This window comes from Equus quagga, chromosome 12 (genome assembly GCF_021613505.1).
Source record: "Equus quagga isolate Etosha38 chromosome 12, UCLA_HA_Equagga_1.0, whole genome shotgun sequence".
Lineage (NCBI taxonomy): Eukaryota > Metazoa > Chordata > Mammalia > Perissodactyla > Equidae > Equus > Equus quagga.
This window is the reverse complement of record NC_060278.1, coordinates 91,453,482-91,525,570: the sequence shown is the minus strand read 5'-3', so window position 1 is coordinate 91,525,570 and position 72,089 is coordinate 91,453,482.

The window sequence follows — 72,089 nt, the reverse complement described above, 5'->3', positions numbered from 1 at the left end:
CTACAGAGTGGAATCACTCAGGGAAGTTTAAAACACACTGACGTATGGGCCTCAGCCCCTGAAATTCTCATTTAATTAACAATGGGCACAGCCTGGGCATTGAAACTTTTCAAAGCTCTGCTGATTTAAGTTGCAGCAAAGTTTGAGAGCTGATGTAAGCCACTCTCAGGCCTGGTCCTTAAAAGCACTCTGTAGTCTCATACCCCTCCGTGGTGACCTAAGAGGCCAGCCAGTCCAGATATTGGAAACTGTCCGCCTGGAAATCGGAGTGATGCGTGGATCTCTATGGGACTTGTAACCTGAACAAGAAGTACATCTTTATTTACTTTAAAATTAATTTGTTATCACGGTATGGCCCCTCCTATTCTGACTAACGCAGTGAAAATCATATAAAGTCAAAATTACCTTTAACATAGCTTTAGGAATTGTCCTCAGTGGAGTGACCCATGCAGCCTGTTTTTCCTCCAGCTCTGAAACAGATCACCGTTTCTTCAGAAAAGTAATAGATGGAATTGCCAGCTTACATTTCAAGGGTATAGTGTATGAAAATATGAACTGCAAATACTAAACTCACAGTGGGATACTCACAGCATAAGAAGCAGGCAGAAATTGCGAGCTGCAGAAGGAACAGTAAATTTATGTTGCCTAAGCCACTGTCATTATGGGGCAGTGCTTCTCAACCTGGGTTACATCCAGCCCATTAACCAAGTGTTTCTACATCTCCCTGTGCGTGTTTACCAAATTTGGTACCACGCTTGGTCTTTGAGACTCCCAATGAGCTTAGAGTTTATTCTTGAATTACCTTTCACATTCTTTTTTATCATGTTTAAGCGTTGAACAAATACAAAACACAAAAAGGGTAGATGAATCTCAAAATATATATGTATTTTTTTTTTGAGGAAGATTAGTCCTGAGCTAACATCCGTGCCCATCTTCCTCTACTTTATATGTGGGATGCCTGCCACAGTGTGGCTTGATGAGCCATGCATATCTCCACGTCTGGGATCCTAATTGGTGAACCCTGGGCCACCGAGGCAGAGCGTGTAAACTTAACCACTATGCCACTGGGCCGGTCCCTCAAAAATATTATTTTTAACGAAAGAAGCCAGACATAAAGAAGTGCCTACCAAACAATTCCATTTGCATGAAGTTCAGGAACAGGCCAACTGAACTATGGCCATAGTAATCAGAACAGCAGTTGCCTATCTGGCGGGAGAGTGTACAGATTGACTGGAAAGGGGCATGAAAGAACTTTTTCTTGGGTTCTGGAAATATCTTTATGTTGATCAACATGGATATATACTTATATACATACTTACGTATCAATTAATACTTACTGGATTGTGCACTTAAGATCTGTATATGTCACTGTACATAAATGTTATCTTAACAAATTTTTAAAGGTAAAGGAAAAATAAAGGCAAATGATATAGTAAGAGTTATGTGCTCCTTGAGACCAGTGACCATCATTGGCTGCTCATCTTTTTTTTTCTGTTAAATCCTGAGGGCAGATGCTGCCCTTGATCAACGCACGTCACCTTGAGCGGCCTTCACAAACCTGGTAATTTACAAACTACAGTCCCAAGTCATCAGAAATTACAAACAAGTTGAGAATAAATTCCTCTTTGATACCACACCCTGCATGTACCTCTAAACAAAACCTTGAACAAGTCTGGAAAAAGCAAAACAGAGGAAGATCTAGAGAAGATTGGCTAAAATGGCTGTCAGTGGAAGCCCTTCACCAAGCTGAAGACGAAGATGGAACGGGGCTGCCATCTATAAAATTATAGTAGAGTAAGACAGAGGAGGAGGGGCCGGCTTTGCTCATTGGAGAGCACAAGATAAGAAACAGTGATGTTTTCTTACCAAAAAGTCACCTCAGCCCCCTAAAGGTTACCCAATGCTGGTTAGAGATCACCAGTTGGAGGCTTGTTTGAGGGGAAGATATATTCTGTAGGGTTGAAAGAAGAGAAGAAGCACATTGAAGCTATTAAGCTGCGCTATCAGTCCTTCACACCTTAATGTAAAATACATCAGCCATTGATTGCCTTTTAACAACGACCTTGAATCAGCCTCGCTCAATTCACTCACCTCCTCCAACAGCAAAATAAAGACTGGCTCTCCACTTGGTCCTTAAAGATGATTCTTCCTCTAGAGTACCAATTTATTTACTCATCAACTGTGAATTGTCCTGTTTACTGATGTATGTTCAGTAAACATGTACCTGGCACATAGTATGAGCTTAATAAATATTTGTTGAACAAATAAACGGCTTTCTGAAATGTATAACAGTTTCAGCGATCTGATAGGAATCTTAATAAAGGGAGAGAATAAATAGAACCCCTCACTGTAATAAAATTCCTATATATAAGCCATAAAATTAAAACTGGGGAAGAGGGAGGAATATCAGGTAGAGGGGAGATGGCGCGGGAAGTTTCTGAGGGAGAGACAATTCACCAGAGCAAGGTCAGATTTCGTGCTCCTTCCTTCAAAGATCTGCCTCCAGGGGCTGGTCAAAGTCAAGAATGGTGAATTTAGGAAAAGAGATCTATTTTAACTGAAGAAGCAGAAAGAGAAGGTCAAATAATTTGATGAAAAAATGATATGAAAAAGGAAATCAGATTAAAACATGTGTTTCATGTTTTAAGATGTATTTTGGTCCCCAGTAAGATCAAACTGATTCTACTCTTTGGTTGGCAAGAGCAAAGAGCTAAAGAAGTAGCAGAAATGAAGTAAAGGTCCCCCGCAGTGGTCCACTAAGAACCTAGGCTCGTCCGTGCCGTGTCTTCCACGTTGGTTTTCTCTGCCTTAGTTTCCGGCTCTCAGAGCTCAAATTAAGTTGCTATCTGAGTCCAAGCATGACAGCCCAGAGCTCAGTTGCTGCTTGAGGTGGCTTGGCTGTTAGAAGTCCCATCTCTGCCCACTTTTAAATAATGCTTGAAACAGCTCCTTTTTCAGACGTAATTTCTCTTCTAATCACTTTCAGATTCTGCAAGGGAACTTTAAAAAGAGACATCTTTAGTTTGACTTTGAAATATGCTGTTTGTTTTCGGCTAACTGCAAATTAGCAGACGTTTCGGTTGTTGGTGTTTGTTATTACGGTTGTGTTTGGCGGTCTGTGTGGTTGCTTGGCAGAGTGAGAACAAATACTCTGTGAATAAAACCCTGGTCCTTAAACCGATTTGAGGGGTGGGTATCCCAGCAGTAGTGTGGGCACTATTCACGTCTCCAGCTCTGTTTCAACCCTACTTTGTCCTGGAAAACCCAAAACACATTTGGCCCCGAGCGCTTTTTCCCTTGATTTTTAATCTTGCGAGCAATTTAAAGGAAATTTAATCCATATGTTTTTGATTCATTTAAATCACAAAAACATTGGGTTTTGAGAGTTATTTGATGTCCAAATGCCTTTTGAGACGTTTTAATAAACTTTCCAAGTCTTATTGCTTTAAAAACACATACTCACGTTTTGCCAAGGGTGAATGGATTCAGGCTCCAAAGGATTTGGATTGAATTTGAAATTCTGAACTCGTAAATTATGACCATGTTAAGATAAAGCCTGTGTCTACACAATACCCAAGCAGCCCAAAAGAAAGCCAGAATACTAGGTCGTTAGCCAGATGTTGCATAACTTCTAATGCGTGGCAAAGTGTCCACGAAACATCCGGATGGTTTACTGACTTTTTCTCTGTTTCTTCAGATGTTTGCTGTTATGGGGTGAAGGACGTGGGCAGCAGCTGCCAATCCTGGCACACCACGAGGAGTTTATTTTCAAAGAGTCTCTATGTTCATTTGTGGATCACAGTGTTCATGGGATGGGGTTGGGGTAAGGAAAGAATCTGCTTTTCTTTTTAAAAGCAGGTTGTGTGGAGTGAGTTACAAGATTTAGAAAGCTGGGAAAAGAGGTCACCCAAACGTGTTTGAGCATTCCTCAAGGAGAGTGGGGAAAATAGGTGAGTGATTTAAAAACATGTTGCTACATTTTTCTAAGTGGAGGGAACATATGGATAAGAATGAAGGCCTTTATGATCCTTTCTCCTAATAAGGAGAAGACCGAGGAGTGCCATGTATGCCATAAAGCCCATTTCAGGTATTTCATGAGATGGAGAGAGTAATAATAAAATAACAATAGCGACTAACTTCTGTATAGACATTTAGCAAGACAAGGAGACTAACAATAATTAAAGTAATAGTAGTAACCATTTCTCACTCTTATGGTCTATATATTATTCAATTACAATAATAATTGAAATAAAGATAATAGCCAACCTATATGACACTTTTGGTAAGACATATACTGTTCTAAGGGTTTTTAGAGGTTTACATTTAATCCTCCCAACAATCTATGAGGTGGGTGGTGTTCTCTCTTTAAGGAAGACTATTTACTTAGTGGTCACAGAGAGCAGTCAATAAGCTGTACTCTCAACAATGCAGATAGAACAGTGGTCCTCCACCAGGGACGACTTTGCATCCAAGGGGACATTTGGTAGTATTCGGAGATATTTTGATTGTCACAACTGTGGGTAAGGGGAGTGTTACTGGCATCTAGGGAGTAAAGGCCAGGGATGCTGCTTAGCATCCTGTAACGCATAAGACCCAACCCCACCACAAAGGATTAACGAGCCCCAAATGTCATTAGTGCTGAGGTTGAGGAAGCCTGAGACAGACAAAAGGACTGTGAAAGTTTTTGACCATCGAGTTCTAGGCTCTTGGTTGCTGACTTCTAGCAGATTGGAATTGCAAACCTTTTCAACACCTGGCTCACTGTGCATTACGGAAGGTGAAACTGTGTTCGAGCAGTGGTTTCAAATTTGAGCATTCATCAGAATCACCTGGAGCGATCGTTAAAACAGAGATTGCTGGGCCCACTCCCAGAGTTTCTGATGAAGGTGGTCTGGGATGGGGCCTGAGACTCTGCATTTCTAAAAGTGCCCAGGTGATGTTGCTGTGACGGGTTCGTGGACCACACTTTCAGAATCACTGCCTTAGAGCAGGAGGGCTCGTATGTGAAGACATGAGGGCCTCCTAACGCTCCTCCCCAAGATTAGGAAGAACTTGAGATCTGCCCTTGTAAAACTTAAGGCATGAAGAAGCACAGAGGAACACATGTTCTTTGCAGGCACTTCACTCTGTCCTAAAGAGGAGAGGAGATTAGCTAAGCCATGCACACCCAAGTCTTGCTCCCAAATCCACCTGTAAGAAAGGGTGGTTGGCCCCCAGTGGGGAGGAGAGGAGCTGGAGAAGAGGTGGGGAGAGGGAACAAGCCAGTTGGATCCACCACATGCAATGAAACTTCAGTACTGGATAAGAACTGCCCCAAACAAGTTGGGCTTCTCTTTATCAATCAGAAATGCCCTTCCTGACCACGCGATCTGAAGCAGTTCCTCTCAACCTCCCTGAGCCAGTCTCTAGCAATTCACCCAGTTTTGTTTTCTTCATAGCATTTGCTGTTATCTGAAGCTATGTATTTGACGATATTTTATTGTCTCTCCCCTTCCTTATCCCATACAATGTAAGATTCACGAAGGTTGGGACTTCATGTTTCTGTGCCATGGTGGTATCCCCAGCACCTAGAAGAATGCCTGGCACATAGTAGGCTTTCTATAAATATTTACTGAGTGAATGAATGACTCTTGGCAAAAACTGAGGTAAAACCTATAGTGTCTCCTTTTTCCACAAGAAAGTCCTTCTCTTTCCAAGCCTCATCTCTCGCCTTCTCTCCTGCCTTCCTCCGTCTCTTCACCTTGCTCTCAACCCCATTGTTCTCTTCCCTTTTCTCCCCACAGGCAAAGACTGAAGAGCTCCTCTGAGTGGTCAGAAAACTATAAACACTAAGTACCCAGGACAGGCTTCAGAGGCCCAGGGCACCACCTTGGGCATTTCTTTGAAACTCACCTTACCCCCTTTCTGGGAAACTCCATAAAATCACCCTAGAAAGAAAGAAAGCCTATGCAACAACCTGGGGCACCCAGAAGTGACAACAATCATAGCTACAATAACAACCACAACATTAATATCAAAAACAATGACTACAGTAGTAGCTAACACTCATTGAGTGCTTACATCTGATCTGGTCCCTACAACAACCCGTTGGGTTAAACACAATTGTTTTCCTCATTATTTAAAGGAATAAATTGAAGCTCAGAGAGGTTTGGAATTCTCCCAAGGGTAAGTCACTGGTACATGGAAAACCTGGGTTTTGAATTCAGGCTTCTGAATCCAAGGTCTGTGTTCTTAGGCAAAATAGGAGATCAATAAATAGTTACTGATTGATTGATTGATTGACTGATTCAAGCAGATTTCCAGGTTGAGGGATGTCGCCATCTGTCCTCATCTGTCATTAGGTTGCCATGTGAAATGAAGATTATTTATCTTTTTAGAGCCAGTCCTTGTCACCAATCTTTCAGTAAAACTCCTGTCTAACCTGTCATATTAATGTGTTTTTTTCCACTAAAAGTTTACTGAGTAACAAAGAAGTGCTTGATTCCAATTATAACCCCAAAAAGAGACCATCTCCATGAAATACTGTGCATTCCACAGCTTTCAGATGCGCAAATGAAATTTCCAATGGAAGGGACAGACAACTAAATTCAGATGTATAGTAGGTATCTTTGTCCATGTAGCTTCCCAAAGAACCAAAACAACAGGACAATTTGAGTACAAAGTTAATGTAACTCCTTGTCATTAGATCTAGATTTTCCAGGAGCTCTGTAACCTTGTGACCTTGGCTGCTGGATTATGGCACAGGGATAGGTAAAGTTGGCCTTCTGGTAAGAGCAGTAACAAAGCCCACTGATTGGCTTTAGAGACCCCAATGTTGTCTTTATTGGATGGTTGGCCAGGCATGATTTGAATGGAGAAGACATTCTTCTTTAAAATGTAAAGACTCCTGGAAGGATCAGCATCCTAACCCCTCCTTGCCCTGTCCACCTCCTGGTCATCTCTTCTCCATAAATCTTTCCAGGACTCATGACTTCTCTCCCTCCATACATTGGTTCTCACCATTGCAGCTTACTCACTTGCTTCCTTCCTTTCTTTCATAGCAATCTTTCTACACCATTTTCTGCATAGCCCCACCAACTAAGAAGCTCTTGCTAGCTACCATTTCTGTAACTCATTTTATAAAACAGTAGTTATATTGCTTGAATATTCTTAAACATTGTGCCCTCTCTATTCTATTTTGTTTTCCCACCACTGTTCTACCAGCTGCTCCCTGGATGATCTCATCCTTCCTGTTTTAACATTCAGTGAGTTGCTGATAATCCAAGACACTTATCTCCAGCAGAGATTTCTGTGTTGAGTTGCAAACGCCCAACACACGTCAACTGGTGTGTCAAGTGCACCACAAACATACTGTTGCATCACTTTCTGCCCAACCTCCCCCTTTGTGCTGCTTCTCTTGCCCAGTTCTTCAAATCCGCCAATGAAACCAATATTTACCTAGTCACTTGAGCCAAAATCTGAGGATAACATTAATTGTTCCTTTTACTCAATCTCAAATTCCAATTAGGTGCCACACTCTGCTGACGTTTGCTCAACATTTCCCAAGCTTCCTCCTCTTCTCCATCCTTATCACCATTACCTTAGAGGAGACCACCATCACCTCTTCCCTGGACCACTACAGATGTTTCCTAACTCATCTTCCTGACCTTCCCCTCAAACCCATACTCATCAGAGTATTTCACCTAAAATAAGCCTTCTCTTCATATTTCTTTGAAAACTTTCAATTTCTTCTTATTCTTTAAAAAGCAAATTCCAAGCTTCTTAACATAGTGTGCAACATTCTCCATGATCACGCGTATTCAAACTGTACAACCTCCTGCTTATGCTTGCCCCATTTTTCATGCTCCAGCAATACTGAACTTTCCAGAGTTCTCTGGGTACTCTGCAATATTCATACCTCAGCATCTTTGTTCATGCTCATTTCTTTACTAGGAATACCCTCTCTCCCTTTCCCCTTGATTACCTCCACATCTTTTGAGTTCAAGTTCAGAATCCCCTCTTTCTAGAAGCCTTCTCTATGTACTTTCCTGCCAGTTAGGTTAAATGACCCTCCTCTGGCCTCCCATTATTGTCTACGCTTTTCTGAATCCCAGCATTCACCACATAGTATCATAATTTTCCATCTATTATCACCATAACACAATGAGCTTCTTCAAAAGAGGAATGTGCATTTATTTTTATATCCCCAGGCCTAGCATATTTGCCTCATAGTGAAGAGCGTGACTTTTGGAAACAGGAAAATCAGGATTTGAATCTTGGTTCTGCTATTAACTAACCACATAAATGCTGACCCTTGCCTCATATGTAAAGTGGAGACGTGAATGGTACTCAGCTCATCGTGTTATTGTAAGGGTTCAACAAGAAATGCATGGAATATAATTTACATAGTTCCTGGCACATGATAAACATTAGACATTAGATATTAAATAAATGGTTCTTATTATTATAATCTCAATGAACATTTTGAACTGAACTTAGGATGAATCTATTTAAAGGAGTAATATCTTTCACAAGTGACAAGGGTCTTGCTATTTTGCACACCCATTGGGAACTCCTATCACGTCCTAACAGGCCACCGTGAGTCTGTGTGTTCTTTGAAGCTCTGGTCCTCCTGGGAGAAACAGCACGAAGAATTAGGCCAGGTCTCTAATCCAAGGTGCCCTCCCCAAGGAGGCCTTCCTGACTCCCACATCCAAAATTGCAGCCCTTGGCATTCATTTTCCCTTCTCAGCTTTGTTTTCTTCATTGCACTGATCACCACCTGAAATTATAGTCTATTTTAAATTATTAACTTTTTATCACCTGCACCCCCCACCCCCAGCTAGAATATCCATAAAAGCAATGGCTGCATCTCGTTCTCTGCTGTTCCCCCTAATCCACAATACATAGTGCCTGGTACACCACAGCTACTCAATAGTATTTCTTGAGTAAATGAATACATCAATATCTGTTCAATATTTTGGTTTCAGGATTGTTTACATCTTTAAAAAGCATTGAAGACTCCAATGTTTATGTGGGTTATATCTATCAATACTTACCATAATAAAAATTAAAATTAAGAACAAAAATAAAACCGAGTCTCAAAGAGACTCAGTAATTTGAGAGAGGGGGTCAAGCTGAAGAACTGGAACAGGTGGTTCCTACTGAGGCAGAAGAATTGGAATAAGCAGGAAAAACAAAACTTTAGTAGGAAAGGAATGTTTCCCTCAAAGAGATGCCATTGAAGCATGGGACAGGATTTCTGTGAGAAAGTTGTTTCAGAATTTAAAAATTGCATAGAAGAGTTGAAAAACTGAAGAGTGGCTCCTGAGATCTAAATTAGTGTTCTAAGACCACTGAGAAGAAATATCTTACAAATTGGTACAAACATAAACCCTTAAGAATTAAAATTTTAAAAGGAGATTCAAGAATGAAATGGTAGGTGACTTAGAGGATGGATCCAGAGGTCTCAATAAGTAATTAGCAGGAAAGCCAAAAGGAGGACAAAAAATGGATGGGAGAAAAGTAACAATCAAGTAATAGGAGAAAACTGTGAATCGGAGCATGTGGTGGTCTAGTCTTCAGATTGACAGAGTTCACCAGGCCCCGGGCAGAACTAATGAAAAAAGACAGACACTCAGAGTGTCTTGTGAAATTCCCAGACTTCAAAGATAAAGAGAGATCCTTACAAGTTTCCAGAAAGAGAACAGGACTTTTAAATGATTTTTCCCCATAGCCCTCAGGCTGGAGTAGCGTGGGGGAGCAAATGTTAAACATTTAACTAGCTGTATCCTGAGTTGGCAGAGAACAGGGCTAAAGGATCGGACAGATATGATTTAGGAAAGCAAAAGAAGCAAGAGGGCTGGGGAAGAACAGTCAGCTACAGAAAAGTTTACCTGCTCTCCCCAGGCAGCAGCAGAATCACTGGGGTCTTTTCTAAGACAGGAAGTGCCGTTGAGGTCGTGGAGCTCCGTTTGAAATCATTGCCTGGGGATCTGCAGTTACTTTGGGGAGAATTTCATTTGTGCATATCTTCATTCATTTATTTGCCCAACTGGTGAGTAGCTACGAAGTCCCAGGCATGGGGGCGAGGCTCTGAGGATGGAACTGTGAACAAGACAGACAAATTCCCTGGCTTTATAGAGTTTCTACTCCAGCAGAGGAGACTAATAAGCAATGCATACATCAACAGACAAGATAACTAAAAACTGAAATCAATATTATCTAGGAAAGAAAGAGCGATGTGGAGGAAAGAATGTAGGCCTATCAATATGGGACAGGGAAGGAGGTGACATTAACCAGAGTCCCGAAGGACAGAAATGAATCAGCTAAGGAACAAGCAGGGGTCAAAGGTCTCTGGCAGAAGGAACAGCGAGAAGAAAGGCCAGAAACAAGAAAGGCTACGGTGTGTTTAAGAGCATCAAGAAGATTATTGAGGTTAAAGTGGTGAAACAGCAAGGCGGAAGGAGATGAAGACAGAGAGGAGGACCATGACAAGATGACACTGTGAGTAGAAACAAATCAAGATCCAGGCTGCAGAGGGTCAGCTACTCGTGGGCCTGAGATCTTTATGGCTCGTGGAAGGGGTGTTTGTCCCCCACCTGGCTCCATCCTGAATCAGGACTGGGACCAGGGCTGGGAAACCCAGAAGTGGGGGTTGAGGCAGCCGGTGGTGGCTGTCACACCTGGTGAAGCTGTCATCATGGAGCATTAGCATAAGAAAGGGAGGCCCCTTGTGTTTGGGCTTGTCACCCTGCGGTGACAGGGTGCACAAATGTGGGCAGGCACTGGGAACAGAGGCCATCAGCATCTGTGCTGACAATGTTGGGTACCACAGCTGTCACTCTGCTGGGGCTGGCCCGCCCCTACTACCCACGCTGCCATTAGAAACAGCAGCTCCTCGCCCACTGCTTTCATTTCCACACAATGTGTCAATGGTTACTTGGCAGGTCTTTGCTGAGAGACACGGGTGTGGCATACTTGCTCGCTGGGGCGGAAGAGTATGCAACACCCCACCTCCCCTCCACCCAGGATTTGGGGGCCCCTCTGCCTGTGCCCCCCGGGAGGTTCTGCCCTCTGTGCCATGGGCTTAGACAGACACACAGGAGGACGTTCCTTGACTTCACCTCCCCCTTCCTGGTTTACCTGCTGAGAGTAAAACACACAAGCAAATAAATACCAAGTTAAATGGGACCAGAGATGATTCAAGAAATAAGGTTGTTTATAAAGGAATTTTAAACGACTCAAGAAATCAGGTTTGTTTCGTTTTGTTTACATCAAGACCTCCCTTTGCATTTGGCCAACCCTTCTGTTATAAGCAGGAGACTGGACAATGGTGTCCAAAACTACGAAGCTGGGAAAGTATAGAACAGAATCATGATGGATGGAGAGCACTAGTATCTACTGAGGGTTTACTACAACCAACAAGCAATAGCAGCAAAGAGACTGCTGAGACAGTGTTGCTGGTAACTGCAAAGGTTTATTGGATGCTTACAATACTTGACTTTGTATTATCTCTTTGAGCTTCGCAAAACCGTTGAAGGAGAAACACAGGCATGGAGTGGGTAAAGAACTTACTCAAGGTCACGGTGAGGGAGTGGCAGAGCAGAGCTGTAACCCAGGTTGTCTGTCTCCGAAGCTTTGCTTCTCGTTTAATCCTCAGGATGAGTCAGAGAGCCAGGAGTTAAGGATGAAGAAACTGAGATCAAGTGAGGTTAAGTGGCTGGTGCCAGGATTGAAACCAGACCTCACTATTTCACTTTTCCTGGCAGCATCTTGATTCTTCAGTTTATACCAGCTGCTTAAGGCTCTGGCGTCCCTGTGACCAGCTGCTCATTTGGATCTTTGATTTTGTTTGTATGTGCTTCTTCCAGATGTTTGACAATAAGCAGACTTCAGCTTTGGAATGAAGCAAGGTGCAAGTACAGGCGGGAACTGGAACTTCTGCGTCCATCCATTCCACGGACCACCTCATTTTTCAGAGGCTCACGCTCCTCTCGTTTGCAAGACAAGGGCATTGAGGCATGGAGAGGGGATACACAATTTTGTGCTTGCAAAATTCACAGAGTGACACAGCAGGCAGGCCCACTGGGACCACCCAATGCAACCCCCTCATTTTACAGCTGAGGAAACAAGACCCCAAGGTTAAGTAACTGCCCTGAGGTCACACAACCCATTAACGGCAGAGCCCAGATGGGAATCCCCAGACCCCAGTTTGGGCCTGAAGGTGCAAGCAGAGTGGAAAAACAGATGCAGATGTCTGAGTGTGCCTCTGGGATCTGGGGTCCGGGTGATGTCCCTGGAAACCACCCATGAGATGCTGCCTCAAGCTTTCTCACACCTGCGGTGCCCAGCCACAACACCTCACCCAGTGCCAGCACTTAAGGGGTGTTCATTGAAGACGTGCTGCTGGGCAGGCGTCCTCAGAAGCTCACAGAGGCGGGGACCAACTGTGAGGGGTAGAGTCCTGAAGGTAGCTTTCAGAGCTCCTATTCCTGAAAGCTTTATGGTCCACAGCAGATTCAATTGCCAACAGCAACTGACATCTGAGTGTGTACTGTGTGCCTAACAACCCAGGATATTACAATTTTCCCCAAAGGTGGGAGAGTACGTGAGTAGGTAAATTTGAAAAATTTAAGTTTAATCAAAGTGGTAATTACAAGACTTGGTAATTACAAGACTTCTCAGAGTCTTTAATATACAGATTAGCATCTTCACAGAGGCAGAGAGTTTGCAGCATCTCCTGAACTGTTCTGACCACGGAACCCCCTTTTTTTCATCCAAATCCAATTTAAGGCTATTCTGAGGACCACTTTAAGAGGATCCTAGATTAGACCAAGAGGGCAAGTTGGAATTCAGGGTCCTCATAAGGGGCCCCATCTCAACCCAGATACAACTAGTACTTAGGTTTATGGTAAAACAAACAAACAACAGCAAAATGGTTAATGCCAGACTCAATCTGCTACGTGCTGGAGTTCTTGTGCATCTCTTAGTCAGACTGGGATGAGCCTGCAGCCAGCTGGGACTTTTTCTGCTGGAGTCCTAGGTTGGTGACCACAGCTGGAAGGGCCGGAGAATTCTGGAGCAAACAGAAGGAGCTAAGGGTACTTTGTTACAGCCATTGGATTCTGAGACAAGAGAACCTATGCACCACACCCCACAGCACTTGGGACTACCAATGATTAACTCCCACAAGAAAGAGTAAAGCAGAGCAGAGCTCACTGCAAAGGCACCCCTCCCCCAAAAAGCTCGCTCTTCCCCTTTGCTCTTCCTTTCTTTCTGAATGGGTGGATCCTATCTCCATGAAGGTGCAGCAGAAGGCAAAATTGCAACCTCTCAGGTCACCGCACGAATCTGGAACTGTAAGAGTTAAATGCCATAAGCCATGTGTCTCCAAGCTAATGTGCAGAGAATTACACTGATCGCACTTTATAAATCTGCACAGTCCTCTGGTTGTGCTAATGGCACTTCTCTCAGCATGAAGCTACTCAGTATGAGACCCTAGGAAGTAAGCCCCCATTCTGACTCCCACCCTCCCCTCAATAAAAGCAGGATGTTGTTAGGGAAGAGGTCTCCTGCTAAACACCAACACGCTGTTATTTAAACCCCCTCTTGTTTCCAGGACCCTGAAATATGGAATCATAGTCCCTCCAACAAACGTTTGCCAAGAGAATCAAGACATCAAACACAAAAATATGGGCAATAACTATATCATCCATAGAGAGAAGAAGCTTAGAACAAACAGGAGTCGGGGGAAGATAACAAATTCAGCCTTGCATTGTAGCTTCTCGGGAACTTGTTTTCTTTCTCTTACCAAGCTGGAAGGTCTCCAGGGCAAGGACTGTCTTATTCATTGCTGTATTCCCACTGTGCCTACATAGTGTCTTGCACGCAGCAGGCACTCAATAAATATTTGTTTAATGATGGAGCTGAGATCCAAATGAAGACAATTCCTGCAGAAAGCTCTGTTTCGCCCAGAGGTTGATGCAGCAGTGGGAAGGAGAAAGGAATGAGGCTAAAACACATGTCCAATTCAGTGACTCCGACTAATTGGAGTTAGCTGGGTACGTTGGTATGTAGCAAAATGAGATTTCAAAAGATTGGACTTGGCTGCTCAGAGGACACAGTTACACTAACAAGGCAGATACTCCGATCCTCACATCTGCTCACCACAGGGCTTGTTCTCAGATTGGGTCCTGCTTTCCCAAACCCACTTTGGCAACTGACACTTAGCCCCTTTTCCAGGAGGCTCTGTTCTGGTCTAGTCCTCATTGAGTTAAAGTACAAAAGTCATCCATTCCTCAATGTTGATTCTCACCATTGAATGGAGTCTGGAAATAGACTTGCTACCATAAAAACTTGGTAGAGAGCTACTGTTGTGAGCTGGTCATTCTCCCTCTGCCTCTCCAAACCCTTATTTGCTCTTCTCCTCCCTTTTCTGTGCCATGGGATGCTGACCTCTGCGAACTACACCGCTGGGCTCTCTCACTCTCTGGCTTCCAGTGGGAGTTGGTCAATGAAAGCCACCAGCAGGTGTCTGAAGAGTGAGAGGAAAGTGAGATCGTGTTATTTACTCCCCTAGAGCCCTCTCTGCTGGGCCATTGTGTAGTAGCACCATGTTGCTCCACCAAAAGCCACGACTACAGTCTATGCACACTCTGAAGGCTATAGCTCTCTCTCTCATTTCCATTAACAGCCCACTCCCCTTGCCTCTTCAGCCTACTGGTGACAATGCTTCCACCTACTGCTATCCCCTAGCTACTCCTCCATCCTTTTTGGTCTTGCTTTACCATGCTTACATTCCTATAAATAGTTCTTTAAACTCTCCCCAACTATCCCATCTTAGCATGCCACCTGTTTTCTATTAGGGCCTTGACTCTATACTGTGGGGCCATAGCCTTTATTTTTCAGTCCGTCATATTTACCCAGTCCATATAACAAAGATTACTTTTAGTTGCACCATTTTTCTACTAGAAGTAGAATGTCATCTTACCACCTAACTCTATACCCTTCATCTACCAAACTTTGACCATCTCCTCACTCCAGCATCGAATCTTATGTGAGGTCCCAGCTGCTGATTTCTTGAGACCATGATGCTGTGTTTGGCTGGCCTAAACCATTATCCAATTCTTAGACTTCTAATGCGATGCTTTCCCCACAGGTTGGTGTTCTTTGGACCCGACATCTTTACACTATGGGTTCTATGATCCACAAACATAATAAATCTCTCTCTTAGATTTTCTTTTATGACCTTGAGCAAAGTGTTCTAATTTTTCCCGAAGGTATGGTGCATTGTATTCCTAAGCCATTTGTAGTTTTCATTGCTGTTAAAAATAATATGCATTTTATATAATATCCTCTAATTGGTTATGATATGTATGAATTCTTTTTATTTTCATACATTGGTTTTGTATACAGCAACCTTACTGATCTCTCTTATTAATAGTAACGATTGTAAGTAGATTATCTCAGAGTTTCTATGTGAACAATCATATTGATTAAAAATAATGACCTTTTTGTTTTTTAACAATCCTCATACCTTTTATTTCTTTGCTTGTTTTGCTGGTTGCAGCTTCCAGTGTAGTATTGGACAAAAGTGGTGAGAATAGGCACCCATGCCTTCCTTTTAACTTAAAGAAAATCATTCTGTTTGTTGCATTAATTATGATCCTTGCTGTCATTTTTCAGAAGATACTCTTTATCAGGTTAAGGAATTATTTTCCTGATTAACTAAGAGGTTGTACTTTTATCTTAACACACAAAAAATGTTAACTCCTTTATCAAATTTCATTTCTACATTTATTTATCTTATAAAGTACTTTTTTCCCCTTTTTAATGTGTGAATGTGGTGGATTAGATTAATAGACATTCTCAAATTAAATATCCTTCTATACCTGGGGTATAATCATACTTGGTCATTTTGTCACATTAATATATGCTAATCACTTTCACAGATGATACAAAGCTTGAAACAGCAGAGAATGCAGTGAATAACTAGAATTAATCTCCAAGCTTCTCCACCCTTCAGTACTTGGCAAAAGATTGGGTGCTTGGTATCTATTTGTTGAATGAATAAATAAATAAATGAGTTACAATTGACAAGAATACTTAAAAGGCTTGAAAGAATGGATCAGATCTAATACAATAAAAGAAGATGATAGAAATGTAAATTACTGTACCAAAGTCTATAAGTCAACTGTGAAAGGACAGGACAGGGAAACCTGGCTGAGAAAAAGGTGGTTGAAAGAGCTCAGGAACTTAAGTTGATGGGAAACTCACTGTGAGACATTCACACGACGAGGAAGAGGAGCCACAAAGTCAATCCTGGGCTTCACTTGCAGTGTCTATGGCTACGTAACTGTTTACTCCTTTGATACTGGTATCCTGTGGTATAAGACTCTGGAACATTCTATTCACATTTCAAAATAGCTGTTGCTAACACTCAGAATGAGTTTGAAGTAGGCGAAGTGTTTGGAAACCATGAAGGAAGAGTTGCTGTTTTGGAGGGAGTTCATAAGACTTAGGATCTTTTGGTAGCTTTATTGAAATAATTAGCACCATCAAGCAGAAGAGGAATTAGATATTCTTATAGCATTCCAAAGGGTCAATTAGAACACTTAACAGGAAAATTGGATTTGTTTAATGTAATGAAAACCTCTCAGATAAGTGAAGTGCTGTGTAATGAACTGAACCACCTTACAAGGTGCTAAGTTCTTCTGGATTCGTAGCTGGGCTGCCATTGGTTGCCATCTAGGATGTTATGGAGAAAAGTTGCAGCCAGGGCAGAGCTCTGAGAATGGCTGCTCAGGCCCCTACGACTTCCAAAATTATGTGAACGCACAAACAGGTACTTACTGTCATGTATCTACACATCACATGTGATACAAACAAACAAACAAAAAATCCTAATCAGCATGGACTCAGCGTAATGTCCCAACAGTGGCTTGTGGGATGTTCAGTAGATTTAGTAGCAAAAAGTATTGCATCTAATTCAAATATGTAATCTGTCTTCTGGGTAGTCACATTGAAAGTTTTACTCCAAAATATTTTCTAGGGCAGAGGTTAAAAACTTCCAGCCTGAGAGACATATTCAGCTCACAGAAATTTTGTTTGGCCTTCATAGTGTGTGTGTGTGTGTGTGTGTGTGTGAGACACACACTTAAAAATCCCCTTTGAAAGAAATATATCTATATTCTTTTCAAAAGATGTATATTCTTTTCAAAGGGAACTATAGATAGATAAATAGATAGGTAGGTGGATACAGTGTATGTGTGTGTGTGTGTGCAGGAAACTTCAGGTGTACACAATACAACATTAATAAAGCTATTAATAAACTACTATAGTAATAAAACTACTTTAAAAATGGGAATAAATCTATTAACTATAGTCAGATAGTCCCAGTTCATCAGAAATACAAGACTTGCATGTCTTTAGCATCTCGTCAATGTGCTAATATAAATCTACTTTCGATAGCTAAAAATAGCTCTTTTAAAAAGACTCCTGGTAGATATTCATTTTGTATTTCCAATAAGCCTTAGCACTGAAGCCAGAAATGCTTGGGCTCTGCCTGAAGTGGCTGGAAGGGAGGAAAGAAAGGACTTCTGTTTACCTTTCCATCAGCACCTGCCTGAACTTTGAGAACAACTGCACAGGCAGGAGACTTCCTAACCACCCATGGGATTTTTCCCTAGAGATGTGAGCACACCCAGAGAGGACTTGAATTTCTGAACTGTCTAAGAGATGACACAGTTTTTAGATGATAGTTATTATTGCACAACTAATTGTTTTTAAATACAAGAAATCTGGGGAAGGATAAACCTCCCAGAATTCCCCAAATCTAATAAATCAGTTTTATTTTCTCTTCCTTTCAAGTTCTTCTCTTAAGCAGTTGTAAGTTAAAATAGTTTTAACTATAAATTATAGGTATAAATTTATATTGTTTTTCCATTAAGATTATAACTTAAGATGTTCTGATTTGCTGTTGTCTACAAAATTGTTTTTATAATTGTAAAATAATTACTATGTACTAAATCAGATGTTGGCAAATTTTTTCTTAAATACCCACTTAGTAAATATTTTAGGGCTTGTGGGCCATGTGGTCTCTGTAACAAATACTTAAGTCTGCTGTTGTAGCATAAAAGGGGCCATAGACAAGATGGAAACAAACAGGCATGGTTGTGTCCAATAAAACTTCATTTACAAAAACAAGTGGAAGGCTGAGAGCTGTAGTTTAGACACCAAAAACATGATCCACAAAAGGGGAAAAAAATCATAAATTAGACCTCATCAAAATTAAAAACTTTTTCTCTGTGAAATATCCTGTTAGGAGGATGAAAAAACAAGTTGCAAACTGAGAGAAAATATTTGAAAACCACATACCTGACAAAGGGCTAGCATCTAGAATATATGAAGTAATCTCAAAAGAGTAAAAAACAACAGTCAAGTAGAAAATAGGCAAAAGATGTGAAGAGATATGTCACTGAAAAGGATATATAGATGGCAGATAAGCACTTTAAAAGGTGTGCAGCTTCATTACCCATCATGGAAACACAAACTGAAACCACAATGTGATGGGTTGGTGTTAAGAAGGTGGCATAAGTGGACTCTGAACTCACCTCCTCCTATGAACATAACCAATTTAAAACTATTCTTGGAACAATTACCCCTAAGAGAGAACTGAAAATTGGATAAAAAGAACTCCCACAACAAGAGACAGTCCTGACTGAGGTGGAAGAGGAAGAAATTCCTTTCTGGAGATAAAAAGTGCTGCCTTCACAAACCACAGAGATTCATGGCTAGGAAGGAACAATCCTAAGGTACATAGCCTTCCCTGGAGGAGTGGGGGACCTGAGCTGGGGAGTGTTACTGCCATAAGCGTCCTTTGGACTCAGCACAACTGAGACGAGTGGCTTTTCTGGCTATTAACTACAGTGGGGAATACCCTTAGAAAACTATTGGACATAAGCAGAAAAAAACCCAGCTCTTAAATGGCCTACACACAAATTCAGCCATTTTTGAAAGCAACCTAAAATCACCAGAAAGGTGCACAGTCCTTTCTTGAAAAGAGACTCAGCTGATAGGTTCTAGGTGCATCTTAGTAACAGGTGAGACCTCTCCGGGGACTGAGATATTGGCAGGATCCATTATTGTGACCTAGTACAGGTGTGCTGACACAAACACTGGCAGACGTGATTGGAGTTCTTCCCCTGTTAGCTCAGGAGTCTTCCCCATCCACTAGAGTGCTAATTTAATCCAGCTCAGTCACGGCAGACAGCCTGCCCCAGGGACATCCCCCAACCAGCAGCAAGCCCTTGGGCAACTTGTCAGCCTACACAGACTGGGTGCCTGGATCCTCTGCAGGCAGGCAAGTGGGTCTGCCTCTACCGGGCAGGGCATGAGCAAGGGTTGGGTGGAGCATGTGAAGTATTGGTGGAGTGCGTGGGGGCCTCTGCGGTGGGGTACCTGAGTCTGCATTGGGTGATCAGGACATGTGCACAAGCCAAGACTGTGTTGGCAGTGTGTGTGGACCTGTAGGCCATCGGGCTTATCAGTAGCAGAATACCCGTGCTTCTCAAACGGCCACATAGGGGAACTGGCCCCACCTTGCAAAGCCTGAAACAACTGGGTTTTTCCCATGCCTCGGGCCAGCCCTGCTCAGCTGCACTCCTGAAAGAGCTGACAATAGCCCTACAGGCCAAAGGCATACAGCAATCAACAAAAAGAGGAAGATTGGTAGCAGATGTTAACTCAGGGCTAATCTTCCTCAAATAAAAACAAGCAAACAAAAACCAAAAAAAAGATGTGGTGTATATATACACAATAGAATACTACTCAGCCATAAGAAATGATGAAATCTTGCCATTTGTGACAACATGGATGGACCTTGAGGGTATTATGCTGAGTGAAATAAGTCAGAGGGAGAAAGTCAAATACCATATGATCTCACTCATAAGTAGAAGATAAAAACAACAACAAACAAACACATAGAAACAGAGACTGGATTGGTGGTTACCTGAGGGGAAGGAGGGAGGGAGAAGGGGCGAAAGGGGTGATTAGGCACCTGTGTGTGGTGATAGATTGTAATTAGTCTCTGGGTGGTGAACGTTATGTAATCTACACAGAAATCAAAATATAATGATGTACACCTGAAATTTATATAATGTTATAAATCAATGTTACCACAATAAACAGTAAATAAAGAAATAACCACAATGTGATATTACCACACACCTATCAGAATGGGTAAGAGTTTCTTAAAAAATTGTTACAAGACCGGATGCTGGCAAGGATGCAGAGACATTAGGTTGCTCCTTCCTTGCCAGTGGGAATGTCAAATGGTACGGCCACTCTGGAAAATTGCTTGGCAGTTTCTTATGAAACTAAACATGAATTATCATATATTCCAGCAATCACACTGTTGAGCAATGAAAATTTATGTTCACACAAAAACCTGTACACGATTATCTATAATAGCTTTTTTCATAATAGCAAAAAACTGGAAACAAACCAGATGGCCTTCAATGGAAGAATGGTTAAATAGTGATGTATCAATACCGTGGAATACTACTCAGCAATAAAAAGGAATGAATTAGTAATACGTATAGCAATTTGGATGAATTTACAGAAAATTGTGGTGAGTGAAAAAAAAAAGGATACATACTGTATGATTCCATTCACTTAACATTCTTGAAATGACAAAATTATAGAAAAAGAGGACAGATTGGTGGTCACTAGGGGTTAAGGTTGGGGGATGAGGTGAGTGGGGGGCGGGAAGGAAATAGATGTGATTATAAACACCAACAAAATCCTTGTGGTAATTGAACTTCTCTATATCTTGACTGGAGAGTAAATACACAAACCTACAGATATGATAAAATTGCCTAGAACTAAACGCGCACACACACAGGAGTACAAGTAAAACTGAAAAAATCTGAATAAGATCAGTGGATTGTATCAATGTCAAAATCCTGGTTGTGACGTTGTACTCTGATTTTTCGATATGTTATCATTGAGGAAACTGAGTAAACAGTACTTGGAATCTCTCTGTATTATTTCTTGTAACTTCATGTGAATATACTATTATCTCAAACTAAAAAGTTTAAAGAAAAAGAGAGAGAAGAGGATCCCAAAGAAATAGTTTCTTATTGTTGGTTTTTTTTGTTTGTTTTTTTGGTGAGGAAGATTGGCTCTAATATCTGTGCCAATCTTCCTCTATTTTGTATGTGGGACACCTCCACAGCATGGCTTGATGAGTGGTGTAGAGGTCCGCAGCCAGGATCTGAACCTGAGAACCCCAGGCTGCCAAAGCAGAGCCTGTGCACTTAACCACTACACCACTGGGCTGGCCCCAAAGAAATAGATTTTGATTTCTAGTGACAAAGAGGTGCGGACATGTGGATGGCCCCAGAACACAATGATTAAGGACCCACGGACACAAGAACAGGATTCGTCAGTGTAATGGAGAAAGTGTTTCTCAAACATTAAGGCTGTTCGTTTTAATTCTTCTCTTAAATCATGTGTCCTTGTAGCCTTTCGTTCTAAGGTAGAAATTTATCACTCCAGGGCAGACTTTAAACTTGAAATTTAAGCTCAGGAAAGAGAGAGGACATTCTACATTCCTTTAACATATCAAGAGCCAAACCTGGAGGAATCAAAGACAGAGTTCCTCTCTCTCTTGAGAAGGTGAGAAGTGTTGAGAAGATTCCTGTTGTCGATGAAAATAATCCATAACCAACCTATAAATGAAAATTTGGGTGAGTTTATTCTGAGCTGAAATCTGAGGACCATGGCCCGGGGCCTTTCTTCCCGAAGGAAGAAAGGGCACCAAAGAAGTGAGGTGTACAGAGTGGTTATATACCCCCATACAGGACGTTTCAAATATGATTGAAATGTCCCTCCCACAATAGTCACAAGATTGCCCTGTCAGCACAGCGCTTGATGGACACAGCAGGTAGTGGGTCTGCTCTCTCGGAGGGCGTAACAGGAGGCAAGTCTATTGCCTTGAGCTGGGCAGTCACAGGTGAGTGCAGCAATCAGTTTCTAGCCTAAGGAAAGATGCTTAATCCTTAAAGAAATGCCAACGTCAGGAGGGGGAGGGAAGTTGCACCTTTATCTCAAGGGCCTTTTGCTCTTGCCATAGGGAATGTCTAAAGCAGATATACAATGCATGCTCAATGGCCTCAGTCAGGCCCTTTTGGAAAGACAAGGTCAGGCCGAATTAGGTTTACACAAAATGGTTTCCTCATATACACCAATATATCCTATTACTTGCCATTTTTATTTGTCACTGTCCTGCTGTGTGCCCCATATGGGATCCATCAACCAATCCCCTTGTCCTTGGCTTCTCATTGGGTTCAGCTGGTTGGAGGCCAGCAGGAGAGCAGCAGGTAGGAGGAGAGTGAGCATGAGTATTTGTTCCCCGAGCTTCCTCACTGCCAAGGCATCCTGAGTGGGCTGTGTCCCTCTATCACCAGTCATAGCTCCTGCCAGAACTCCCTCTCCATACAGTTATCCTGTCCACTTCTGGGGACTGCTCCCTCCCCTTGCCCCATTAAACCTGGAGGTGGTGTCAGCTGCCTACTGTTCCTATCCCCAGGATACTACACTATCTCTTGTTATTTCCCTAAATCCATACCTTTGGAACTAGTTACCTAGTTAAATTCTCCCCAAACTTCTCTTATCCTGTTTGAGTATGTCATCCCTTTCATTTAGGGACCTTGAAGGATAAAATATCTCTTCTGTACTAATATAGCTGGACCATAAAGCTTGTTGCCCTAAGGTAGTGGGATAACTATTCAGGGAAAATGTTAAAAGATTCTTTTGATTCAAGTTTGTGGAGAGAAGGGAATCAGAGGCAGCCTTCCCATCCTCAGTCCTCCTGCCACCAATTCTGGGGAGAAGATGAGGGTCAGGGGTGCGGCCATATCAAAATAAATCTGATGACACTACTGTAGCCAAGTAGACACTTGATAAATCATATCTGTTAGACAATTTATTATGCTGGGCCCACATTTAGGTTTGCATTTTTGTCTATTATCTCACATAACCTACGTTGAGGATCGCATTATAATCTCCACTTTGCATACGACAGAATACAAGCTTAGAGGCAAGGAAATTCACCTAAAATTCACAGAAAAAGAAGGATGGAGACAGAACTTCAATCCTGGTCTGCCTGACTACCGAGACTGGACACACTTTACTTCCCTGTCAATAGCAGATTCACTAACTAGGATTACCATGTTCGTCTGCTTGGGCTGCCATAAAAAAATACCACAGACTAAGTGGCCTAAACAACATAAAGTTATTTCTCCCAGTCCTGGAGGCTGGGAAGTCCAAGATCAAGGTGCCAGCAAGGTAGGTTTCATTCTGAGACCTCTTCTCTTGGCTTGTAGGGGACCACCATTTCGCTATGTGCTCGCATGACCTCTGGGTGTGCAGAGAGAGCAAGCTCTCTCCTGACTCTTAAAAGAACATTAATCTCATGAGACCAGGGTCCCCACTTTTGACCTCAATCAACCTTAATTACTTCTGTAAAGGCCTCATCTCCAAGTACAGCCACACTGGGGTTAGGGCTTCAAGATAGGAATTTGGGAGGGACAATAAACATTCATGTCACAGCAATTACCCAGGTAAAAAAAAAAAGAGAGAGAGAGAAGTGACCAGAATAACTTGTCCTACTTTTAGAAGCTCAAAAAGTATATCTGTTATAAAACGTTTCAACTCAAAGTTTTGAATGCCCTTTAATACACTGGCAAGACATCCAGTATTTTCCTCATGGAGCTCTCCACTTTCCCCTTCCCCAATTTCTCAAACCCTAGGGGCTCAAGCAGTCCAAAGCAGACCACAAGAGAGTAGGGAGCCCCTTGGCATGAGGTCAATCTATGATGCCCATTTCTTTTCATTGCCACTCAATGATGCTGTTGAAAGCTGGATGAGCATCCTCATTCCCAGGATGCTAATGGTCCACTCCATGGCAGTGCATCCCAGGCCCAGAGGGAAGACTAGAAACCATGGCCGTCATTGCCCTCCATCACCAGTCTGAAGAGAGGGAAATTGTCAGCTTTCTGCTGACTTTCTGCTAAAGTCACCAAAACTCAACCTCAGAACGTGTCTGAACTTTGTATTGCTTCCAGAAAGGAAGAGGAAATGGTTGAAGAAAGGATGGGGCTAAAACCAAATCAGCAAAAAGGAAAAAAAAAATTAGAACAGCTGTGTTTTAGAAAGTAAACCTCAGAGCCATGGTTTTTATCTTCAATAGACCTACTCCAAAATCCAAAAATGAGAATGACCCCATCACATATTTATTAAGAGAATTCAAAAGAGTATCTTGTTCTACAAAGCAAAAGCATTGTAATTTTGTAGGTCAGACCTAACCTACAATTCAAAAGATTCTTGGTCCTCTTCCCACTCAGTACCTGAGATATGTCTTGATTAATCAATCAAACTCTCTCTTCATCCCTCCCTCCCTCCCTCCCCCCCTCTCTCTCTCTCTCTCTCACACACACACACACGCACACACACACACACACACCACTAGAGAAGACACTTCTTAATTCTGGGTGGCAGAAAGAGGAAATAGAAGTCCAAGATCTTCAGTAAGAGATGAAGTCACCTCTGTCCAACGCTCTCTTATAACATTGCACACAGACAAAGAACACTTGAGAGTCCGCCAGTCAGATGGAGATCAAGAGGCTTAGGCAAAATTTCTGAGTGATACTGTCCCTAGCTATGTGCTAGGTTCTGAGGACTAGAAAGAAGGACTTGTCTTCGTCTGTTGCAAGCTCCCAGAAGAGTGAGGATGACAGCCATGGACACACAAATCCCAACGCAGTGCCGTCAAGAAATCTAAAGAATGAAGTGATCTGGAGGACCAGAGGCAGGAGTAGCAGCAGCTGAGAAAGGTTCCTCAAAGGACATATGTTTAACATAAGTGTTAGAGGCTGGATAGGAGTTCCTCTCCCACCAGAAACTTGTCTTTGCATTGTTTGAGGAATTTACCGAAATAAGCACATACACAAACACACACACACAAACTAAATACACATGACAGTTTATGTAGCCCATAAAGGTAAAGGCTCTACTCTTTGCTAATTACCCAACCCTTCATGGCACTGAGACCAGATGAAAATTTCTCCCAGGAGTCTTCATAAAGAAGACAATGTATAATATAATAAACACCATTTTACAGCATCATTAAAATGGATATAACTATAATCTTCATAGCTCTGTTTCTTATCAGAACCTCAATAAAGACCATCAAAGGCCATTCACTGGAAGCAGATCTACAGGGAACCAGCAGAATGTCCAGATGCCCAGCTTTCTGTTGTCCTAGTTTATTCCAAGGGAACATTTTAGAATATTTGGAAGAAGAAGTGGAATGCAGGCCCTCCAAGCAAGCAATCCTTCTTAAATATGACTTCTTTCTTGAGACTCTGTAAAACAAACTGAGGGCCCAGGATCCCTAGTTCATACTCACTGGTAAATGCCTGTGATGAAGTTAACCTGTGTTACACTTTGAGGATGGCCCCAAGTGCCACACGGTCACATTCAGGAGAGTGTTAACATTATTTTGTGAAAATCAAGGAGGTGAGGAGGATATGAGCTCCAATGGGTGGGGAGAACAGTCAGGAATCTGGTCTGATAGACCAGATGAAAGATGATGAGTGCAATGCGATGGGGCGGGGGCAGCCAGGAAAAAATACTCCAGAGACTATCCAGGTTCCTTTTCTTGCAATAAGGTATCCTCTATCAGTTGCATTCAACCAGTGACAAGGAACTCCTCACCTCCCAAACAGTCCAAAAGCCCATTCACTTGATAAACATTTCCTAAGCACCTACCATGTAACATAAAATATGCCAGTCACTAATATACTGGAGGGACACAAGGACTAATTTCTGCCCTTGAAAGATGCAAGTAACATACGATAAACACCTCTAAGGCTTGCAACTTTTTGTAGTTCCATTGTTAAGCATGGGCCAGAACAGAGAAACCCCACAGCTGGATGGAATTCCTAAGGTCTCCCACGGAGATCGCAGAGATGTCACCCAGATTCCTAGACACTTTCGAGGATGAGCAGTGGATTCTGTGCGCTTGGCGTAATAGAATCTCACCACAGGTGGACAGATGAAGGATTATGAGGTCAGGGGAAAACATCTCCACCTGCTTCCCCAGTCCCAACCCTTACACTGATAAAGCCTCTCTCCAATTAATCATCTGTGCTGGTAAATGTCCACCGATCCTATTAAGCAACAGGGCTGGGTAGAAGTGATGGGCCAGCATCATTGCGAAGACCTCTCAACCCTCATTAATAAATTTAATAGCAACACCAAGATATCTCAAGAGTGCAGTAGGTTATCGGCTGAGACTTTCCTTGGGGTATAATTTTATGTTCTTGCTCCGGGCGGAAGGAATGTATTTATTCCGAGTTAATTTTTTTTTTCTAAAGTCAGTTAGTTGCGCTCCTTGGATGCTATGCTAAATTGACAAATTCCAGGCTGCTGGGGCTTGTCATCTGAAGGAAGAAAAATTAGAGAAGCTAGTAATCAATCTGTATTGTGTGCAGATTAACATGTCTGCCCCTCAGGTTAACCAGACCTAAATGCAAATTGAATTGCAATGTTCAGAAAGTGCTCCTAATCATGCAAGCTGTGATTATGAATCCTATGTTTATTTATCGTTCTTTGAATCACCGAACACCAGGCAACTGGAAGAGACAGAGGTCAACAAAGCTGAAATGAACTATTATCCGGGTTAGGTGGCAGGGAACTGATTAACTGAAGTAAGTCCAGGTGGCCACACGTCCGGAAAAAACGCAAATGTTTCCTCCACCAGAGGGCCTGAGCTGGTAGTCTTGTCCTGGTCCCGGGGATGGGCAGCTATTCACGGACAAATTCAAGGGGGATGTGTCAAGGGCATGGATGAGTTATGGAAGCAGCGCCCATATTGGCCCTTTCTCAAATATCAGGCCACAGATTTATTTCAAGGACTTTGGGGAAAAGAGCTCCAGAAAGTGGATATGCGGAGATTGATGGAGCCTCGCACAGTTGGAAGCGAACGGGGAAACGCGGTTGGGCTGAGTGGCCTCACGGGATCTCTCGGTGGAGTTCTGCATCTCTCCAGCCGCTGTGTGTGTCTGCGTGTCTGTGTGTCTGGGAGTACATGCACCTTCACTTCGGCGTATGACATTCATGTGAGTGTGGGAATGACTCCGTGTGTGAGTTGAGCGTGTGCATCCCGTGTATATCTGAATGAAGACATGATTTGTGCTAATCATTTAAGAACTAGCCATGCCTAACTTCGGAGTAGGCACGGTTTTAAAATTTAACCTGTCAATAGTTTGTCTTAAAACTTGTTTTCCCAAAGAAATAATGCTCCCGCCAAGCCTTTAATTTTCTCAGAAGTTCATAACTTACCTGAGGGGCACAGTGGGTGGGCCCACATTGTTGGTGGGCCCGATTACGATGCCATTAGAATAAGATTCAACTAACACAGCATCAAGTTTTTAATGCCATGCTAAGTGGCCCGGACTTCATTATGTGGGTCAGTGGTTCCCAGACTCTTATTTCAAGTACCAGAATTTTTTTAAAAGAATCAGGGGACTAGCATTTAGTGACCAACTTTTTCTTTCGCCTAGTAAGGACTTTAACAACAAAAAAACAGCAGCAGCAGAAACAACAGAAGAAGCCACTCTCATTATTTCATTAAAGGAAGGACATTTTTAGCACTGAAAAGTAGGCAGGATATAAATTTTAGTAAAAAAAAAAAATGGGGGGGAGAGGGAGGGAGGTACAGTTCTAAAAATTTAATAGGTTTACCTTTAAGAAAGCCTGACCGCATAAGCTCTACTTTTTCACCTTTTTTTTGCTGTGAACCTGTGAAACCCCTTCTCGGCTAAATGTATTATTGCTTAGACATGGGTTTAGGGAACTAATGGCTTCTGGGAACCCAAAGCAGTTCCATAAATCTGGGTAGTGTTTTGTGGTAGGGGGCAGGAGAAAAAATCACTTATGTTGCTCCCGGATTCTGTGGGTCAGGATTCGAACAGGGCACTGCAAGGATGGCTTGGTTCTGCTCCACCAATCTCGGGGTCTCAGACTCCAGGGTGGGGGCTGGGACCATCTGAAGCTCGCTGATTCCCAGGCCAGTGGTTGACACTGGATGTCAGCTGGGAGACCTGGGCTCCTCTCCTTGGTCCCTCCACGTGGACTCATTTAAGCTTCCTCCGTGCGCCAAGGCTGAGTTCCCAGGGGCCAGGAGCTATATCCTTTTGATGACCTGGCCTTGGAAGTCACATGATGTGATTTGGTAGGTTGTCCCAGATTCAGGGGAAGAGGGAACACAGACCCACCACTCAGTGGAAGAGAGAGTGTGTGTGTGTGTGTGTCTGTGTGAGCATGAAGACATCTTTGGAAAATGCAATCTACCACAGAGCCCATACGAAAATCATTCCCTCTCAATCTCTCTCTCTCTCTCTCTCTCTCTCTCTCTCTATATATATATATGGTTATGGTTAATTTTATGTCAACTTGATTGGGCCACTGAATGCCCAGATATTTGGTTAACCATTATTCTGCGTATGTCTGCAAGGGTGTTGCTGGATGAGATTAACATTTAAATTGGTGGGCTGAGTAAAGCAGACGGCCCTCCCCAATGTGGATGGGCCTCAGCTAAACCAGTGAAGCCCTAACAAAAGGTAGGGCAAGCGAAAACTCACTCTCTGCCTGACTGTCTTTCGGTTGGAACACGGGTCTTCTCCCGCACTCAGGCTGGAATTTACACCGTCAGTTCTCCTGGTTCTTAGGCCTTGGGACTCAGACTAGAACTATGCCACCAGCTCGTCTGGGTCTCCAGCTTGCAGATGGCAGATCATGGGACTTCTCAGCCTCTGTAATTATGTGAGCCAATTTCTTATGAGATAGCTAGATAGATAGCTAGATAGATAGATGATAGAGAGAGAGAGATTTCATATTGGTTCTGTTTCTCCAGAGAACTCCAGCTAATACCGATTTATACATATGCGTGTGTGTATATGTTTATGTGCGTATGTACATGTATCTCATAAACACACACGCACCACAACACCATAACCTTGCATTCAGTTTCAGTGGGTCCATCCATCCCCTGAGGGTCAGTGTGAACCCCAAGACAGGGGCCCTGCCTGTGGTGTTTCTTCATAGCCTCAAATTGCTGATTTTCATATACAGTTGCTCCAAATTGCACTTTAGCAGAATTGGACTTGGAATCAAAGTCAAATCCCAGGACGTCTGTGGCCCAGTTAGTGGTATCACATGTATCACGTAACCTCCCTAGGTTTTCATCTGCTCGTCAGTAAAATCAGCATCATCATATTTGTCTCATAGCATAGCAGTCCCTGCTTCCGTATTCTCCCTTTTGGCCTTTCTTCTCCATCCCTCCTTTCCCTACTCAGCAAGTATTTTGCAGCTGGTCCCAGCCTTGTCCGCCTCTACCCGCTCCTTTTCTCTCTGCCACAGACCTCGCTGGCCACAGAGCCTGCCCAGGAAGTCTTCCCTGGCTTTACTTCAAGGGAAGATGAGGCAGGATTTGAAGTCGTGCCACCACCTCAAGCCCCACACGCTAGTTACGGACTACAGGAGATGGAGCTGAGTAAAAATAGGTTGCAATTCCATGACACAGGTGGAGGATGGTTGTTAAAGTATTTACTACAGTTTCTTTTTGTAGCTTAGAGAATTTGTTAGGATAAGCAGAGATCCAGATATTGACTTCATTGAAAATATGATATGGTGCAACCAAGTAAGTGTAGCTCAGGGTCTAGCTACACCCCTTGTAAGATGTGTGATCTTGGGCACATTGCTTAACCTCGCTCTCTCAGTTTTCTCAAAGTGAAAATCATAATTGTACTTATCACAGAGAATTAGCATGGGGTATAAATGAGATAATGTATTAAAAGCCCTTGGCACAGCCTAGGACAATGGTTCAGTGGTTCTCAAACTTTAGCATATATCAGTATCACCTGTAGGGCTTGTTCAAACAGATTCCTGGGTCTGACTCTCAGAGTTCCTGATTTATGAGGGTTAGGATGGGCTCTGAGATTTTGCATTTCTAACAAGTTCCCAGGTGATGCTGATGTTGCTAGTCTGACACCACACTTAGAGAAGCACTGGTCTAGCGCAGTGTTAGCCATTGTGACGATGACAATGATGATGATGATGATGATCACTATAAGGGATTCCAACTTTACATGAATAACGAAGTAAAATATATATTTGTTTTATATAACTTGTAAAAAGCATTCTAGCACGCCCCATGTTGTAGTCTGGCAACTATCGACAAAATCTTCTATTGTATTTCAAATATGTTAAACTTTACGTTTGGTACCAAGTTATCAGGGTATGAATCATATGTAAATGGGTCAGGCAAATCCCTATAGGCTATTAGTGGAGAGAAGAGCCTTCTGCTGAGAGAAGAACGGAACTAACGGAACTGGACAGAGAGGAAGGAGAATTCATCTTCTTTGGTTTTAAGGGATTTCCTTTGCAAAATGATAGGATTGAATTATATTATCTCCAAGATCCAGCCCAGCTCTGCCAAGCAGAGATTCTATCACTAATTATAATCTAAAGCAGACTGAGCACACAACAGTCCTGTCCCCAGGAAGCCACTTGCTGTTCAGAGCCCTTGGCTCGAGCCCCAGGAGGCCTCGGCAGAGAATGTTTCCGACCACCCTACACCAGCATCACTTAACAGTTGAAGCATCTCTTTGGCCTGAAGTAGCTGGCTGCCTGTTGCATGAGGGATGGGCAATTTCCTGCCCTGGAAGTCTGTGAATGGAGGCGGCTGGTCCCTATTTCCCCCTTTTCTGAGACTGAGATGGGAAACTCGAGTTCAAGGAATTATTTTAAGGAAATACCTCTATAAGCCTCCCATCTAAATTGGAGGAAAGAGAAAGGCCTAGAGTCATGGTCTTCCATCCTCCACATCCCACTCGGGCTGCATCCTGGTGGTGTGACTGTCGTGACATGAGATCTCAGAGAAGCTGCAGCCCCCATGGCTTGATCCTTGCTGGATATGAGAGGTCTCCATGTGTACGCGGACTGACAAGTGGTTCTGTTTTCTCTTTTTGATTGTCTCTTCTTGGGACATAAACAACAGACTGGCCCTCCCACTTCCTTGAAAGAGAGGCCACTTGTAATTCATTTGTGAGTACCTGGCATGAGGGCTGACACAGAGTAATACTCAACAAATATTTGTTGATTGAATGAATGAACGACCATCCATTTTGAGAAGACAAAAGTATTGAATTTCCCTACTAATCTCCTAAATGCCTATATATAATTTGTACTGACCACTTATTATGTGCCTGAAACTATTCTAAGCACTTTCAATTCATTCTCAAAACAGCCCTATGAGGTTGAGTACTATTATTATTACCCCCTTATACAGATGGGGAAACTGAGAGTCCAGATTACACAGTCAATAAGTGGCAGAACAGAGATTTGAACCCAGGCCGTCTGCTCCCTTGGGGAGCACTTTGGATGGCTCTCTGGCTTCCATCCAAATATACGTAGGCCATCAGGCCCCTAGTAGACACCACTCTGGACACTCTCTGGTTTCCAGCTTCATGACTTCTTGCATGCCCCATGGATCTGCCTCCTGTCACCTCATCTACCCATACAGAGAGACACAGCATGAAGGGAAGGGGGCGGCAGCCTGGAGGACCTGGCCACAGAGCTGAGGTCTCAGGAACAACGGGCAGGAGAAGGGACAGGGACAGCCCTACAGTCCGTCACTCTTTCATCCTGCAGCATCATACATCCTCATGGAGGTTCTCCTTAGCAGCAAGCTTCTGCCTTGTCTTCCCTGCAAAGAAGCCTCCAGGGAAAGGCATTGGCTCACTTTCCACGTTATTTAGTAGCTCTCTGGCAACTCCTACCAAGTCTCAGTAGACTCATTAGTCAAATGAGGAGAATGAGCTAACCCATTTGGAAAGGCATGGAAAAGGCATAACCCCAGCCAGATATACAAGATCACAGATATGCAGGCTCAAGTTTTTCACAGAAATACAACCCTTTCCCTTATTGAACAACACTTACTTGGCAATATCTCTTTATTACAGGTCAACCGATTACTTAAAATCATGAAACAAGTCCAATTCCCAACACACCCAGTAATAATAACATTAAGTCTGAAACCAGTAGCAAAAAAATATATATCAAATTTTAAGTCTGAAACCAGTGGCAAATATATAATATATACGTATGTATATACATACACATACACACAGAGTCATGTATCACTTAACGATGGAGAGACATTCTGAGAAATGCATCCTTAGGTAATTTTGTTGTTGGGCAAACATCACAGACAGTATTGATACAAACCTAGATGGTACAGCCTACTACACATCCAGGCTACATGGTATGAATCTTACAGGACCACCATCATACATGCAATCTGCAGTTGACTGAAATGTTGTTATGTGGTGCATGATTATATATATATATATCCTCAGATCCAGCAGACTTTTTTTTAATTTGTGGTCTCTGAATGGCTAGGAAAATTTCAGTTCCCTCTTTAGCAAGTACAGCCCCTTTTTGTGCTGCTTTGACCAGCTTTTGCACATGGCTCCCCTTTTGTACACAGTTACGGGGCAGTGGCACTCTCATCCCACAGCAAAGCCCTTAGATGCCACCTCCTTGATGGCTGTCCACAGCACCAAGTCACAGGTACTGACGTCCCAGGGTGATTTCATTGACAACGTCCATCTGAAGAGTTATCTCTGGGTCAGAACGCGGGGATATGTGCACGCCAAGCAGCATAGGCCATTCCCTTGCTTCCGCCATTTCTGCCTTTGATTCAGAAGAGGCGGGAGCCTTGGAGGCCACCCCTCTGGTTGCCTCCTGAAGCCTGAATCCCTAAATCCAACTTTCCCTCTTGTTTCCACACCCAAGAACAGCCTCCTCCTGTGTCTGCTTGGAGTGAAATTCCCTGAGGAGCAGCATCCTTGGAGGCGCTGTCAATTGTTACGTAGCTTTCCAGTGAATCACCATTCGCTAATCTGCCTTCCTCAAAGCTTGGATATTCTAGGCAACGATTGTAACCGGTATCTATACAAGGGATAGGATGAGTTTTCATGTTTTTTCTTTCCCAGGGCATAGACAAAAATGACATGAGCTATCCAAAAGCCAAGCTACCTATTATTTAGCTAACAGCTGAATATTTAATTTATTTAATTAAATAATTATTTAATTCCAAAGATACTCCAAATCCAGTTTAAAGGAGTTCACTGCCCACTTAGCTGTCAAATAAAATAGATATTCTCCATAAAAGAGTGGTTGAGGAGTTTAACTATTTCTCTATTGAGCTAAATCAGTGGTTCTCAGCCCTGGCTGTGTATTACAATTACCTGAGAGACTTTTTAAAAAATCCTGATTACCATCCCCAACTACTAAGATCATGTTTTAGAATGGAGCTTCCACATGGGTATTTGTCAAGATTTCCAGCTGGTTCTAACATGCAGCTTGGACTGAGAACCACTTTCTAATTAAACCTAACTTTACTGTATGGTAATCTACCACAATTACTATACATGCAAAAGGCATGTCTCTCTTATATCTATAAATGGACTGTTATTTATTTGTTTCCCATGAGCATCAAAAACTGGATATCCAAACCTTACTACCTTCAGAAAATCTTAGAGACACTAATGAATTAGCCAATTTGTACATCACATGATGCTGAGTGCCCCTGGATTCGGGCAGCTCTTCACATCCTTCATCCATCATGTAGCAGTATTCTGGTACAGGTCTTCAATTCTGACTCTCCCAGGGTCAGACTTAGGCCAGGAAGTGCTGAGTATTTGTGTAGTAAATAGAAAAAAGAAACTGCTCCGTTCGTCATTCAGTAAATCGAAAATGCCTTTTCCACCCATTTTCTTCCTGGACATGGAGATAAATAAGACAGGTAGGTGGGGACCAGATGAAAAAAGGTCTTGTTATGGATGCTCAGTTTCATTCTGAGGGCAAGGAGATGACATTGATGGGTTTCAATTGGGGCAGGGTGTGACATGATCAAAAATTTTTATTTTACGAAGATCACCCGGCTGCAGTATGGAGACTGGAGAACTGAGCGGAGACAGCTGGGTTTTGGAGGCAGATAGATGGTTATTGAAGCCACTTTAGCAAGAGACTCAACTATCTTGCTAAGGAAGCTGCTGCCTACAGCAAGTTTTTTGGGGAAAATATTTAAGTGAGAGCGACAGATTTTGGTGGTGAATGTGTATTTGGGGCTGAGGAAGAGGAAAGAGGTCTCTAGCTTCCCGGCTGGAGTAACTACGTGAATGGCGATGAGGTCCGTCAGTTTGGAGGACACAGGAGGAGAGGAACAGGCTTCTGAGTGAAACACCGAGTTCTATTTTAAATTTACTGAGAGTGAGGAGCTAGGGGACATTCATAATAGGACATTGGACCTATTTCACATTCTCAACACACGATCCCCTCATTCACTCAAAACCTCAGCTCCTTCTGGGGTGATGGATCCATGGTCTTTGCAACCAAGGGAATAGAACTGGTTCTAAGCCTGGAGAAATATTAGAAAATGTTTCAGGAAGGAAAAAAATAACACATGTTGGCAAGGATGTGGGGAAATTCAAATCCGTGTGCACTGTTTGTGGGACTAGGAAGTGGTGCAGCTGCTGTGGGAAACAGTGTGGCCGTTCCTCAAAAAATTAAACATACAGTTACTATATGATCCAGCAATCCGTGTTCTGGGTATATACCCAAAAGAATTGAAATCAGAAACTCAAAGAGATATTTGTATGTGCACATTCACAGCAGCATTATTCACAATAGCCAAGAGGTGGAAACAACCCAGGTGTCCATGGACAGACGAATGGGTAAACAAAATGTGGCGTATATACACAGTGGTTTGTTATTCTGCCTTTAAAAGGAAGAAAATCCTGACACATGTTACAACCTGCATGAATGTTGAGGACATTGTGCTAAGTGAAATAAGCCAGTCACAAAAAGACAAATACTGCATGATTCCACTTATATCAAGTGTGTAGAGGAGTCAAATTCATAGAGACAGAAAGTACCAGAGGAGTTGCTAAGGGCTGGGGAGAGAAGAGAAAGGGGAGTTGGTGTTTAATGGGTACAGAGTGTCAGTTTTTCAAGATGAATAGAGTCCTATGGATGGGTGGTGGTGATGGCTGCACAACAATATGAGTGTACTTAATGCCACTGAGCTTACACTCAAAAATGGTTAAGATGGTAAATTTTATGTTATGTGCATTTCACCACCATATTTTTTTAAAAGAAAAAAGTGTAGAAATTGATTATTTCCACTAAGCCTCTATTCTTTGGTATTCTTAACTCCCTGCCAACCAGGCCTAGTAGTTATACCAATCATCATTTTAATGACAGCAGCTGTTCGAAAACTTTCCCCCATAATGGAAGCCCAGTCAACAGCTGACTTCTCTACCCACTTCTAATACATTAGAAATTGAAGGACTAATTGTTTCATATGTTCAGACTGACCAATGACTTACTATGGGCTCACGGCCAGGTTGAGTGGCAGCCTTCTGTTTCTGAAGAAATGATAGAACTCATCCCCCAAGGAAAAAGTGGAACTTTCTAGGTTTGAAGATCATAGATCCAAGGGCCACATCTCCATCAGAGCCTGGGCATCTGAGATCCCAGTCTGGTCCACACCGCAGAAATGGGGGGAAGGACAATTTACAATGAGGCAGTCACAGCAGGAAGGAGGGGCGCTAGATGAGACCCTGACATTCTGTCAAGAGAGATCTCGTCTCAAGATGAGAACCTCTTAGCTGGTGTGGATGACAGCTCAGTCAGAACAGGTGTCCTCTCATTTAAGTGATGGTCAATTGTGATTATTACCTTTGTCCTGGAAAAGATTGAAGAGGAAATGTCAACCCACATAGCGGAGAAAAATATAAGCCACATAAGATCAGAACTCCACAGATGTAAGAAGAGGAAACTCAAGCTTTAGGGTCCACAAATACGTGTTTGTATACGTGTGTCTGTGTGTGTCTGTGTATACACACACATATATCTGAAGCACAACAAAGAGATCTGGGATAAAGTTGGAGACTTGGGAAGCAGCAGGAGGAATGGCATAGGGAGGGTCAATCACTTGGGAGGGGTGTGTTGAGTGAGAAGAAGATCTAGAACAGAGCTCGAAGGAACCTTAACACGCAAAGACAGTGGAACAAACATCCACATGAGAGTCCGAGGAGGAGCAGGCCGAGGAGTGGGAGGAAAACAAGGGGCTGTGGCGTTGTATGTGTTTGCTGGGGCTGCTGTAGGAAAGTAGACAGACTGGTGACGTAAACAGCAGGAACCTATTATCTCGCAGTTCCTGAAAGGAGACGTCTGGAATCAAGGTGTCAGCAGGTTCCTTCTGAGGGTTGTGAGGGTAGCATCTGTTTCATGACTTTCCCCTGGCAGCTGGCAGTTTGCTGGCAATCTTCGGCATTCCTTGACTTAGAAACACGTCACCCTGATCTCTGCCTTCTTCTTCACATGGCCTTCTCTCTGTGCATCTGTCTCCAAATTTCCCCTTTTTACAAGGACACAAGTCATGTTGTATTAGGGGCCACCTCATCTTACATCTTGTATCTTACGTCACTATGTCTACAATAACCCCATTTCCAAATAACATCCTCAGGTACTGGAGCTTAGGACATCAACGTATAAATTTGGAGGGGACATACTTCAGTCCATAACGGGGCTTATGGACATCATCTGGGGTGAGCTTTTCCGCAAGGACAGAGTGATTAAGTGTTTCGGTGCTGCTGAGAAGTCATGTACGATAAAGATGATAAGGGCTTGTTGCCGATCACAGCTCCCTCTCAAGCTGCTCTGCCTCCTCATTTAGCTCATCTGATTTTGACTCTTAAAATTTAATAAAATACCAAGTGGAGAACTTTTTCCGCAAAATTAATCTGATTCCTGGGCTCCAGTCCTCACCAATATGCTCCCCTTAAACCAACTCTTCTGATATGATCATCCCACAGTCACATGTTGGTTGAGCCTCAAATATGTGGCAGCTTCTATTGGAAGGATTCAAGCATAATCTGCCCTATTTTTGAGAAAAGCTTGCTTCTGTTTACCCAAAACCCATAGGCCAATGTACCAACAGAACTTCATGCTGGCTTCCTTTTTATCAATATATTATATCTGGCACAAAGGCCTTCAGGAATGGCTGTTCCACTATTGATCATTGTTACAGTCTGTCATCTTACAGAGAAATCCATCAGGAATAATGGAAAACTGTTTGCAGCTTTTATTGACCATTCATTGGCCTTTGACTGTGAACAGGAACCAGCTATGAGTTAAGCCTCATAAACTCCATATAGACTTTCAGTAATTGAAGCTCATGCAAAACTTGAATTTTAATACCACAGTAAGATGGACAGGTCTCTGGTAGACCAGAAAGCAGTTCCGTCTACTTTTTTACACAGCTCACTTTTTTATACAGTGAGTTGTGTAAACAAGGTTAGCCTCCTACTCCCCATCACAAATGGATGGAAGTTGCTTTTCGATAACATCTTCCCTTGCCACAATGAATAGAGATGTAGTGTGTCCCATACACTCACTAAATGGTTTGCCATCATCACAGATATGTGTTGCCAATCCATGCAAGCGCTCAGTGTTTACTGCAGATCTACTATATGCTAGCACCATGCTAGGTTCTGGGGAGGCAATAGTTAACAACATAGGCACAATGCTTCCCTTGATGCATATGTTGTGTTAGGAGGAAGACAGACAAATAACCAGCCAACGAGAATAGAGTGTGAGAAGTACTTTTGGTAGGGTCCACAAAGGTGCTGCAGGAGAGCATCTTGGTGAATACCACCACTAACCATCCATCCAGTTGTTCCAGTCACAGATCTGGGAACCTTGTTGTCCTCTCTCCCCCCACATTCTATCCACCACCAAATCCTGTCAATTCTGGCTCCTAAATATCTCTCAAAAACTTTCCAGATGCTACTGCTTCAGTTCAAACAATATTCCATAACAATCAATTCTATCAGTTTTGACTTCTGATTTGAGCTGGAGAGTTTGTACATTAATTTGCTAGTTTGTTAATTCCTTCATTCAACACATTATTGAGCACATACTACATGCTAGGTACAGGAGATGCAACAGCAAAGAAGGCATACATGGTCCCACATATGTCCGTACAAAATCTGCAATGGGCCATGATGCCACCAAATCATTCAATTGCAAATGGAATTGAAAAGTTAATTTAAGTGAACTTGCTTCCTCCAAGCCTGGGCCTCCTGGCCTATGCAGCACGCTCCTTAAATTTGTCAGAATGGCTTTAGTTGTTCTCTCCTTCTGCTCTTTATGTTCTCGCCTCACTTGGATTTATATTCTTTAACATCATTTATTCTGCTAACTGACTTCAGCCTTTGAGGATCCAAAGAATTAATGTCAAAATCTGAAGGGCAAAACTCTGGTTGGCCTGGTTCATGAGGTGGCCACTGTGGCTTTCCTGGTGACAAATGTGACATGTGGTGATAGAAATGGGGTGCTGCTTAAATCCAAGACTCACACCAATCACTGAGAAGAAATAAGATATGTCATAAGGTAAAGGATGGCAAACACCTGGCTTGTTTACAGCCACTCCCATCCCCATGTCAGACATAACTAACTGATCGCAGATCTCTTTTCCTGCTGACCCCAGGGATGATCTTAGGTTTATTTTTTTTAACACATCACTCCAGCAGCCACTACCAATCAATCAGATTTGGGATCTGATATAAAATTTGTCATCTCTGCTTTAGAACCGGTGAGCAGAGAATAAGAAACTTCATGAAACAGAAGCGAAAGACTAAGTCAGAGCTGTACAAAAAAGAAAGATGCCAGGATGGAAATTACAGCTTCAGGGTCTTTACCCTTTGTAGTCTCAAGACTGTCTCCTCCCCTAAACTACACGATCACCAAAAGATGATTCTTCTTGCCTTGCTTGAGAAACAGGCTCATCCTGGACCAATCTCTGTGTCTAGAGGGGTGAGGTCCTCTACTGGCCAACCTGGGGCAAAGGAGTATGATCCTTGATTAAAAACCCCACCAGAATCCCCACGAAATAGGAGAAGGGCATTGCCCAATAGAAAGAGACGTGGGGTAGACTAGATAATTAGCGCCCATTCCAGAGCCACAAGAAGAGTGTGAGGAAGTTGAGAGAAGGAAGAGCTCTCACCTGATGAGGGAGTCTTAGAAAAGGCTTCGTGGAGGCTGGGACATTGGAGAAAAGGGTGGATAGAAAGGTGCTGCCTCCCAGCTCAGAGATGGGAAGGAGTGCCAGAGGCTGATACAGACTAAGTGATGTACACGGAGAGACTGAACTGTCATCGATTCCCCACGTTCATGACTCTGTGCTGCTCACCTAGAATCTAATCATTTGCCAAGGACTGAGCCAGCTGGGTTGGCTGCAGTAATCATATGTGAACAATTTTACTAAAGATCACACTCAGTTCATTTGTGTGATTAGGGAATTACCAGTTGCTTTCTCTGATCTCAAAGATTATTCAAAACACAAAACAGTCTAAGGATGAAATTGGAATAAAAGTAGCATGCTTTTAGGTATAAATTAAAGTTCAGCTGAATATTGTCTATAATAACACAGTGTAGAAATTGGTAGTAGTAGGTCATTCCCTCTAGGGTCTCACTACCTTCTTTCCTTAAGGTACCGGTTCTTTCTCTCTCTCTCTCTCTCTCTCTCTCTCACACACACACACACACACACGCACACACACATTCTCTTTGCCCTTTGAACTGGAACAGTGATCCGTTCCCTGTGATTAAATTAGTGTAAGTAATAAGATATCATAGATTTGATTGATTTCCCTGGCAATGGTTATTAACCAGCCCAATTCAGAGCCAAGCAGGACCATTATTCTAAACATTGATTTCTGAACAGGCATGCAGGGGAAGGAAATTCTCAGCTACAGAGATATTCCACAAGGAATTATCAGATAGGATGATATATAGTGAGGATTCTCAGACATGGCAATGAACCTCCTAGAATCCTCAAATACCACGATATACAGATGTCAGAGCCCGTGGGGAGACTGAGCGAGGCTGTGAACACACTTTAGCAGTGTTCTCAGGGAATACTTCTTAGATGCGCTATCAAATGTAAGAGATGAGAACAGTATTGTATGTCAATCATTGTATTTAAGCCAACAAATGTGTACTTAGTCACGTCTCTGAACTATATTTGCTGGAGGCTCAAGAGACCAGAAGGAAACACGGCTTCTACATCCAGGGAGCTCACAGTCCATATGTTATGTTTCTTGAGGAAGCTTGCAATGCCCTCCACTCAGAAAGCACAGATACTTGGGATGTGGCTACTTGTTCCGAGTGTCCCCCTTGGCCTATAGGTTCCCATCTTTCAACAAAGAGTCAGAGATGACCCATACGTCAAATAGAAGACTTTCACAGAAGTGTGGGGGCATCTCTTTGACCACACACAAGGTGCACAGAGCGGTAGTTCATGGCACAAATCTCTCTGAGCTCTAGAGAAAAATAAATCTGTTAAATAAATGGAAATTCTTCTTTCCATTCTCCAAACTCCTACGGCTTCTTCCGTTCACCGAGCAGAAGGGAAAGGGGTTGGGAAATGCATCAATGTGGCTCCCTTCAAGGGCATCCACACTATATCCAACAGCCATAAGAAAACCAGATACTTCAGTCCAAATCCAGACATTGAGAAGTGTTTCAGTTTTATGTGTATTCTTACCCCCTGTGCTAGAGAGTAGAATTTGCAAGAACAGGCTCTGGAATCAGACTTTCTGGGTGTGAATCCTGGCTCTAACACTTTCTAGGATATATTGATTAAATTCATCAGTTCTGAGTTTCCCCATTAACCCTAAATGGGTTAATGATAGCAATTACCTCATAGGTTTGTTGTAAGAGTGAGTGAGGTGATGCATGCATGTAAAGTGCTTACCCCAGTGCCTGGCACACAATGATGCTCAAAAATTGATATACTCATTGGTCTTGACCGTTTCTCCTAAAGTAGAAACGATATGAAATGGCCTATAACCTTACAAAGTGATAGATGAATCACAGCTTCCTTTCTCGTTCTTTCTGACTCAAGAGACACAATCAGTACCAATGAGAGAATGTACAAGGAAACAGGCTTCACTTCAGTGTTAGGAAGCACACGAGCATCATCAGAGCTGTGCCGCATTACAAGGGGCTGCCCTGGGAGGTAACGAGTTCCCCATCTCTAGAAGTGTTCAAGCAAAGGCGAGAGGACCAACTGTAGTTTCAAGGATTTCTGTCCTGTATTTAGGAGTGAATTGGATCATATGACTGCTGGAGTCTCTCCCAACTTATTTGGCTATGATTTAAGGACATAGTATGTAAATACCTTTCTCTGGCCACTTGTGGAATATTGCTGAAGGAAGAAAAGAAATAGAAGGGAAACTATGGGCAGACTAGGCTTCTATCAGCTTCACTTCTGACCCCCAGCACTCAGCAGAGAGCTGGTGAAGAGGAAGCATTCCGTGACTCTTAATTAAGCCAAATATAAAGAGAGTGCAAACAGAATTAGTGGATACTGATGTTTCAGGTTTTTCAGAATGCAAAGATCTTGAGTTTCCTGAAAACAAAATCCAGAGACAGCTGTTTGGACCTGTTCCTTTTCTCTTCATAGGAACCACACATACCCACTACCCTACCCCATGCTTTAGAATTGTAAATGAGTTTTAGAAGTGTGTGTTCGTGTGTGTGTGTGTGTGTGTGTGTGTGTGTGTATGAAGGTTGGTGTGCCTATGGGACTTTTCCAAGGCCCGAATTTGTCTGAATGCCATTGATTTCTTGCCTAATTGTTATTCACTATGCTAATTTCCCCCACAAATCTCACATTCTATTGATCAAAAAGTAATAAACTCTCCGACAAACAAAACCAGCATTATTGCAATGTTGGGAAAACATCAGTTAATATCAATACCATATTTACAATTATCTTTAACCCCAATTTTACCCATGATGCAGTGCATAAGCAGCTTCCGAGACCTACAGGCTAAAGAACCATGTGAAAAATCCCATTTGCTTTTTCCTGACAGAAGGGGAGGGCAACCAAGAAACTCCTGAAGATGCCCAGTACGGAGCTGGTGGCTAGAAACAATGTCATTTTCCCAATGGAGACATTCAGCCCCTGCTCTATGTTTCCTCTCCCTCTCTCTCTTTTCAGTTTAAGGGACCGTGCTAATCATTGTGGAAAGTACAAAGTGGGCAAAGTCATCTTTTACTGTGTTCAAAAATTGTTTCCTTGAAAAGAAATAAAATATAATCATTTAGGGGCCGGCCCCTTGGCCTAATGGTTAAGTTCAGCGTGCTTCTCTTCAGTGGTCCAAGTTCAGTTCCTGGACATGGACCTATATCACTCATTGGTGGCCATGCTGAGGTGGTGACCCATGTACAAAATAGAGGAAGATTGCCACAGGGGTTAGTTCAGGGCTAATCATCGTCAAGCAAAAAGAGGAGAATTGGCAACAGATGTTAGCTCAGGGCAAATCTTCCTCAGGAAAAAAAGTAATTATTTAGTAGGAACTTATCACATTGTTGATTTGACTTACTCAGTGCAAGTCACCAGGCCACCATTGTGAGCATCCTTGTTTTGTTTGTTCAGCATTCCTTCCTTTGGGATGCCAACAACATCCTCCTTCTTTCAGAGAACTTCTACTCCCCACACTCCAACCATTGATGGCAGGAGAGCTGCCAATCATGGTACTCCACCTTTGTGGTCACATTTCATTGGTCCTGCCAGGCTACAGCAAGAATGGGCATTGGAGACCCAAGATGTGGGTTTAAATTGTAGTTCTCAAACATTCTGAATGTGCAAGCTTGAACAAATTATGAAGACTTTGTAGGCCTCAGTTTCATGGGGAAAGTAATACCATGCCTGTGCATCAGACATTCCCTAACATCCAGGATAATGGTTGCTGGCCAAAGCTCTGTGGGCAAGAAAAGCCAACTCAGACCTGGAATAAGTATCTATCCCTGTGAGTATGAATGGTTGTCCTTTCTAGAATGGAAGAGGAGCATTACAGTTACTGATGCTGGATTGTCTGGTATGTGATATGACCAGTACACCACATGGTCACGGGAACACTCTTGCACCAGTGTTCTGTTGGAGTCCATAAAGAATAGTGCCACAATAAGGGCTCAGAGTTCATCTCTCTTGCTGGTAGTTTGGGCATTCAGATGGGACAGGAATTAGATAAGCCTCAGTAAGTCGGATCCCATATTATTAAGCACTTTGTAGCCTCCATTTCTCGCACCGTGGTTCCTCACTGACCCGTGTGCCAGTTCTGGGATGGCCAATGATGAAGCCTGGCTAATTTCAACTGCCCAAGTCACTTTGTTTACTTGGTTGTTCAAAGTTTATTCCATGGTGAATATTTTTTTTTAAGATTTTATTTTTCCTTTTTCTCCCAAAGCCCCCCGGTACATAGTTGTGTATTTTTAGTTATGGGTTCTTCTAGTTGTGGCACATGGGATGCCACCTCAGCATGGATTGATGAGTGGTGCCATGTCCATGCCCAGGATTTGAACTGGCAAAACCCAGAGTCGCTGAAGCAGAGTGCATGAACTTAACCACTCGGTCATGGGGCTGGCCCCTCGTTGGTGAATATTTTGACAAATGTAAACATTGACGTGGGATACAAAAATCTTCAACTTTGTGCCCATTACCTTAGATTCATCCATATGCCTCTATCTCAGACATTCTAGTTTCTGATTTTTCCAGTGAGCTTTATATTTGCCCCATATGTGAAATATTGGATTTGTGTACATTTAATTTTATCATCATGGAGTGGGGATGGCTATTATTAGCTTGGCATCAAAATCAAAAACCTTAGGATCTGGCCCCATAGTGTAATGGGTAAAGTCTGGCACACTTTGCTTCAATGGCCTGGGTTTTTGTGTTCAGATCCCAGGCGCAGACCTGCATCACTCATCAGCCATGCTGCAGTGGCGACCCACATATAAAACAGAGGAAGACTGGCACAGATGTTAGCTCAGGGCTAATCTTCCTCAAGCAGGAAACAAAAAAGAGGAAGATTGGCAACAGATGTTAGCTCAGGGTGTTACCAAACCTGAAGTGAGTTCGCTCACCCGTTGCGCAGCAAGCCAATCTCGGACACCGGGTGTGGTGGAAGAAAGTAGGAACTTTATTTTTGCACAGCGCTGAGCAAGGAGAGAGGGCAGCTAACGCTCAAATCCCAAACTCCCCGAAAAGCTAAAAGGAAGGGTTTGTATTTGGGGCTTTAGGTAGGGGAGGGGGAGCATATGGCCTTGCTGGTCGGAGCTTTCCCACCAGCCTGTCTTTGGCCTTGAGACACTTGCAGAGAGGAGGGAGCTCATGACCTTGCTGGTCAGCAGCTTTCCCACCAGCTCGTATCTCTTTGTGGGGAGGAGATGGTTCAGGTGCTTGTCCTTGACGGTGTCTGTCTCCATGGAGGATAGCGGATTCTGGAGGCAGGAAGCCAGAGAGTAAGCAGGGAATGAGTGTTTTCGTTTTAACCCCATATATGCTGGGTTTAATGTGGGGAAACTGATACCAGGGTCGGTATCAAGGGCCAGTCTTCCTCAGTGAAAAAAATTAAAACAAAAAAAACCAAAATCTTAAAGGAAAGATTAACAAATTTGTTCACAAAAAATTAAAACTTCATTTGGACAAAGGCACTGTAATCAAAAATAAAATATTAAGTAAAACTTAGGGAGGGGGTCTGCCCAGTGGCGCAGCGGTTAAATTCACACGTTCCACTTCAGCAGCCTCGGGTTCATCGGTTTGGATCCCGGGGGAGGACATACACAGCACTTGTCAAGCCATGCTGTGGCAGGCATCCCACACACAAAGTAGAGGAAGATGGGCATGGATGTTGGCGCAGGGCCAGTCTTCTCATCAAAAGGAGGAGGATTCGTAGCAGATGTTAGCTCCGGGCTAATCTTCCTCAAAAAAAACCAATCCTTAGGGAAATATTTACAAGATACAAGGGGAAAAACGGCTAATATTCTTAACCAATAAAGAGTTCATACAAACCAATTTTTAAACGAACATTGAAATAGAAACATGGGAAAGAGCATGACCAGGCCATTCACAGAAGACATCCGCAAAGGCAATACATGGAGGAAAAAGATACTGCATCTCAGCAATAGTCAGAGAAACACACAATGAAGGCTCAACATACCTTTCTGTGACCATCAAACAGCCAGAGAGAAAGATCACTATTAGCCACTGTTGTTCAGGATGTCGGGAAATGTGCGCTCAAACTGTTGTGGCAATATGACCTCAGACAACAACCCTTCTGAAGGACAATTTACCAACATGAATCAAAACTAAATGTTCACCCACCTAACTCCAGCCATTCACCTGCTGGGACCTCATTCTGAGGAAATGATCAAACACGTGTAAAGATGTACATACATGGATGTCCATATGAGGGTTGTTTATAACAGCAAATTGGAAAAAACCTAGAGGTTTACCTATAAGACTGGTAAATAAGTTATTGCTTTCAAAAAATAGGCAGTTTTTAAAATAAATGCAATAGAGCTATATATGTTGACATTGAAATGTATTAAATCCATACCATGTGGTCATAGAGACAGGTTACAAAACTCTGCATGTGTGACTGTATGTTGCACACATACACAGGAAAATCTGGAAGGCTACGCCCCCAAATTTTAATAGTCCTTATTGCTGTTAGATGAGATTATTTTTTCCATATCTCTACTATTTAAATTTTTACCGTTATGCTTTATTTTTTGTTTTGTAAATTTTATTTTATTATTTTAAGAGTACTTATCATGAGATCTACCCTCGACAAATTTTTAGGTATACAGTATTGTTGACTATAGGTACAATGTTGTACAGTAGATCGCTAGAGCTTACTTATCTCACATAACTGAAATTTTATGTCCATTGATTAGTAACTCCCCGTTTTCCCCTCCCACTAGCCCCTGGCAGCCACCAATCCACTCTTTGATTCTATGAATTTGACTATTTTCGATGCCTCACGTAACGGAAATCATGCAGTGTTTGTCCTTCTGTGACTGGCTTATTTCACTTAGCATAATATTCTTAATGTTTATCCATGTTGCCACATATTGCAGAATTTTCTTTTTTTAAGACTGAGTAGTATTCCATTGTATGTGTATACCACACTTTCTTTATCCACCCATCTGTTGATGGACGTTAAGTTGTTTCCACATCTTGGCTACTGTGAATAGTGCTGTAATCAAACGAGAGTGCTGATATCTCTTCAAGATCCTGATTTCAATTCTTTTAGATAAAATATTCAGAAGTGGGATTGCTGGATCATATGGCAGTTCCATTTTTAATTTTTGAGGAACCACCATAATGTTTTCCTTAGCTGCAACTCCATTTCGCATTCCCACCAACAGTGTATAAATGTTCCAATTTGTCCATACACTCCCCATCACTTGTCTTTTGTTTTTTTGATAATAGCCACACTGACAGGTGTGAGGTGATATCGCGTTGCAGTATTGATTTGCATTTTCTTAATGATTAGTAACATTGAACATTTTTTCATATACCTGTTGGCCATTTGTATGCCTTCTTTGGAGAAACATCTATTCAAATCTTTAACTTAGCATAGGCAACAAAATCAAAAATAAACAAGAGAGCCTACATCAAACTAAAAAGCTTCTGCACAGCAAAAGAAACAAGCAACAGAGTGAAAAGGCAAACTATGGGATGGGAGAAAAATACGTGCAAACCATGAATCTGATAGGGGGTTAATCTCCAAAATATGTAAGGAACTCCTATAAATATGCCTTATTTTTATAATGAGAAAAAAATCAATAAAGATATTTTCATCTTGAATACAAGACAAAATTAAGAAGGATAGTGTTTGAGGGTAATGAAATCAGAGATAAAGAAAATGAGAATGCAATGACAAAGAAGAGGTCACTGCTGTGGGGAAGATAAAGAGAGGAGTTGGGGGAGAGGCCGAAGGTGATTTCTCAAACTTCAACACTCCTGCAAGAGAAGCTTCACCTACTGAAGGGCATACCTGTTATCCCTGTCCTTATCAAGCTCCCCAAAAGAAATCCTGTGCAAGAAAACATCCATTGGCCACACACCTTTAAGGAAACCCATCTAGAACTGGCACACACATGTTACATGCACAAATTGGTGTCCTCCACCTGCTCCTCCTTACAAACATGAGCTTGTCCCTTATTGACAAAGCGATTTCATGTACACAAATCATTTCCTTTGCCACAAGCTGCCAGAGCAGTCCAAACTCAAAACAGAGATCTGTGAAAACTTCCAAAGCATTAAATACAGAGGAAAAAGATCTGCTTAATGCATAATCGTTTGAATAGAGAGAGAGAGATGGGGATATGCTCTTTAATCACACCTATTCCTTTATGCCTCTTCGTGCACAATTCTTTTGTGGCAGAGGCATTTTTCAAAAACACAGACCCTCTTTTGTTTAATTAATAATCCCCCCAGACATAAATCACCCCAGCGGCACCCTCTCGAAGCAGCCCTGTGGCAATGACCTACTTTAAGAGTCTTTCATGTATAGCTTGGGTTAACTATGTATTTTGAAAATTACTGCTCAATAACCATTTCGGGAGATCAGCACTTTCCTTAGTAAGTTTAGCAATGAGGACCCATTTTTCCCACCTGGGAAGGAAGAATCATAGAATAACAGACCTGAAGTAAGAGATAATACAGAAGGGCTATTTATTTCCCTAGGAAACTAATAATAAGGATAATAACAATAGGGCTAACATCCCCGAGCACTGTACACATACTGCCTCATTTAATTCTCACAACAACCCTATATGTTAGAGAAGCTATTATTGCCTCTACTTAACTGATGGGGAAACTGAGGCACAGAGAGATTAAATAATTTCCCCCTAAATCACAGAACCAGCAAGTAGCAAAGACAGAATCTGGACTCAGGCAGCAGTCGGGCTTCAGAGCCCATGCTCACCATGATGCCATACACATCCCTTTGATGGGCGAAAAACTGATCTTCGTTTACTGCCAGTGACGTGCCAGACATCTGATAAACATTATCACATTTAGTTCTCGCAATGACACTAGGTTGGCATAATCCTCTTTTCCAGAAAAGGAAATCGAAGCTCAGAGAAGAACTTGGTGAGATTTTCTCTTTCTTTTAATTGCTGTGGTAAGAACATTTAACATGAGGTCTACGCCCTTAACAAACTTTTCAGTGTATAATACAGTAGTGTTAACTACAGCTCAGTGCTGTCCATGAGATGTCTAGAACTCGTTCATTTTGCGTAACTGAAACTTTGTACCTGATGCAGAGCCACTCCCCATCTTCCTTTCCCCCCAGCCCTGAGCAGCCATCATTCTACTTTCTGTCGCTGTGTGTTTGACTACTTTAGATGCTTCACATAGATGGAATGATGCAGCATCTGTCCCTCTGTCCCTGGCTTATTCCACTTAGCATGATGGCCTCCGGGTTCACCCATGTAGTCGCATATAGCAGGATTTCCTTCTTTTTATGGCTGAATTATATTCCATTGTATGTATAGACCACATTATCTCGAGGCACAGTGGCTAAAAGATAGGGTGGATCCAGAACCAGAAAAAAAGGCTGGGAGGGAGAGCGGGAGCAAGGCATGCATTGACCGGCCTAAATGGTCTCTATGGGAGGACGAGAATCAGTGAGGAATGAAAAGGAGTTCCTGAGGGGAAGAGGCTTGTTGACATCACATTTGCCTTCTCCTTATTGACCCTGGTCTTGGCCCCGATCCAGGTTATAAACTAGAGAGTCTGTGTCTTCATCCATCCTATTAATTAAATAAAACCTTTATCTTCCCTTGGAATGACACAATTTCCTGGATAGTGCACTAAATCCTGTGAGCATCCTCTCTGGGGGAGAAAGGACCCCATGCTTGTAGGACCACCTTTCACCACATCCTCTACGACCCCATTGCACACAGCTACCTCCACTTCAGCCCAGGAACTACAAGCATCTACAGGATAGAACATTCTGGAAGAAAACAGACACAAACCCAACCTCCTCTTTTCTACAGAACTGCCTTGAAATGTTGACTTGAGTTTGAGAAGACTAAAATAAATGTGATAAATGTCATTTGAAACATCTAGGATGTCATTATGCCTTGCATTTGTTTGCCCCAAATCCATTTTCTATTAGGTTATTATTAATTAGCATTTGTTTAGCATCAACTATGTGTTCAAAGCCAGGCTAAATATATAAGAGAAGGTTGGGCCACAAGTAGGATTTCTCTAAACAACTCACCACCCACATTTAACCCCTTAGAGGAATTACACATACTCCACAGAAATGTTCTGACAATAAATTTGCAAGAAAATAACCCAGATAAAAAGAATCACTTTCCACCAGTGGGACCCTGCATGCATTCGACCATACGGGACAGGAAGTCTTGAGCCAAAGAAAAATTTAAAGGGAAAAAAGTGAGATTTCACACAAAGTGACTAAAAATGTATTGGACTCAAAGTCTCCCAAAAGTTGTAAATAACTGAAAATAGGAAGTGAGCATAGAAATCATTTTTCAATGATTTATTTGCAAGAACATTTAATAGAGGGGCAGATGAATCTGATAACATTTATGCAGATGTGAAGGACGTCTCTAGATAAAGAGAAGCATCTCTCTGAACTGCACAATAAAAAAAAAAATGCCTGGATGGATTTTTGCCAGATCTGGAGCATATGTGTGGGAGTTGTCTGTGGTGTATGGTCTTAGTTTGAATTCCCCCAAAAGCAGCCCCTGAGGATGGGGTGGGCGTTGGGTTTTGGGAATCCAGGCACCACAGTGAGGGAATGGGGAAGGCAGGATGGCCAATGGAAAGTGTAATGTTAAGAAGGTTACACGGTGGGCCCTGGGGCTCAGTCTCACTAGGGACCCACCTAAAATATGTGTTGTCCCCCTGAGGGGAGAAGCTGGGAGGTTTTTCTATCAACCCCTGTGCATCCCTGGTTATAGAGCTCCTGGAGGAGCTCCCAGGCGCCTCAGGCCGCCCTGTGGCCAGAGAAAGTCCCTGGGCAGGGAGACACAGGGGCCTGGGAAGCTGTGTGTGTTTTAGTCTGCTTTAGCATATATATATACACTAAATAGATAATATATAAGTTCAATATATAGTATATATGCTAAATATATAATATATATGCTAAAGCAGACTAAAACACAGTTTCCTATATGTACATGAATACACAGATGTATTCTAATGAATATGTGTACAGTATGTATGTATTATTAGAGAACACATATATTCCATAGAATACAGGTCATTTGGGGAAGATGCGGCTCGGGGCCACAAGCTCATGGATGAGCAGGACCTGGCCTGGCTGCAGCAGGCAGATGTGGTCATGGCAGAAAGGACCCAGCCATCCTCAGTTGTAAGCTACAGCCTGGCTCGGCTGTGACTCTCAATAAGCGAACCCTGCGCCCGTTTCGCCCGCGATCTGGGCGAGAGCTTCCAGCCATGATCGGGGAGCAGCAGAGGGCTCACAGTTCCCGGTGTGGGACTCCAAAGAGGGATGGGTGCAGGCCATGCTGAGTTGACACTTTGAGGCTGATCCTCCTGAGCAGGTGGCTGCTTCCCCTGACCCCACCGCCTGATTGAACCCCACTTTATTAAGTTCTTCTGATCCCGGACTATGCTTTAGTACCATTCCTGCCTCTTAACCCCAGGACCAAATTAAAAAATTAAAAGGTATGTTTAAAATTCTAAAGTATATATATATACACTTTATATATATAAATTCTAAAATTATATATATATATACAGATATGTATAAAATGTTGTATTAATATACCTTTTTCTGGTCAAGATCAAAAATAAGCCTGGATAAAGAGATTCAAATAATATAATCAACAAGTTTGTCTCAAGTGGACTTTTAGAAGTAACAACACTTCCAATTTCAGTGGCTGTGGGAAAAATTATACGTTAATGGAGCAACTCAGGACACCCTTGCCCTTGCTTTTCCACCATAAAAAGTTAAATTATTTAAAAAAGAAACATTCTCTTGAGTGGTTGCAGGTCACTTTGGATCAGTGAAGTTTCCCTTTAGAGTCTAGATGTAAAATATTAATAGGTCTGAGAGAGACAGGATTTATCAAGTTGGGAGAGTTATCTGTCTTTACCAGCTCCACCCTTCGCCTCTCCCTCTGGGAGGCTTTTCTCTTCTACAGCCTAGGTACGAGGGGTTTGAGATCTGAGTCAGAGGAAAAGGGGAGAGAGGAGAGGAGGCAGAAAAAGAGGGCAGGCCCAAGCTCTATGGGGAGGATCACAGGGCTTGAAAGGAGAGTCCCAGCTCTGTTACTGGGGTTGAGAGAATTGGGATGGTAGAGGAAGCCCTTTGAGAACTGTTGCTCTCAGTTATGTAGACAATCTTTTTTACTGTTCCTTGAGAAACAGAAGTCCAAAGGACAATTCCTATTAAATATTTTGAGCCGCCTTTCTTTGGCCTATCTTTGATGGTGATGCACGCAAAGATTGGGCCACCTGGGTTTTTGTCCAATCTATCTAAATCAGAGCCAGCCCTGGTGGTCTAGTGGTTAAGATCCAGCGCTCTCATCCTGCAGGGAACCACACCACTCACCTGTCGGTTGTCATACTGTGGTGGCTGTGCGTTGCTGTGATGCTGAAGGCTATGCCAATAAGATTTCAAATACCAGCAGGTCACCCCTGGTGGACAGATTTCAGCGGGTCTTCCAAACTAAGATAAACTAGGAAGAAAGAGCTGGCCACCCACTTTTTAAAAATTTGGCCATGAAAACCCTATGAAGAAACAACAGTGGAGAATTGTCTGATACAGATGAGAGGATGGTACAAAAGCATCAGGCCGGGTTCCACTCTGCTGAACACAGGGTCCTAGGACTCAGAATCGACTCGACACCGCTAACAACAACAAACCTAAATCAGTGCTACTCAAACTGTGGTCCCCCAACAGCAGCAGAAGCATTACCCGGAAGGTTGTTAGAAATGCAAACTCTCAGGTCCCAGCCCAGACCTACTGAACAAGAATCTCTGGGAATGAAGACCAGGATTCTGTGTTTTAATAAGCTTTTCAGATGATTCTTCCTCACCTTAAAGTTTCAGAACCACCGAGCTAGGTAATTTGGTGGCCTGTCTGGAGGCTCTAAGAGTTTCATCCCTGAGTCCAAGGAGAAGATCTGCTTCAGAAAGGCTTGAATTCCATCCTCTGAGCACATCCACAGGCCCCAGGTGTGCCCACCTGAAGCTCAAAGATTTTCCCAGCATCCAGAGTACCTCAGAGCCTGTAGGTCCACTTCCCAGAAGGCCTCCCTCTCAGATACTGCAGTGTCCTTACTATGGATATCCCCCAAGGATAATGGTCCTTGCCATGGACATCCCTGAAGGATAATGGTGGTCACCATGGATACCCTCCTCCTGAGGAGAATGGTCCTCACCATGGATATCTCCTGGGGGAAACAATTTGGCAGAAGGAGGCAAAACTAGGCTCTGCCAAAGGTAGAACTTGCCAGCTTCAGTGTTTTAAAATCTTTCTGTATCTTTAGGGGTGGGGTGTACTTCCTGCAACTCAAAAACTTGGCAGCTCCACGGACTAGCAGAAAGAGCACTGTGCTTCCTTTCAAAGGGCCAGGTTACAAATCCCCATTGTACTAGTGGACTGGTAGAACGGTGCCCCCACAAAAGATACATTCCAGTCCTAACCCCCAGTGCCTATGGATGTGAATTTATTTGGAAATGGGGTCTTTGCAGACGTAATTCAGTTAAGGATCTTGAGACGAGATCATTTTGGATTTAGAGTGGGCCCTAAATCCAATGACTGATGTCATTACAAGAAAAAGGAGAGGAAGATTGGAGACACAAAGACCCAGGGGAGAAGTTCACATGAAGACAGAGGTGGAAATTGGAGTTGTGCCATCACAAGCTGAGGGATGGTTGGAGCCAACAAAAGTTGGAAGCAATAAAGAAGGATTACCTGCTAAAGCTTTGGAGGGGCACAGCCCTGCCCACAGCTTGACTCCAAATTCTGGCCTCCAGAACTGTGAGAATAAATTTCTGTTAAGTCATCAATTCTATGATAATTTATTGTGGCATCGCTAGTAAGTTAATATAACCACTTGATATAGGGATGACCTTAGACTTACCCTCTCAGACTGGATTCCCTGCATCAGAAAATTCGAAAAATACTCAGGCGTATTGTAGCAGTTATACCACAAACGAATTAGAACGCTTGCCTATAGAGGGGGAACTGAAGACAGAGAGGATTAATTAAATAATCATTGTCCTTGGACCAGTGATGATACTGTGCCATGAAATGTAGCTAAGGTTCAAAAATGATATGAGATCCAGACTTTGCCACTCAGCATCTGTGATCCTGGGAAACTTACCTATAATGGTGATGTTGACGCTGCTGGCCTGCTGAGTGGTGGTGGGCTTTAAATGAGATGATGCAAGCACAGTCAGTCCTGCTCTAACAGTTATTTTGAAAATGGAATTACTTCTAATGCGATTGAGATATTAGGGGGTGAGTCGAGCATCTCGCGAATTCTGTGTTTACTTATGTTTAATTTTATCTGTAAGAAACACTTAAAAAATGACACCTCACTGAACTGAGCTGTGTAGGAATACACAAAACACACATATGCATATACTTCAAACATCTACTTGTTCACTCAGTTCAACATGCGTGTCATGAGCCACACCCATCCACACCTGGCGTTCAACTTTCCATTGGATTTCAGACAATTCCTTCATAATTACTCACAAGCCGCCACCCAAAGCCCAACTTCACAAGCAATCCTCAAGTTTCTCTACACGTAAGTGCCATATTTATGGTAGTATTTATGTCTGTCTTAACCATTTAACCTGTACAACTGTGCTGCCATTTTTATTAGGCTCTTTTCTTTTTTTAATCTGTCACTGATGACGTTTTTGAGCGTTGTGCCCATAATCCCATTGTCCCTACAAGCCCTGTGTTTTTTATTGCACAATTTTGCATAGCACAGTGATTTTTAGGAATACGTATGTCACATGCTGCCTTTAGCAGAACTATCTGTAAAGTGCATAGAGCAGCGCTGGGCCCCCTAAAACACTCAACAAGCGCTAGTTGTCAGTATTTATTTGATGAGGAAGTGATGGGCATATAATAACCACTCAATAAATGTCTGTTTTCTTTCTTTCTTAATCAGCTATGTAAAGATTCCTAATCAAGTTAAACCATCAATACACTTACGGCATAAAAAACAAGACACAATGGGCAGTAATTATCTTTCAGCTCAGCCCTCAAAGTTAGCACTGAGAATCTCTTGCTACTTTTCTTAATTGAGCATAAATTCTTTCCAAAGCTGTTTTTTAGCAGATTGGTTACTAAACCAAAAGAAAATCTCTATTTCTTATACAATCTTAACTAACTTTTGAACTCCACCAAATTAACCATTTATGCCAGAAAAGAATGTCAGGAATTCTCCTGTTTTCTGGAGGAGATTGCAGTTCACTTGTCCCCAGTGGGGAGAGGGTGTGGAAGTCAGAGAGGGGACATTTTCACAGAGAGATCAGAGTCCAGGTTCAAGATTTGATTACCCTCGTGTCCGATCCAGAACTGTATTCCTTGACGCGTTCATTCTATTTTCTGCAGAGACACCTAAGTTCTGCTGCCTGTGCGCAGACGTGTTCCCCACTGCCTGATCTCCTAGGATGATCAGAGCAAATCCGTCCAAAATGTGTGTTTCCATATAGGGTTTGCTGCTTCTTAAACAAACCACACAATTCTTTCCAGCATTGATGAATTACAGCGAAGCTCAGATTCTTGGCTTTTGAAGGTTCCAGAAGAAGCCAGGTAGCCTTGTAAAGACAGCAGGGTTCTCTCATCACTTGCTCATCCAGGTTCTCTGGAGAGGGTGCATTTAGGATATCCTGAGCTTAGGAAAGCCCAGAGTCCAAAGCCAGCTGAGAAATCTGGAAGTTAATTACACTTCCCATGTCACTCTTTGGCCAATTCTGGAGTCCACTCCTTTGTTCATGGTGCTTGTAGTCTCGTAGGGACCCAGGTCTGTCTGCACTTCTAGTGTGGGGAGCTTCAGCCCCACTGGGGGTCACTGTAAAGAAAGGACTGGTCATCCTGGAACAGAGAGCTGGCAGAGATGGATACATAGACTCTCAAGATCTTCTAATAACTCCTCTTCTTTGGGACAAAATCAAAGGAATGCATCTCAACCTCCCAAGAACCATTAACTCACTATGGAATCTCTTAGCTATGCCCCTAATGGAAAACATACAGGTCCAGTCCATTAACAGAAAGAAAAACAATCCTGTGTTGCTGGTCATGACCACCAATGGTGCACTATGGTTGGTATACAGTATTACTTTTTTCAAAGACTCCTTTCACATGGGTGTCCCCTCTCTCACACAGCTCCCCTCTCTTCTCTAGGACCCCTAGAAGAACCCTAGATTCTGCTAAAGCATCAGCCAGAGACTCCTGTGTTTGAGCTCAGGGTGTAGCTCCAGCCAGGCCTTTCATATCCCTCAAGGCTCCCTGAGACTCTCCGTGATGCGCTCTCTCAAACTGGTTATTGTGATGTGTTCATTTCCTAACCAAGTCTTCATCTCCTTACTCTACTTTTCCACCAGAAGTAAAAGACGTAAGGAAAGAAAGGTCACGATTACGGTAGTAGAAACTCAGGAAACCCGAAATGAAACCTCTTAGCCTTTGAAAGAAGCAGCACAGGAGAGAGAGGATCGTCATGGGAACCAGATATGAGCTATTTCTTGCTGCTTCCAGGGCTCCCCTAAGTTGGGATCTTCACTTGGATATTCCTAGATGGCTCCCCTTCCTAGCTATTCAGTCTCGGCACAACCTTAGCACGGGAGAAAGGAAGCCAAATAAATCAATGATGATGATGATGATGATAGAATAATATATAATAGTACCAGGTACCATTCTGGGCCTTTGTCTGAACAGTATTGACCTATTTAGTCCTTATACAACCCCGTAAGGTAGACACTAACATTATTCATTTTAGGTGAGGAAACTAAGACATGGAAAAGTTACGCAATTTTCCTAAAATCCCCCAGCTGGTAAGTGATGCAGCAGGGCTGTGAACCCAGGCAGTCTGGGTCAGGAGCCTGTAGTCATAATTACTAAGAAAAACTCACGTTGGACTATGGTTTACCCGCTGTGAGCCTGTTTCGTCACCTGTAAAATGGAAACGTCAGTAGGAAGCTTAATCTTGGAGCATCGTTGGGAGGAAATGAGATGAAGTCGGTAAAGCTTGCACCATCAAAGAGGCGAGCACAGTGAGTATTCACCTCCCCCATCCCACTGACTTCCTCAATGCAGGGCCAAGAGCTGGTTCGTTTCTCTTACACATGCTGGGCCCCAGCCCCAGCCATGCTCCTCCATATTGAAATACAGAAAATGAGAGAAAGTGGGACATTTTCTTCTCTGCTTTCACAAACCCCCCTCTCATTTCTATCCCACCGTCCTTGAAACCAGCATAGCAAATGGACCCTGTGTACCTTGCCTTCAACAGAAGGGCAGATGAAGAGTATTTTGGTGCATGGTCCACAAAGATGTCACCTGGAAGATGCTCTCTCAACTCCCCAAGCTCTGGTGACAAACAAAAGCAGGGTCTCCCAAGCTCCATCACGCTAGCTCCAATCTGACTTTCCAACCTACTCACTCCAGTAGCTTTGTCTCCTCTTGGTATCAGTTTCTCGACCTGTACAATGGGGTTAATATTTGTTTTGACTGAGAAGAGCTGTTGCGGGGAGGATTAAATGAGACAATGCTATCTACTACTACTTAATAAGAATGGTATTGCATCTCGGTGTGGGGAAGGTTAAGAAGGGCGAAGACCCCAATGTCGTCCTCCACACAAGCTCCTGTTCAGGATTCCTTCTATACCAGGCTTCTGTCACCCACAAGTCACCTAAACAACCCCAAAAATGTCTCCCCTGATGCTTTTGGTGCCTTGAAATGCATTTCTGGTCTTGTGAAGATCCTGATGGAATTGCCCTGCATGTCCCTGACCTCGTTATGAAAATGGTGAACACTTTCCCCATGTCTGTCTCTCAAAATGAAGGTACACATTTGGTCAGGGAGTCAGAGGGGCCCCCTGAACTCTCAGGACAAAGGCCTCATTCAAAACTCAAGTCATTCTTAGGTGTAGGCTGAGAGGAGAGAGACCCTCTCCGTGATTCCTGGCAAGCTGGAAGTACACTGGAACTCAACCAAAGTCGCTGTGGTGCTCCTTTGTTTGAGCCCAAAGAGCATTAAAGCTTCCATTTCCTATATTTACCTTGGTTCCTGTGTTCGGAAAATCTGCCACCTCAGCCTCCACCTTCCTTTCCCCCCTGGCGCGGCTGACCTCTGCTTCTACCAAACAAAGCTGGGTTTGCACTGCTTACAGCCCCGTGTTATGAAAGTGAGACAGACACCAGGCCCCTCCCTCATCTTGCCAGTCTCAGAGGAAGCTCCTTTGACCTTCCGCTGTTATTATTACTATTATCCTCATTACTGGGACCATTACCATCCTGGGCCCACCCTGCATCCCAGCTCCTCACTTCCCAATGCCCCATTGTTCGCTGTTTCCACAGTCACTCCTCGGCCTAGCCACTTCCGCTCGGTCCTCACACATCACACACCACATACAAAGCGCATCGTGTAACCCCAAGCCCCCGAGCCATCCCCCAAGCCATGTCCCTCATCTGCCATTGCAGCCGCCATCCAGCCTCCTGTCCACACACACCGTCTCAGCCTCTGATTCACTCTCTCCCTTTTTAACCTCTTCCCACCCCACAGGCTGGCTTCACCCCCACCAGTCTGCCAGAGAGCACTTCCCATAAACTCCTCGCAATCCCGGGTCTTCATTTCATAGAGGAACTGGAATGCCCACCACCCACGACCTTCTGTCAAGCCCTTGGTGTCCCTGTGCTGTTGAAATAGTTCTCTGTGCTGGTCACACCACCTCCAGGACTCCCCCTGTGTGAGCTACCAGAATGAGCTCCTTAAACCCAGAATGGACCAGGCTATTCTTCTGCTTAAAACCCTTAAAGGACTCCCCATTCTCTAGGGAATAAATAAATTCCGTAGCATAAAAACCAAATCTTTCATATTTGGTTCCTACTGACATTGATAACCTCACTCCAGTCCCTCCCCACAATGTGCCAAACACTCTGACATTCTTATTATTTATAAACCCACTACTCGGTTTCCTGCCTCCTGACTCCAAGCCTTTGCACACACGAATTCTCCTGCCAGGATTACCCTGTGCTGGTCCTTTTCTGCCTGGCAAACTCCTTCATGTGCTTTAAAATTCAGTTCAAAGGCACCTCTTTCCAGGAAGGCCTCGTTGATTGCACTAATCCAGGTGTCAGAAAACTTTTCCTGTAAAGAGCAGAGTAAATAATTCAGGCTTTGCCGGCCACGGACAGTCTCTGTCACAACTACTCAACTCCGCTGTTGTCGTGTGGAGGCAGCCATAGAAAAGATGGAAACAAATGGGATGGCTGTGTTCTTATAATACTTTATTTATGGACACTGAAATGTTTATTTCATATAATTTTCATGTGTCATGAAATACTACTCTCTTTTGATTATTTTTCAACAATATGAAATGTAAAGAATGTTTTTAACTTGTGAGTCACAAAAACAGGCATTCGGCTGAAATAGCCCATGGGCCGTTTCCTGACCCTGGCACAAGACAGTCCGTCCCTCCTCTGCGCTTCCACAGCGTCCCACAGCACCTTAAACGTGGCATTTTGGGTGCAAGATTGTCTAATGCCTGAACGTTTCACTCTGCCATTACACAGTGAGTCACTGAGGACAAAAGTCACAGTGAACTCCCATCTCTGTGTTCCCAGAGCCTAACTTGAACACAGAAGATGCACAGTTCTGAAGCACAGAGATGCACAGTTAATGTTTGCTGAATGAAGGAAGGACCTAGCGAGGTTGGGAGGAAGCGAAAGTTACAACATACGAACTGCAGTGTCACGCACAAATTGCTTCTTCCATCGACCTGCAGAAGCGAATCCTTAACTGAGAGGAGTTTGTCTATTCTTCCTGATGTTGCCAGGTCCAGAGTGACTTAAAAGGCAAGCTATGAAAAAGTTATAATGTATTTGCTTCTCTTTTTTAACAGAGATGTGCAGAATTGGGGATGTGTCGTAGATCAGGCTCCCGAGAAGCCAGCTCTGACAGGGACATTCATGCGCATGCGGACTCTTGCGGAATGATCTTGGTATCAACATCTGTGAGGGGTGCTGGAGGAAGCGTTGGGCAGGCGAGAAAGCGAACGGATATACACTTGGCAACGGAAGCCTTGGCCGGTCCTCCAGGGAGTGCTGAAGCCAGGCTAGCCCTTCAGAGCTGTGCCGGATTGGGGTGAGCAGGCTGGACCATAATACCCTGCACTGACCAGTCACTGCGTGTGGCTGCCCCGGAAAATGCTGTGACCCTGCGCCACGAGGCTTTCTTTGGCTGAGAGAAATTTCCAGAGAAGGATTCTGTTGTGGACTCTTAGCCGCCAATGCCACCAACAGCTGTGAGGATGGGGTATACAGGATCATAGCATCCCTAAGGCTACACGGTCCATACGGAAGCCCCCAGCACGTGTAGCTATTTAAATTCAAATTAATTAAAATTAAATAAAATTTAAAAACCAGTCCTTCAGTTGCACCAGCTACGTTTCAACTACCCAACAGCCACATGTGGCTGGTGGCTGCCATGTTGGACAGTGCAGATACAGAACATTTCCATCATCCTAGAAAGTTCTGTTGGACAGCGCTGCCGCAGAGAATGGGGGGCGGTGGAAGTTTTCTAAAATAAAATAGTGGACGTGGCCCTCTGAGAGGTCAATCTAGCTGAGAGCATTAAGTTATACGGCGGAAATGATAACTTCTTAATGATAATTAAGAGAACCACAGATAATGGATTCGTATTGGCCATAACTTTCAACCCACCCACCCTGCTTGATTGGGCCTGCAGAGTTCAGCCCGCTGTCACGCTAGGGAACACAGAAGTCACCAGTACACTGATATTGTGAAACCCGGCTACACACTCAGTTGTTTGTTCAGTTGCATTAAGAGAACACATTTTTGGAGGTGTTTTGGGTCTTCCACAAAGATGCAGCACTAATAATTAGTTGAAATTGAAAGTATCTACTTATTGGGGTGCTATTTTTCTAAATGACAACCAAATAATTGGTTTGGCCCCATTTCATCCTCTATTGTGTGGTCATCATTTAGAAGTCAATCTAGAACAGAAAGGAAGGGTGGGTTTGTTGACGGTTAGGATTCATGTCCCATCTATGCTACCACTAAATAGCAGTGTGACCTTGGGTGTGTCATGCCATCTCCCTGTTTTCTCATTTTTCTCACTCATAGAATGAAGGTTACAATCCCATTGCTACCTACACCACACGAGTTGTGGGAGGATAAAATGGGATAATGACAGGTAGATTATTTTATAAAGCAAGTGCCCACCTAGTGTAAAAGGGAAACAATTCATTTAATGTAACGGTCCAACCCAACTAATCAGTCTATGTGTCCAAACTGCATAGTTGGTCAAAAGTGATTCCCCAGCAGCTGCACAACAGGCACAGCCACACGGTTCTCTAGGTTCCACAACAGTGCTTCCCAGCCCTCTTTTTTTGGTGTTTTTGCAGCATGCTTTTGAATATTTGAACTCCTTTTTTTTTTTTTTTTTTGGCTGGGGAAGATTATCCCTGAGTTATCATCTGTGCCAATCTTCAGCCATTTTATATATGGGCTGCTGCCACAGCATGGCTGATGAGTGGTGTATGTCCACACCCGGGATCTGAACCCACGAACCCAGGCTGCCAAAGCGGAGCGCGCCAAACTTGACCACTATGCCACGAGGCCAGCCCCTGAATATTTGAAATTTTAGCCACATGCTTAGCAGAATTAAAATCTCTGCATAGCAGAATTTAACAAGTCAGCCATGACAACAGCACCATCACTACTACATTATAAAGATGTCTCGCAGTGTCTGTAGAAGCCCCCACAGTTACTGGATGGTGTGTTTGCTCTCCCTTCGCTGCTGCGAGGCTGCTGCCGTACGCAGTTCACTGTTCTGAGCTTCCTCATGCATTGGAAGGTGACATTCTCATGCATTTCAGGAGAACGAGGTCTTGCCTTGGTGCTGACTTGGCATTAAGTTACAACTCTTAGCTCTTAATCGTAAGACATGACACCCCATCATAATCGTGCTCAACTTAAAGCTCCAAACACAGAGCCAGCCCTGATGGCCTAGAGGTTAAAGCTCAGCGCTCACCACTTCAGCGGCCCTGCCCGAGTTCATTTCCCAGTCATGGAATCACATCACCCGTCCGTCAGTTGCCATGCTACGGCGGCAACCCTCACAGAAGAACTGGAACACCTTACAACTGGGGTATACGACCATGTACTGGGGCTTTGGGGAGGAAAAAAAATGTATGCACAGCCATAAGAGCCACATACTCAGTTGCAGCAAAAAACGCATGTTACACGTTGATCAAAACTTTGACATCATACCTGCAATGGGGTGGATTACACCCATAAACCATGGCACCCTATTTAAGAACTATGGATCTACACGAGACAGGATTTCAGAACTGAGGAGACACCGAAATCCACCATGTAGACTAATTTTAGAACCAAAATCCTGGAACAGGTGCTATGTCTTGTTTCCTTTATACCATGTTCATTTGGACAGATCTTTACCCATCAAAAAGTGTTTTTGTGTTCATCACCCCTTATAAAGACCTACAGACCCCTATTATCTGACGACCCCCCACCCACCCCGACGTTATCTCTATGACATCATGTCTATGACATCATCTCCACTACTCTCCCTTTCATTCAATCTGCTTCAGCTGCTGCACCTTCTTCTCTTCCTTGCATGTACATGCTCCTGCTTCCGAGACTTCAGGCGCATTCCCCCTGCCTGGAATTCTTTTCCCCTAATTATTCGTGTGGCTCGCTCCCCCACCTCCTTGTTCAATGTCGCTTTCTCCATTAGACCTCTCCTAAACATCTCAGCTAAAATTTGTACCCCTCCTCCCAGCATGCTTTACCACCCCCACCCCCACCCACCCCCCACTTAGCACTTACCACCCTCTGAAATACAAATATGATATTTATTTTGTTTGTTGTCTATCTTCTCCCCACCAAATGATAAATTCCATAAGAACAGGGACATTCGATGCTGTATTCATAGCACCTGGAAGGGTCTCTGGGACACCTAGTGTGTAATGAATATTTGTTGAATGAATGAGTGAATGCCATTTGGCCTTAAAATATAACCCATGTCAAGGAGAAAAGCAAGGGCCAGAGAGAGTTAGTGGTTTGGCCAAAGTCGCACCATTTAGCATCAATCAGGCCTGGATTTTAACCCAGATGCAGGATTTACAAATTTTGTGGCCTTAGGCGTTACCAGATTGAGCCTAATTTTTCTTCCTTTCCAAAACGAGCATGGTACTCCCTGCCTTAAGCCCTGGAAAACATCCTGATCAGAAAGTACCAAGGCAGCAGGGAGGGGCCAGGCGGAGGGAGCAAGCTGTAGGTGCCTTGGGTGGTCTCGAGGAACAGCCATGTTCAAACCAGTGAACTAAGGTCCCCGGGCAGAGAGCAGAGCTGCCCAGCCACAGGCAATGGAACTGCAGCCAATGCAGGTCCGTGGGATTCTCCCCTTTGGACCCCTGGGCCTTTCCAGGTTTCCCTAGGAGGCCATGCTGTTCTTAAGTAAACACCAAGGCCTGAAGACAGTCTCCAGTTTCCACCCACTTTCCCTTTCGAAGGCACACATGGCACGGAGCAGGCCTTCCTTTGAACCAGGCCCAGGACATCCGCCCTAAGCAGAAGCGGATTGCCTGGTTCACATACACCGACGGAGCTGTTTTCCATGGCTGGCCCTGCTGCAATTGTTGTCATTTTTCTCTTTTAGAGATGGCTGAGTTGTCACCCTTCCTTTCCAAGGTTCCCCATTCGTAGCAGGGAGTGTGGCTGGAGATCAGACCTGAGCCGGGCATTCACCTCATTTTGACATTTCCCCTCTTGTGGTGGTGTTACTTGGGACAGTGTCAAAAGGGACAAAAGAAAACAACATTTTCACTCTGGCTTGAAGTTGGCCACGTTCACAGGTGCTCAGGTTGCAGCCTAAAGGAAGTGAGAGTTTGGGGTTTGTGATTTGAGTTGAAAAGCCAAATGGCTCTTCGACAACTAGCAGCGAAAGGCCCAGAAATGTTAATGCTGTGAGAAAAGAAGAAGTAAAAATACAGAAAACTTGGAGAGATTAAAATAGCTGCAATATTTATTTTTCGACCCCTCTATGGATGAAATTTTCTTCAGAGTCTCTTGAAAATCTAATATCCTCTGTTTCAAGATAAAAGATATTATTTTAGAAACAATGTGAAAAGTTTATTTGGTCCATAAGATCATCATTTACTATTTTCTCTAGAAAATAAGTACAAATTTACTAACTGAGTGCCTTTATGAAAATTTTTAATTGCTATATTCCTTGTTATACTTTGCCAAAATTTGAAGGATCAGCATACTTTAGATTTGTTAATATTTGAGAGGCCACAAATATGGGGAAATTGAAGAGCAACCTTCAGACTCAGCTGCAAAAATCACTCAACTACACATTGAAAGTTCTCGTAGCTACTCCTCACACTCATAGTATAAAACAATAGAGAAAAGTTTCCCAGAAACTCATTAACATATGTAAAGGCATCTGGTAAAGTTTCTGCCTTCTCAGATTCCCACTGGAATGCCCAAGAGTCTGTCGACACAAACCAAAGTCTGCACCAGCCCCAGAAATATTCTAGATGGGAGGGGAGACAAGGAAGGATGGCAAGACCCAACTTCCTCTGTAAATGGGAGCCTATCTGGAGACAGAATGGAGGACGTGCAACAAAAGTCCACTCATAGGGCTGAGAGCCACAGATAAAGCAAGCCAAAGGACAGTGGGGGCACCCCATTGTGAGCCTTTCTCACCACTAGGGGTCAGTAACATTTTGTTTCCATCACAGCACTTGGCGGTCCCCACATCTCCTGGTCCATGAGCCACCATATGTATAGTACCAGCTGGTATGTGAGACCAGGGAGTGGGACACTGTGCTAGCCAACTTTAGGATGCCACGTCAAACATGGAGAATACATTGTGTGTTCCACTGACAAAGACCTCTTCGGTGCCACCACCAGGTTCACTCACATTTCTAGCTCTAGCTCCTTCTTGAATCACCAGAAGCTTCTAGATGTCAGAATCAGGAATGGGAATTGAGAGCAACTTGGATACTTCTTTTCTAACTTCCAGCCTAAAGGATTGTGTAGAAAGTTAGGGGAACTTATATGAGAAAACTTTTATCATTTATACATTGTTTAATTAGGAGCTAATCCTGGGCAAGCATTGCTCTTCTTTAATAGCAATTCCCCAATTGTATAGAATCTTTATTTAAATTGTAGATTCTAGGATCCTGTCCCCAAGATCTTGATTAAGTTGAATCAGAGGAAGTCCAGGGAATTTTCAATTTTAAGAGAGAACCGAGAAGATACTTGTAGCCTATAGCCAACATGTTGAGAAGCACTGCTCTAAACAGTTTTACAAAGAGTGAAAAGATGCCAAATCTAAGAAAAGATACTCCAATTCAGAAGAATCCGATTAAATAACTAAAAGACAAGGCAAAAAAAAGTATTATTCTTGTCCCTAAGAAGAATCAAAAGGACATCGAATTTATGAAACTACTACAGACAGATACAAAGACAATTTGAGATCAGGAAAAACTACAGAGATAGACAAATGATTACAAAAGTTTAAAATAAAATGAGGTTTTGAACTTCTGGAAAAATGACAAACTAAGGGTGATGATGAAAAGGTACTCCCTCTTGTAACGAACTGATGGGAATCCTGGATAAATTATCGGAATTTTTTGACATGCATAGAAGTCCTTGAAGGAAAGAAAAATAAACCCAAAGATTCTGAGATAATGGAGGGAAGTGTATGAGCTAATGCTACAGTGACGCAGGAGGCATTCAGGTTCAGATAACAGCCTTCAGGAGCCCAGGAGTTTCACTGTCCACAGGAGAAGGGAATACATAACTCGAGGTCTGGACAAGGCAGGGCGTGGAATTAGAAATGTATAAAAAGCCAAGATCCTCGAAGAGCTGTGCAGACTCTGAAGGGGTCCAGAAAATCCCCAGGCATCACCATGAAGATTCAGCAAGGAAACTTCCACAACACAGACCCAGTGGATTCTGACAGAACAATAATCATTGCTGAAGATGAGCTCAAAATCTAAAATCACAAATCAAATGAAAAGATGGGTCACAACTATGGAGAGCCATCAGGCAAAACAAATAGAAGAATTAGGAAGTAATAGCTTATTATCTGAAAGAGACGATTAAATAAAATATATCACAAATGCTTGAAAAAAACGGTAGTGAAAGAAAAATGAGGATGCACAAAGAAGCAAATTTAAAAGACTAACTTCTAGAATTTAACTTCCCTAATTTAAAAATACAGACAGTGACTTATACAGTAGCCTCTTAATTAAAATATTAGCAAAATGTATGCAATAATGTAATATATATATTACAAAATATATTCGATATGTATAATGCAATAATGTAATATATAATTATATATATATGTATATATATGATCAAGTTGAAGTTATGCCAGGAATGCCAGCCTGATTAAACATTAGAAAAACCTATCAATAAAATTCACCTCACTAACATATTAAAGGAGAAACATCATATAAGCATTTCAAAAGACGCCAAAAAGCATTTGACAAAAATTAATAACCTTTCTTGATTTGAAGAAAAATGGTCTTAGCATACCAGGGGTAGGGAAGGGGGAGGAGAACCTTCTAAGACAGCATATACAACGTATCTATCTAAAAGATCCAGGTCGCATCACATGGAATGGTGAGAGTTTAAGCAGCATTCTCTTTAAAATTAGGACAAAGAAAAAAGAAGGTTGTTATCGCTGTACCCACTCAGCATTGTATAGATGGTCCTAGTCAATGCAGGCAGGCAAGGAAAAGCAAGAAGAGGTATAAAGGATCAGAAAGTTAGCATTTCTGTTAGTCACGCCGACAACATTGACTACAAAAGACAGCATGGAGAAAAGATATTAGAACTATTAAATAACATTTATCATTATTGCCAAATACAGAACAGTGTATTAAAATTAGTATCATTCCTATAAAAATATTAGAAACTGTAATATAATTAAAAATCTTATTCCTAAGAGCAACAAAAGTTATAAGATATCTAAGAATGAAGGCAACAAAGGAAATGCAAAAAGGCAAGAAATCTATAAAGAAAAATATAAAATTGTATTTAAGAACATAAAAGACTTCTCAAGATGGAGATAGATACACCATGTCACTAGATAAAAGAACTCACTATTGTAAAAGAGGTAATAACCTCTAAATTAGTATATAGTACGTTTCCAATGAAAATCACAAAAGCACTTTCCATGGCAATTGATAAGCTGATGTTGAAATTCATATGGAAGAGAGAAGGGTCAGATTAGTCAAGACAATTTTGAAAAATAAAGATGGGTGATTTGCCTTACGATTTACCTGCATTATTATGAAGCCACAGTAACTAAACAAGTGTGGGATTGGTACAGGTAAAGATAAATTGACCCGCAGAACTGAGTAAAGAGCTCCAAGAAAGGTCTACCAGTATATGGTGGCATTAAAAAATTAAAGAAGAAAGGATTTATTTAATGATGTTGCAAGAACTGGCCACCCAAATTGAAAAAGTAGAATCCTTACCTCACACCACACGCAAGCATAAATTCCTTATGGATTAAAAATCTAACCGTGAAAAGTTTAAAACTCAAAAGAAAAATTTAGGAAAATATCTTTATAACTTACCAGAAGGGAATATTTTCTTAAGCAAAAGATAAAAAGCAAAAAGCATGAAAAAAAAGATTGACAACTTGCTAAACTAAAATAAAAAGCTTTTGTATGACAAAAGAAAACATAAGCAAAAAGAAGAGAGAAAACGGAGACATGCAGAAGTTATTTCTAATTCACACAATTTAAAAAATCTAATCCAGAATATATGCTGAATACCTGTAAATCAATTTTTAAAAAAGACAAACCAATAGGAAAAGGGCAAAGGCCTTAATGTGAAATTCATGGAAAAGAAGGCAAGAATGGCCAAAAGCATATGAGTGATCATCAGTTGCTCAAGCAATTAGAGAAATGTGAAATAAACCACAATGAGATATTGTTTTGCAACCATCAGATTTAACACAAATTTTAAAAGCCTGACAATATGAAGTGTTAGTGAAGATGTTGTACTTTAAAAACAAACCGGAGGCTTTCTTTTCCAGGGCCCTAGAACATTTATAAAAGTATGATTACATAATTAGGCCTTGATGAAAACCTCAAAATGTTCCAATGAGGAAAAATCTCTTACAGTCTATTCTCTGACCACAGCAGAGGAAAACCAGAGATGTGTTTCTAGAATGTGAACCAAGAAAACAGCCACTTGGAAATGTTGTCTAAATACGAAAGGCAAAATGTAAAAACTTTCAGGAGAAAACATAGTAGAATGTGAAATAAGTAAGACCTCTCCAAAATAATGATTAGGGTGAGTAAAAAATCAAAACTGAAAGTTCAGAATATTTTGAAAATTATCCTAATAAAAGGAGCATTATAAAACTTGAAAATATAATTAAAAATAATAAGACTTTAAATGTCTGTTTTCTATGCTGTTCCATTGGTCTTTCTTTCTACATACATCTAAAAATTAAGTTAAAAAGGAATGAATTGCTTATACAAATACATATATACGTATGCACACATGCTGGTACATACACATGTGTACATATACACCCATGTTTACACAGATATGTATGTGCATATATTCATGCACGTAATATAATCTCAGTTTTGTGTAGATAAATAGCGTAGAGAAACATTGAAAGAACATAAATAATAATAGTGGTGCCTCTTGGTAGTAATTTTACCAGTGCCATGTACTTTGTTTTTTATTGTGTATTTCCTTAATTTTCAAAAATAAATATATATATTAGTTTTATAATTAGAAAAATAAGAATCAATTCACTAATTAGAAAAAAATCCTTGAAAAAAATTTTTTAAGCAGTAAATATCTAGCTTTAGTTGTTTGGGGGTTTTGTTTTACTTTTTCTCTGGTATTTGCCACTTAGACCTTGTCTAATATTTCTTCACCTCCTGAAATTTTCTTCCATTGTATTTTTTGTTCGCATTTCTCTTGTACTCATTCGGATCTCTTCCTCAGCAGTACCAGTTATATGAATACAAGATTTTCTCCCAGTCCTAATCTTCTCTCTGATAATGTGTCTCTCTTTGTCTTTTGTCCCCACGTATAGAAGAGTTTGGCCAGCACATCCTGTACATCTCTGACTCATTTCTCCGGAATGTGGAATCAATTATTTTGTGCTTATAATCTACATTCAATCCTTCTATTGCACATTTTTTCCAGCTTTATTGACATATAATTGACAAAACATTGTGTAAGCTTAAGGTGTCCAAGGTGTTGATTTGATACATTTATGTATTGCAAAATGATTACCACCATAGCGTTAGCTAGCACTTCCATCACGTTAGACATTTACCATTTCTTTTTTGTGGTGAGAACATTTAGAATCTACTCTCTTAGCAACTTTCAAATATATAACACAATTTTACTGATGATAACCATGCTGTATATTAGGAACCCAGGACATCTTACAGCTGGAAGGTTGTACTCTGACCAACAGCTTACCATTTACCCCCTCCTAGCCCCTGGTAAACACTATTCTAGTCTCTGTATCTATGAGTTCAGCTTTTTTTAGATGCAACATATAAATGAGATGATGCAGTATTTGTCTTTCTATGTCTGACTTATTTCTGTTTCAATTCTGCACCATTTTCCCTTATCTTTTCCATTCCATTTCCATCTCCAGTACTTTTGCCCAAGTCTCCCCCGTCTAGAATTCTCTTTCCCCTTTCATGTCACATCCTCTGTGAGGCCTTCCTTGACTCCCATCGGCTTAGTGAATTGGGATCCCTTCTCAGATCCTGCTGTACCCAGAATATGTGCCATCACTGCAGTGATCGCGGTTCACAGACACCTCTTCACACATCTGCTTTCTCCATTTGATGCTAAGTCCCTCCAGATCAAGGTTTGTATTGCAGCCATTCTTAACCCTGGCACAGAGTACATTTTCACCAACACTTGGTATTGTGCTTTTTAAATTTTGTAAGTCTGACAGTTGTTAAATGATGTCTCATTGTGGTTTAGTTCACAGTCCTTTAACTACCAGAGATATTGTACAAGATTTTTGGCCATTTTTATTATCTCTTCCATGGATTTTTGAGTATAGCTTTGCCCTTTTCCTATTGCTTTGTATTCTTCTTATTGATTTTTAGGAACTCATTATATCGTTACATAGTCTGATTTCACTGCATAAAATCCCTTATACATAAATGTGTACATATTTGCATGTTTACATATATATAATATAATCTCCTTTGTATATTAAAAAACCTCCATTTCTGAGGCTTCTTTTCTTTTTGCTTATTGTGTCTTTTGTTACACAAGCTCTTATTTCATCTTACTCAACACAATCTTTTATGTTTTATTTACGAACACTTTCCCTGCTGCTAGATCATACAGATATTCTCCTATATTTTCTCTTGAAGACTTAAAAATTTTGCTTTTTATACCTAGGTCACGCTTCAAAGTGGTCACTCCAATAAGAGTTTCTGAATTAATGGAACAAAGTAAGCTCAGTCCTGTGCTTGAAGCACCTGATCTCTGGTAAGTCAGGGAAAGATCTCGACCAGGATCTGACTCTGTCTGCCTCTGAATTACCTTTTTCTAGGTTCTGTTGTGTAATAAACAACCTCCAAATATTAGGTTGCAAGCAAATGTCTCTTTGTCGCTCACATTGCACATTAGCTGTGGCTCTGAGACTCTTCTGCAAGCTGTGGGTGAGTTTCAGTTCTGCTCATTAAGAAATGAGGCTGAAGGGACCATCTCTATCTGCTAGCTATGTGTTGATCTCATGGCGGAGGGACAGAATAAGAGGGATGGTGGAAATTTCCAATGGCTCTAAGAGCTTCTACTCAGACATAGCAAACAAGTCATTGGGCAAAGTAAGTCGTAGACCCAAAGTTAATGGGATGGACAAAATATTTTGTCTACAGGGAAGAATAACAAAGGCAAAAAGGGGATGAGAAATTGTAATAAATAATACATTCCACCATAACATAGCCTCTCAAACCACATGACCAAGAGCCTGTTTAGCGTTACAGAAATCTGGTTGTGTGTTTGTTAAAGATAGTTCAAAAACGGAGTTTAATATCCACTGTGGGTCCCCTGGAAGGGTTGATACAATAGAAAAGAGCCAGCTTTGTTGGCATCCCCAGGCTAGTCCATCAGCTCTGGCTCTTACACCTGCTCACTGCTGGAGCAAAGGAAGGCAAGACCTCCTCTCTTCATGCCTTGAACGAGTTCTACACTCCAGTTCAGCCATCACATGCCAATCCCTTGGGCCCCATCCTGGCCGGGCTAGAATTGGCCCCACAGCTACAGGTTGAGTGAAGGGGATGATCAGAGATGGTGAAAAAAGAAAGAAAAACACAGATCCCACTGGCAGAGGGAATGCTGGTTGGCATCCCAAATGTGAAACAGTCCTCCTGTGGTTTGGCTTGGCTGATCTTGGCTTACGCCGCATCTATTCATTACCTCCACCTGGCCGAGCTGCGACTCACCCTCACTCTATCTGCAGCAACAAAGAACGTGGATAGGCATGCCCAAGCAGTTGCTTGTCAGAGTTCCCGTGTCAGTTTCTCAAGACCTAACCCAAACAGCAACACCTCCCTCGAAGCAGCACTGTTGGCTGCCCATGACCACACTCTGCCCTCCATAATTAGGCTGAAATCTGAGCCCGCCCTGGAATGCATGGGACGTGTGGAAAGAGCCCAGCAGCATGGTTCCTCCAGCCATATGTCTCAGCCATAGCAGAAAGGCACATGGGGTGGAAACAAGCACTGGGATGGCAGCAGGGGCAGGAGGGCGGCCAGGGGCCCTGCATTTCTCTGCTCTTCTCTCTGCACTAAGCAGCTCAGAGGATTTAGCCTCAAGAGCACTTCTGCATTGTAGTAAGCATCTTGGCTCTTGATTTAAGCAGTGATTCTCTAAGGGTGGTCCCTGGTGGTCCCTGGATCCATGGACTAGGAACTTGTCAAAAATGCACATTCTCGGGTTCTACCCCATATTTGCTATGTCAGAAACTCTGAGGGCCTGTCCCATCAATCCACATCTTCACAAAACTTCCCAAGTGACTCTGACGCGTGCTAAAGTTTGAGAACCTCTCTCTGAAAAGGTAGACTGGTCCTGGGTTCACTCCAGCACTAATCCTGATTCGGGAAAATATTTAAGTTCCAGAAGAGAGCCACTTCAATGATAATCCCCAGTAAAGACCCAAATCAAAGTTTCTCATTGGCAATGTCACCATTAGGTACAATTCAATCCACATAATTCAACACAGAGGCAACAGACATACTTCACAAGGAAAAGGGGAGGTGGCACGGCAAAGTAGTTCTGAGCATGGACAGGGGCTCAGATTTCCTACACTTGAACCCCAGAACTACCACTCTCATAAGTGACCTTGAGCAAGTTACTTAAAACTTCTAATGCTGTTTCTCCATCTGCATAATGGGTGCAGGTAGAGTATCTTCTTAGAATTGGTGTAAGGCAGTGATTCTCAAAGTGTGGTCCCCAGACCAGTATCATCAGCACCACCTAGAAGTGTGTTAGAAATGTACATTCTCAGGCCCCACCCCAGACCTACTGCATTAATTATCTATTGCTACATAACAGATTACCCCAAAACTTAGCAGCTCAAAACATCGAACATCTATTATCTCAGTTTCTTTGTGTCAGAAATCTAGACACACTTGCCATACAGACCTCACCACAGGGCTGCCTCATGAAATGGCAGCTTCTCCTTCCAGGGGAAACGATGCAACCGGGAGCAAGAGAGAGTGACAGAGGCCACAATACTTTTTATAGCTTTATTTCAGAAGCGACATCTCATCTCTTTCAC